We start from the raw sequence: 72,089 nt of genomic DNA, 5'->3' as shown, positions 1-72,089 counted from the left end.
AGCCATGGCTTGGGCCTGGATGAGTCTGTCTACCTTCTAGCGCAGACTGAAGATGCACCATTTAAAACTGCACTCCCCACCCTGTAATCCCTGTAATCCCTCTAATTGCTAGCTAGACTGGTAGCTGTTATTTTTTCAGTTCTCACATTAGTGTATTACTAGACCTGTTTTCGCTGGAATGTTTTTTTTTATGCTACTCTTGCTTGATTATGTAAGCTGTTTATTGTTGTTTCCACATAAACATATGTAAGTATTTTACATTGTGTGTCTAAAAAATGGTTTTATAGATATAATCCATTGTCAGACGTTATGTATTTTAACTCACAGTCGCCGTTTGGTTTGAAATTCACAATTGATTCCTACAAAGTAAAAGTCACTTAGATCACATTTCTTCTCCATTCTTTTATGCATTGAGTTGCAGTCATGTTTTGTCATGATTAAATATTTGCATTCAAAGCTGGTGTACAGGTCTACCAGTTAAAGTGGTCACTGAATGTACATTTGCTCATATGGTGAAAATCACAAACTTTACATATAACTTCTTATAACTAAGTGGTAATATAATGCTTATGAAAATGTTATAGATGGTTGTTTTTTGTTCTTGTTATAGAAATGCATGCCATTTTCTTTTATGGTCTCCGTGGGCAGATGCAAGTGAGAAATGTTAATTTTGAATGTTTTTGGGTTTTCATGTTAAAATGATGTTGTACATGCTGGATAAAGCGGGTAAACCCAGTAAACTGCTTTGATACTGCATCGCAGTACTGTAAAATCAGACAAGCTAACAGCTGGGGCAATTCCCACTTCAGTTGTGGTAGAAATGAGATGTACAATGTTTGCTTTGTAGCAGATTTTATTTTTGCGATAAAAAAAGTTTCATAATTGCTGTAGAACAGGCAGGAATGATTGCAATGAAAAAACAGGTAATACCAGTTTTGAAATAAAAATACACATTTTAAAATAAAGTCTTATAAAGAAATATGAATAATAAGCATTCTAAACAGTTTTGTGGCTATCATGCAGTTGAAGAAAATGAGTAATATACGTGTACACCTTTACTGAGTATCCAAAAAGTTTTTTTTAGAACAAACAGTTATCAAGAGTGATTAATTTCATGCTAAATTGAGTATATGTTTGGCCAGTAAGCTTGTCTGCATTGTAGTTATATAGTTATGCCTGAGATGCTTCTTAATTTTTGGTCAGCCTGGAGATGCTGTGATTGGCAAAGAGAGGATCTTTGTCCAGGAACACTCCCATTTCTGTGAGCATCTCCCTAGGCACTGGCCTTGCGTGGCGTGACACATAGGCCTTCTCAAGGTGGGAGTTCATTGGAGACCCTACATAGTTATTGCAAGCAGGACCCCCCAAACTTGGAGCACATACCACTTCAGTCTTATAATACAGCTCCCCATGACTGAGCTTGCAAATGTCTGTCTTGACCCCCGCTATCAGCTGAACCGAGCATCCACCCAGATGGTCATCGTCCCACTTACTGTCCTCGTCCCACACTTCGAATTTTATCTGGTGGTCTGGTAGCAGTTGAACAACGCCCAGGTCAATGGGGTAGTCCCAGCTGGGGCTGTTGTTGTTCCAGATCACCCTTGTGCGACCAACCTCCCTTTTGGAGAGAAACAGCTTCACATACCCATCTGTTCCTGTGTTGTAGTCTCCCCACAGGCCCACAGCCTTCTGCACAGTCACATTCACCCGGGCCATCCCTTTCTTTGTCGGACAGCAGTCCGGGGTCACATGAGGGTTGTTATGGCAATTGCAGATACATGAGTCTTGGGGATGTGTCTTAATGCCAACCTGGCAGGGGGCAGAGCAGTTCTTCCAGAGGGACTTCTCCAGGATATAGTGGCTGATGGCCTTGCGCAAGTGCCGTCTGGCAGGGTCAGAGGTGGGGAGGAGTTCATGGAGTGCATCAAGGGAGTAGGACAGCAGGTCTGGGCTCAGTGGCAGGGAGGACAACCACTCCTTGTAGGCCCCTGGATCTTTGTTGGCTGAAAACAGTAACTCGGCGTCTGTGGTGTGCCCCCCTTTAATCTCAGTCATCCTGGAAAGAAAAAAGGAAGCAGATGCAGGTTTAAACATGAGACGGACTGCTTGCTTGAAAATAACCCAAATAATCCAAAATAAAATTATTACTATTCTTGAACCCTTTTGACTACACGCATAATCCTTCTTAAAAGTAATCCTTTAGGGTTTGTTTTCCAAGAGAGAATTACTCGGAAAGTGGTAGTGGAAACATACATATGAGTTGGCTCGCACGGAATCCATTGTTGTGTTGTAGTTTGTCAGCACTACGCAGACTACCTCAAGCGGCAGACGCTACTTGTGCATCTCAAGTCACTTCCACAGCATTTAGGAAGGCGAGTGGTTGGTTTAGGCAAGTACCACGTTACTACTAGCTTGCTAACATTTTGAATTCGTTCAGAATTTTTAATTGACACTAGACAGATTTGCCTGTCACAACGATTATCTCTCTAATCGCTATTTCTGTCACTTAGGCTATGTAGGTAGCAAGCTATTTATCGGGGCTCCACCAAAAGTACGTAAAACAGTTGATAACATTTGCAAATCTACTGTACCAGTAGTGCCTTTTGGCGCTCGATCCAGAGCAGTTTCAGCCAAATCTGCTTGCACACGTACATGGGTTGTGCTCACAAATCAGCCCGGAGGGCAGTTTGTCACAGAGACTGAGCGAGTCTGTGACACTGGACGTCAAAGTAAAGCAACCTGGCTGGAAAAGTTATGTGCAGCCGAAATGCCTTTCCTGCATTTTGGTTTTATAAGAATTTATGTTCTTATTTTGCTCAATAATGTTTCGTGAGGTGGAAGGGTAAAGATTATGGTTATCTAATATGCTAGTCTCGTGTTTGAACTCGCTGTCTCTCTCACTCTATAACATAACCTAATAAATTGCCAGTGACAATTTCACAATCCAGGGGTGTCACACTGTGTATGAAGATATTTTTTGGGTGGGTGCGTGTGCTAGCTTTTAAGCTTTTGTCCCTGACTTTTTCTTTGTTTTCCAGTGCAGTCTAAGACATCTGGCCTCTGCCTCTCCAGTCTATTTCTCTCTCACTATCAATTTAGCTTTACTGGCATGATATAGCTACAAATGCACATTGCCAAAAAGTGAAAAATAAACAATACATGTATTTCATACATTTAAAGCACAATAAACTGCTTTGAATATTAAGCTGTGCTTGCTTTCATGTACATTACATTATTAGCATTTGGCTGATACTATCATCCAGAGCGACGTACAGTTGATTAGACTAAGCAGGAGACAATCCTCTCCTGGAGCAATGCAGGGTTGAGGGCCTTGCTGAAGGGTCCAACAGCTGTGCGGAACATATTGCGGCTACACCGGGATTAGAACCTTCGACCTTGCAGGTCCCAGTCATTTACCTTAACCACTACGCTAAAGGCTGCCTTGTATATGTACTGCTGCACCATGTGAATTACAATAAATGTCGCATTGAACTATAGTAAAATTAACAGTTGGCCTATATTACTAAATGGTAAATGCCAGGAATTTATATAGCGCCTTTATCCAAAGTGCTGTACAATTGATGCTTCTCCATTCACCCATTCATACACACACTCACACACCGATGGCGATTGGCTGCCATGCAAGGCACCGACCAGCTCGTCAGGAGCATTTGGGGGTTAGGTGTCTTGCTCAGGGACACTTCCCGGGCGGGAGATCGAACCGTCAACCCTCCGACTGCCAGATGACTGCTCTTACTGCCTGAGCCATGTTGGCCCCGGTTGTATTATTACATTACATTGCTTTATTTATTAGACTTCTTTTTTAGACTTATACTGCTGTAGCCTATCCATTTAGATAGTGGATCACGTGTTCAGAGATGCTCTTCTGTATACCACTGTTGTAATGTGTGGTTATTTGCGTTGCTGTCACCTTCCTGTCAGCTTTGACCAGTCTGGCCATTCTCCTCTGACATCTCTCATTAACAAGGTGTTACTGCTCACTGGATTTTTTTTTTAGCTTTTTGCACCATTCTTTGCAAACTACAGAGACTAGTGTGCATGAAAATTTCTCACTAAAACTCTGGAACGGGCGGTCTGCTCCCAACTGTCCACTTATCTTCTTATCTTCTCCAGAACAATCTCCACGATCCCAACCACTCCACTGAGACTGCCCTGCTCGCGGTCACTGAGGAACTCTGCTAAAGCCAAATCCCTCTCCTCTGTCCTCATCTTCCTCGACCTGTCAGCCGTCTTTGATACAGTCAACCATGAGATTCTGCTCTCATCGCTGACTGGGATTGGCATCACAGGATCTGCACTGGCATGGTTTTCCTACCTCTCTGGTCGTTCGTGCCAGGTGACTTGGAGGGGCTCAGTCTCTCACCCTCACCCCCTACAATCTGGAGTCCCACAGGGCTCAGTTCTTGGTCCTCTCCTCTTCTCTCTATACACCATGTCTCTAGGTTCTGTTATCTCTTCCCATGGCTTTTCTTACCATTCTTACACCGATGACACCCAACTCTTTATTTCCTTCCCCCCCAATACCCAGGTCACCACACAGATCTGTGCCTGCTTGGCTGATATCTCTGCGTGGATGACTTCCCACCACCTGAAGCTTAACCTGGCCAAGACTGAGCTTCTCTACATCCCTGCTAAGTCCTCTCTGACAAACGACCTCTCACTGACTGTTGAGGACTTTGTAGTTTCCTCCTCCTATATGGCAAAGAATCTTGGGGTGACTCTTGATAACCGCCTCACCCTGGCTCCACAAGTATCCTCCACTGCCAGAACTGGCAGGTTCTTCCTCTGCAATATACGGCGCATCCGTCATCTCCTGAAGGAGAATGCCACCCAGCTCATACTCCAGGTGCTCGTCAGTTCCCGCCTGGATTACTGCAACTCCCGCCTAGCTGGTCTCCCAGCTTGTGCCATTAAGCCCCTCCAGTTGGTCCAGAATGCTGCAGCCCGCCTGATCACCAGTCAGCCCAGGTCGGCTCATGTCACCCCACTCCTTATTGGCCTCCACTTGCTTCCTATTGCCGCACACATCCGATTTAAGGCCCTAGTGTTGGTATTTCAGGCTGCTAAGGGGACTGCCCAACTTTACATCCAATCCTTAATCACTCCCTACTCCCCAGCTAGACCACTCTGGTCTGCCAGCTCTGGTCGCCTTATAGTTCCCTCACTACGAGCACCTGGCGGTCGAGCTACACATTCACACCTGTTTTCCGTTCTGGTTCCTCAGTGGTGGAATGACTTGCCTACCACTGTCAGGACAGCAGAATCCCTCCCCCTATTTTACCTTAGTCCTACATCCTGATTTAGACTATGCTCATTGGACATTGGATAAAGCCCTGACGGGACTTTATCACGTCTCTGTCTGAGTCGTGTATTTTGGGTCCAACCCCCACGCACCCGTCTCGGCACTGAAAATTTACATTCATTTAACCTAAATGCACACCTGCTGTTACACAATGACGCCAAATCTTGTAAAATCTTGTTTTCCAGGAAGTTGATGGGAATAAACGTTGGTGTGAAAACATACAAGTATTACAATGTTATAATGTTTTTGAATATATACTTAAAGACATGTTTGTATGGTCATGAAGAATTGACTAAATTGAGGAAACAATGAATTTTGATTTCAATTTTGAAGTCAAAAACGCCCGATGGCCTTTCTTGTGTTAAACTGCCAGCCATTTGTAACTATCTCTTGAACAATGTGCACATTTATTCTTAATATGTTAATAGTTGACCTATGAACTGCATTTTTTTGTGTGTCAGTTTTCAGGTTAAATTATAGTTTTATGTCTGTCTCAATATTTGAAATTTTCACACTTTTGATATTCTTGGTAACGGAAAATAAACATTAATTTTGATTACATCAATTTTACTTCCTGTAACACGGGTCTTCAGCTTGAATGAACACATCTTGCGTGGCCAAATTTGCTCAGAACACGCTAATTAATGTAGTGAATGACTGAAATACAGTTCTGGAGCAAAAATTCATACCACAATTTCATACCGAAAACCCCAAAAAAGTCAGCAGATTCCATCTAGGCCTACGTATGAGTCAGTGGAGGCTGGTGACTTCCAGAATTGAGGAGGCCATTTTTTTCCGCTTGCTCACTTCACTCGCGATGGAATGTTCCCTGTTCTCTTATCTGTCTTTGTGCTGGCCAAAGGCATACTATTTGGAGTGTAAGCTACAGTCAGAAAGTTCTGGCTGATGAAATTCATTGTGCAGAGCTTAGCCTTGTGCCTTCCTGAAGAAATGACATTGCTGTAAGTCTATGAGCCTGCCTGATAATTAAGCTGAGAAATGACATTTGGATGTAATATAAATGCCAAGTGAACATGTGTAAAAGGCAGGAATTTTAATTATGTAGTTAAAAACAATTTTGTTTAGCTTACATTTTTCATTCTTCTACAGCTTCAACATGTAATCACCAATTTAATCAAGTTTAGCATATAAAAAAGATAAGATAACACTTTCTTTATCATATGTAGTTTTATTCAATATATTTAATATAAAATATGTAAAAATATGGTTCCAGTTGGCTTTATCTAACGTTAACGTTATCCACTAGAGGGCAGCACTCTATTCGTATTTAGAGTGAATTTCCTCACAGAGCAACAATTCAGTAATTTGATATGGAAGATTATTAAATTGACTTGTAATAAAACGAAATGGACTACATTAAAAATAAAACTGTTCAATAAATCCCAAATGGTGTCTAACATGACCTATTGAATGTCATTCTCACTCGCTAGTATCTGGAATCTGCATATCTCCAGCCCAAGATCTCAAATTGCGCTAGAATCTCGCCGACTTCCGAGGTAGTTTTAAGCAAAAGTGTTTGGCCAAATGAGCTATAGGGATGATAGCCAGGGGTGTTCTCTAAATTTCCTGAAAAGCACAAGTTGATAGGACACTCGTAGCCACTATGGCGAGTGTTTGTTTGACTGAAGTGACTAGCGAATTCTCAAAATGGCTTCTGTGTTGAATAGGAAAGGAAAGGATAGTTGATTCCAAATGAACCAGTAGCATGTGATTGGACGAACAAAATGTCAATCTTTCAGCCCTGGACACAATGCATGGTGAGGCCAGGCCTCCGTTGCCCACCCATTTTCAGTGATCTGGCCAATCACATATTGGCATGAAAAAAAATGCATTACATTGACTTCTATGAAAAGCTAATTTCCTAGGGGAGGCCTGGCCTCCCTTAATACAAACTGATAGGGAAATCTGGCCTGATGCTTTACAATTGCAATATTGGGTTTTAGCCATGGGAAAATTTAGATTTATGAACAAAACTAAAATAATATGAATATAAAAAATAAAAAATATGTTTTTTGTTAAAATAAATAAATAAAATAAATATATTTATTGTTTTTTTTTAATCTCTCTCTTCTCTCAAATTATTGGGGAGGCCAGGCCTCCTCCACCTCTATGGAGGAGCCTCCACTGGTATGAGTACATATATACAAGTGCAAGCTTTATTTCTAAGTGAAAAGATTTTCTGTTTTGAGTGGATACAGATAATTGTGGTTGTGCCTGGTGCACGTAGACACACAATACAGCTACAGCCACAACACTGCACAAATACTGTTTCAAATATGATGACAAAACCACCAAAAATTAGCATTCTGCACTTTTTCGTCTAGGCTACTGGATATCTAGGCAGGTTTCCAAAAAGGACATTTAATTATATTATGGGCCATATGACCTGTAAAATACTGTATTTTTCTAACACTCTCCTGCCTATCACACCCCCCCCCCCACCCACAACTCAAACTCCTTGCTCTTGCCTCTGGCAGCAACAGCTCAAGAAGATTGTACAATAATCACAATAATAATATCATGTATGCTTCAATACCATACCCCTAGCCGGTTCTAGGCTGAGCAGAAGTAATTCTATATTTTCTTGTTCACAGATTGGGGGGATGCTAATATTGTGCAACAGCATTACCGGTTCTGTTGCACAATATTAGCAGGTTTTCCGGGCACGTCCAACTGGGCGGAGACCCCGAGGTAGACCCAGAACCTACTGGAGAGATTTTATATCTCTCCTGGCCTGGGAATGCCTCAGGATCCCCCAGGAGGAGCTGGAATGCGGGGGGCGGCCTGTAGCGTAGTTAAGGTGCATGACTGGGACACACAAGGTTGGTGGTTCTAATCCCAGTTTAGCCACAATAAGATCCATATAGCCGTTGGGCCCTTGAGCAAGGCCCTCAACCCTGCATTGCTTCAGGGGAGGATTGTCTCCTGCTTAGTCTAATCAACTGTACGTCGCTCTGGATAAGAGCATCTGTCAAATGCCAATAATGTATTGGAATGCGTTGCTGGGGAGAGGAACACCTGGAATACCCTGCTTAGCCTACTGCCACCACGACCCGACTCCGGATAAGTGGGTTCATTTTTTTATTTAGCGAATGCAAATTTCTCAAGCCAAGCAGTAGCCTCTTGATCTAAATTGTGGAGGGAGATTAGACCTCCTTTCAGTCTTTGGAGAGGGCAGGCTTCAATAATATGCTCCATAGTTTGCTCCTCTCCGCAGGCACACAGTGGGCTCGGGCTGCTTCCCCATCTGTGAAGGCTGGCCAAGCAGGGACCCTGACCAGTCCTGAATCTGTTTAAGGTGGCCCACTGTCTCCTAGGGAGGTTGGTGCCAGGGACTGGTTGGGTCGGGTCTGACACTAGATGTTTGTTTGGGATGCCTCTGCATTCCCATTCTGTCGCCCAAACAGGCATGGCATCAAAGTCAGTGGGTGGTGGGTCCCTCCAAATTGGACGTCTAGATCGGAGACGTGCGGGTGGTGGGTTGTAGATGTCGGCATGGATTGGTAAGTGGGGGGAATCTTTGACTTTTTGGAGCATCCTATAGGTGAGTTCAGTTCGTCTGATATTGGGGGGAAAGTATGTTAGATAAGACAGGGAGCCAGGTGACTAGTGTTGACCGGATAGTCCCAGTAATGATTTGCATAGTGTTGTTTAGTTGGGTGTCTACTTGGTGTGTGCGGGGTGACCTGGACCAGACAGGGGCGCAGTATTCTGCTGCAGAATATGACAGGGTCAGAGCGGAGGTGCGCAGTGTGGGAGCTGCTGCACCTCATTTTGCACCTGAAAGTTTGCAGAGGAGGTTGTTTCTAGATTTCACCTTTGCTGCTGTTCCTTTAAGGTGTTCTTTGAATGACAGTGTCCTGTCCAGGGTCACTCCCAGGTATGTTGGGTTGGAGGAGTATCTGAACTGGTGTCCACCCAATCTGATGTCCAGCTGTTTGGTGGCATCTGCATTTTCGAAGATGGAAGACACTGGAAACTGTTTTTGCTGGACTTGGTTGCAGGCGCCAGGCCTTGCAGTACTGGTCCAGTTTTGCAAGGTCCTCATTTAGCACCTGCTCCAAAGAGGCCAGGTCAGACGATTGGGTTGCCAGACAGATGTCATCAGCATAGATGAACTTGCGGGATCTGGTGATGGGCAGGTCGTTTGTGTATACATTGAACAGGGTCGGAGAGAGAACTGAGCCTTGAGGAAGCCCATTTATTTTTCATGTAGGTGGTTAGGGCCAGTACTTGTTCCCTTGTACTGCATCCTTTGCGGAAACCAGCCTGATCTGCATTAAGATTTGACTCTACTTCTGTGGATATACGCTGTAGTGATAAGTGGGTGATAATGGATGGATGGATGGATGGATGTATTTGGTTCACTGGACCCTTGCCATGAAAAAGGACATTGACATTATCAAGACTGTGCAGAGGCATTTTGGGGGCAGGGGCTCAAGTAAAATAAAATGGTTCTCACCCCACCGATTATTCCCACCCCGATGTTGCCACACTGCCACCTTCCATACTCACACACTATGTTCATAACATGGGACCTGTTTAAATTCTACTATTATTCCATGAAGAGGCCACAGATTTGATATCAGTCAGTGTAAGCACTGCAGTCAGTGTTCAATTATTTAGACCAATTCAGTCACATTACATCAGTGGTTTCTTTGAGAAAGAAGGTTTGGAAGGATGCAATTTAAGCATAGAGTTGTACTGACCTGTTTTACCTTTCATTATAAGTAATGATACGATTTTAAATCAGCAGTCCTACTCTGACATAATTGATACATAAGCCCCCTTCATTTGGGGTTTCAAAACTGCCTTCTGTTTGTCATCTTCTGTATCATTTTGTTAGACTGCATGTTTTTTTTAGATTCGACATACAGTACACTGAACTACAGTAACATCTTTTTGAGCATCACACAGAGGAAAAGAAACAACAGTATTACATTCAAAAACACATACACACAAACACTTATATATTTATTACATCTTTGCATGTGGCTGAAAAACTGATCCAGGATCAGGGAGGTGAGAAGCATTTTTTTTTTCTTGGATACTACTATACATTTCCGTCTTTATATTTGGTAGAATTTCAATAACAAATAAATAAAAAATAAAATACAATTAACCAGCCAAAAAATGGCACTTTTTGAAAAAGGCCAGGTCTCCCTTGGGCCTAATCTGTGCACTGTGGATTTCCAAAATGCAGAGGAAGTGAGGTCTCCCCACGCTTGTTTTGCTATCTGTATGTTACAAAATAAGGAACTGTTGTTGCTAAAGCTAAGGTATCTAAAGATAGGTATAACTGTGAGTTTTAACACTTTTAAACAGTATATCCTGTTACCATAGTAAATGAAAAATGCACTGTGAAAAAGGAATGAATGCCAAAAACCCACTCCGGCCTAAATACAGGCAGGTGTGACTTCAGGAGTTAAACTTCAGTGAGATTGGTTTAAAGTTGAGGCAGACTGGTTGGAACTTGAAGCAGGCCAATTAAAATTTAAGGCAGACTGGTTTAAACTTAAGGCAGCCTGGTCTAAACTTGACGCAGACTAGTCAAAATTTGAGGCATACTGGATTATTACCCCAGTGACATACACCAGTGACCGACCCCAGTGACAGACCATAGTGACAGACCGTAGTGACAGACCGTAGTGACAGACCGTAGTGACAGACCCCAGTGACAGACCATAGTGACAGACCCCAGGGACAGACCCCAGTGACAGACCGTAGTGACAGACCCCAGTGACATACACCAGTGACCGACCCCAGTGACAGACCATAGTGACAGACCGTAGTGACAGACCGTAGTGACAGACCGTAGTGACAGACCCCAGTGACAGACCATAGTGACAGACCGTAGTGACAGACCCCAGTGACAGACCCTAGTGATATGCTGTAGTCCCAGCAGGCTGCTGATGACTGACCTGTCGTTGAAGCTGCTGGAGAAGCTGGCCTTGTTCTCCAGCTTGTCCGTGGCAGTTTGGCAGTGCTTGACCTCGGTGGTCAGTGTGTTATCCCCCACGCTGGCTGCAGCCTCCACATCCAGGCACATCTTCACCTCCTCCGCATTCAGGCCCTGCAGTGCAGCCTGGCACTGCTTGATGCTGGTGACTGAGTGAACGCTGCCTCCCAGCTCCACCTGCAGGCCGCAGAGTCTCTCATCAGCACAATTGCCAATCTGTGGCTTTTGACCAGTGTTATGGTGTTGAGTGTTATGGTGTTGGCCAGTGTTATGGTGTTGACCAGTGATATGGTGTTGAGTGTTATGGTGTTGGCCAGTGTTATGGTGTTGAGTGTTATGGTGTTGGCCAGTGTTATGGTATTGGCCAGTGTTATGGTGTTGAGTGTTATGGTGTTGGCCAGTGGTATGGTGTTGGCCAGTGTTATGGTGTTGACCAGTGTTATGGTGTTGTGTGTTATGGTGTTGACCAGTGTTATGGTGTTGAGTGTTATGGTGTTGGCCAGTGTTATGGTGTTGACCAGTGTTATGGTATTGGCCAGTGATATGGTGTTGAGTGTTATGGTGTTGACCAGTGTTATGGTGTTGAGTGTTATGGTGTTGGCCAGTGGTATGGTGTTGACCAGTGTTATGGTATTGGCCAGTGATATGGTGTTGGCCAGTGTTATGGTGTTGGCCAGTGATATGGTGTTGGCCAGTGTTATGGTGTTGAGCGTTATGGTGTTGGCCAGTGTTATGGTGTTGAGTGTTATGGTGTTGGCCAGTGTTATGGTGTTGGCCAGTGTTAATGTGTTGAGTGTTATGGTGTTGGCCAGTGTTATGGTGTTGACCAGTGATATGGTATTGGCCAGTGATATGGTGTTGAGTGTGATGGTATTGGCCAGTGATATGGTGTTGAGTGTTATGGTGTTGGCCAGTGGTATGGTGTTGGCCAGTGTTATGGTGTTGTGTGTTATGGTGTTGGCCAGTGTTATGGTATTGGCCAGTGATATGGTGTTGAGTGTTATGGTATTGGCCAGTGATATGGTGTTGGCCAGTGTTATGGTGTTGGCCAGTGATATGGTGTTGGCCAGTGTTATGGTGTTGAGTGTTATGGTGTTGGCTAGTGTTATGGTGTTGAGTGTTATGGTGTTGACCAGTGTTATGGTGTTGGCCAGTGTTAAGGTGTTGAGTGTTATGGTGTTGGCCAGTGTTATGGTGTTGGCCAGTGTTATGGTGTTGACCAGTGTTATGGTATTGGCCAGTGATATGGTATTGGCCAGTGATATGGTGTTGAGTGTGATGGTATTGGCCAGTGATATGGTGTTGAGTGTTATGGTGTTGGCCAGTGATATGGTGTTGGCCAGTGTTATGGTGTTGACCAGTGTTATGGTGTTGGCCAGTGTTATGGTGTTAGCCAGTGATATGGCGTTGGCCAGTGATATGGTGTTGAGTGTTATGGTATTGGCCAGTGTTATGGTGTTGTGTCTTATGGTATTGGCCAGTGTTATGGTATTGGCCAGTGTTATGGTGTTGGCCAGTGTTATGGTGTTGACCAGTGTTATGGTGTTGGCCAGTGATATGGCGTTGGCCAGTGTTATGGTGTTGACCAGTGTTATGGTGTTGACCAGTGTTATGGTGTTGAGTGTTATGGTGTTGGCCAGTGATATGGTGTTGGCCAGTGTTATGGTGTTGAGTGTTATGGTGTTGGCCAGTGTTATGGTGTTGAGTGTTATGGTGTTGGCCAGTGTTATGGTGTTGACCAGTGTTATGGTGTTGACCAGTGTTATGGTGTTGGCCAGTGATATGGCGTTGGCCAGTGTTATGGTGTTGACCAGTGTTATGGTGTTGACCAGTGTTATGGTGTTGACCAGTGTTATGGTGTTGAGTGTTATGGTGTTGGCCAGTGATATGGTGTTGGCCAGTGTTATGGTGTTGAGTGTTATGGTGTTGGCCAGTGTTATGGTGTTGAGTGTTATGGTGTTGGCCAGTGTTAATGTGTTGAGTGTTATGGTGTTGACCAGTGTTATGGTGTTGGCCAGTGATATGGTATTGGCCAGTGATATGGTGTTGAGTGTGATGGTATTGGCCAGTGATATGGTGTTGAGTGTTATGGTGTTGGCCAGTGATATGGTGTTGGCCAGTGTTATGGTGTTGAGTGTTATGGTGTTGGCCAGTGTTATGGTGTTGGCCAGTGTTATGGTATTGGCCAGTGTTATGGTGTTGAGTGTTATGGTGTTGGCCAGTGTTATGGTGTTGACCAGTGGTATGGTGTTGGCCAGTGGTATGGTGTTGGCCAGTGTTATGGTGTTGACCAGTGTTATGGTGTTGTGTGTTATGGTGTTGGCCAGTGTTATGGTGTTGAGTGTTATGGTGTTGGCCAGTGTTATGGTGTTGACCAGTGTTATGGTATTGGCCAGTGATATGGTGTTGAGTGTTATGGTGTTGGCCAGTGTTATGGTGTTGACCAGTGTTATGGTGTTGAGTGTTATGGTGTTGGCCAGTGTTATGGTGTTGACCAGTGTTATGGTGTTGGCCAGTGTTATGGTATTGGCCAGTGATATGGTGTTGAGTGTTATGGTATTGGCCAGTGATATGGTGTTGGCCAGTGTTATGGTGTTGGCCAGTGATATGGTGTTGGCCAGTGTTATGGTGTTGGCCAGCGTTATGGTGTTGGCCAGTGCTTGCACTGGCTTGAATCATGGCCTCCAATTAGAGCCCCACCATGTTTTATTAGAAGAACACAAATTGAATTGGACATCTGAACAAAAACTGGACTGACTTATTTGACATGAGAGTATCAACCTGGTAGGGCTCATAGTACCATAGTAAGGTTTAAGAGCCTGATAGGTTTTATAAGTTAGAATAATATTTTAATTTACTATTATCCTACCTTAATGATGCAGTGAGGTTTTACCCCTTCATTGACTCCTATCCTACCTTGGTGATGAAGTGAGTTCCAAAGATGTCAATTAATTTGTAGTAGCGCTGTTTGCTTTCCTGCGTGTATGCCTTTGGGAGGAGCTTCACAGATCGCAGAAATTCAGGGTGTTTGCGGGGCCTACTGGACACCCTATAGCTGCAAAAACATAGGGGAGAAAAGGGACTAAATACAGTAGTCCCCTCCAAATGTATTGGAACAGTCAATTTCTTTGTTTTTGCTATACACTGAAAACAAGTGAGTTTGAGGTCAACAGATAAACATGAGATGACAGATCCAAATTTAATCTTTTATTTCCTGGTATTTTTAATCTAGATTTATAAAAATAAAAAACGTATCACCTTTTGGATATGTCTGCCTACTTACAAAGATATGTGCGGCTAACTCAATCACCAGATCTTAACCCGATTGAGCAGGCATTTCACCTCCTGAAGACGAGATTGAAGGGAAAACCCTCCCGAAACAATGACTAAAAGAGGCCGCAGTACAAGCATCACAAAAGGCAGAATACAACCGTTTGCTGATGTCAATCGGTTGCAGGCTTGATGCAATTATTGTAAGCAAGGCATATGCTACCAAATATTAAATGTTATTTACTTTCATTTAATGAAATACTCTCTGTGCCAATACATTTGCTCACCTAAAAATCGGGTGGTCTGATACCAAAGGTGCTATGTTCTAAGTAGTTTAACCCATCTAAGTGTAGATACCAGGAAATAAAAGCTGCAAAAAATATATATATATTTTTTTTTGTTTTGTTTTTTTTTTACAAAGGAATTGGCCTCGCTGTTCCTATACTGTTGGAGGGGACTGTAATACACTTTGCAAATACAGTCCTTATAAAATGGCTGACTCATTGCCCCTGCTTTAAATGCAAAAGAGGGCCATAGATCACAGAGGGAAATATGAATGGACAATGGTAAAAAAACAATCTGTGAACACAATAATAATTCTGCTTTAACTGAAGGATTGAAAGAGGAACAGTATTGTGCAAAATTGTGGGCACCCCTGGTCAGAAAAGGCTTTACAATTTATATAATAAGTTAATACGTGAAAAGCAGCAAATCTGACCTCTAAATGGTATAGCATTAAACATTACACATTTCTTCACATTTTAAAGCAAGATTAATTTTTATTTTCAATTTTTTACAGTTTCAAAATAATCAAAAATGGAAAATAGCCCTTGTGCAATCGTTTGACAACCCTGTCAGTAAAGACTTTTTAACTCCTCCTTGGGCAACTATAACAACTATAACAGCTATAACAGCTTATAACAGCTATAACAGCTTGTCAAGGCTTTCTGCAGCAGTCTTTCCATTCTCAATTTTTGAATTATTCCTGGGAGAACACCTTTAGTGTTTAAATATTCTTTGGCCTTTTTGTATGTACGGCATGTTTGAGATCTCTCCACAGATTTTCAATAATATTCTAGTCTGGGGACTGTGGTGGCCATCCCAAAACCTTTCTTGGAGGTACTTCATGGTTGATTTCGAGGTATACTTCGGATCATTGTCTTGCTGGAATACCCAAACTCTCTCCAGCTTCAATGTCTACACTGAACATTTAATGTACAATATTTCCTGTGCCAGTGGAAGGAACCCAGCTTCTTCACCCTTGTTTCTCCAAACATACCTTCTTTGGTGGTGGGCCAAAAAGTTCAATTTTGGTTTCGTCAGTCAAAAGCGCATTTGTTCCAAAAGGCTTCAGGCTTCTCAATGTTTTCTTTTGCATACTTAATTTTGTCTTTCTTTCTGGAAACTCTGCTATGTAGGTCTTTGTTATTTTGTTGCCCTGTGAACAGCTAGACCTGTGTTTGTTACTCTTTTTTGCAGTGATGTGTGGGTTCTTCTGAGCATTTCTCACCATGTCTCGGCCATTCTGTCTGAAATCTTTCCTGGCCTTCCAGACCTTGAGTTGACATCTGGTGAGAAACTGTTCCATTTATCTTCTATTTTCTAATGTTTCTGACAGTGAGAGTTTTTCTAGCCTTCTCCTTCTTGGTGGAAATGAACTTCATTCTGAAATCCTTGGAAAGTTTTGAGGAACCCATGGTTGATAACACCAGAAAGGGCAGCCACTGCAGTTGGATACTTTAGAAGGCATGGGATAAAAAGTTTGGCCCTGGAATTATACACACCTGAGTCACTGAAGCCCTAACCTGGGTCTGGGCCTCGGTAATCAACTTTTTAAAAAAGTAACAAAGAATAATCCAAAAGGGTTCCCAAACTTTTGCACAATTATATATATTTTTTTACATGTATAAACAGTAAGAATGTAAGCAATCCTGCTTAAAAATTTGCAGAAAGGTCTCATGTTTAACTCTGTACCATTTAGAGTTCAGGTTTGCTTTCGATCACATACAGACTCATTGTAACAGACATTTAAACCCATATTTTTGCACCCCACTGTATTGTTAGAATATAATTTGCTTTCAAGGCAGGGGGTTGAAGGCCTTTGAATCCTCAACATAATGTTAAAATGGGAGTTCTTAGCCTGAGAAGGATCTCAGCATATGAGTGGTGACCTATAATCAGCTTTGCCTCTCACCCAGGTTGGGATACGGAGATGGTTGGGATATGGAGATGGTTGAGATGTGGAGATGGTTGGGATATGGAGATGGTTGGGATATGGACAGGGTTGGGATATGGAGATGGTTGGGATATATGACCTTACCTGTAATAGCGACATGACATTTGGTGGCTGGTAAAACTGAACTTGTCCTTTTTGGTTTTCTCCATGGAGAACTCTGCCATTTTGGAATGGGTTCCTGCCATCATTAACGATCCTTTAGCTGTCTTGACTGAGGCCTCTAAATTTACCTTCCAGTTGTTCTCCACACTGTTCAAGCTGGAGCTTACGAGGGACTCGCTGGACTGGTACAGCGTGCTGGCCACTTTCAGACTGCATTGGCGGTTTGCCCTCCAATCCACAACAGAGAGTGGCAACTTTTGCATTTTCCCATCTAGATACGGATTCTTGCAAATTGTGCATGTTTTGTCTTTGCGTTTCCAATCATTCATGTTCAGGACATATGCACCTTTACGCTTCATTTGGGTGATGTCAAATCCTTCCCCGGCAAGATTGGACCCAGGGACTAGCTCTGCCTCTTTGCACTCACTGGCTAAGCCAGTGTTGCAGTTTTGGCTGGTTGGAAGGGGGAGGCACAGCAGGAGTCCCACCCAGAATGCAGAGATGAAGGAGAACATGACTGCATGGAGAGGTGGCAGTTTGTGTAGAAAATTGTGACTATTGCAGCTTTTTCTTCTGGAAGTGAAGTAAGAACAACAGTTTTTGTTAATATCAGTAATATCAATATGTTTCTTTCAAGACCTGTACCTGTTTTGTTGCCAAATCAGTAAGTGGGCTTATTTGAATTAATTCCTATATTCCATTACATTTTCAATTAATGTGGTCACCAGATATAGTGCTTGAAAGTTTTAGCCTCACAGTTCTAAAACTATTTTAGGATTTGTTTGTTTTAGCAACAACTGTTCCTTATCTGGGATGGCAAAACCAGAGTGGGGGGACCTCACATTCTCTGCATTCTGGACATCTAGAGAACCAAAGACATGTAATAGCAGTAAAGTGAGAAATGGGTGATCAACGATAGATATTTACTGTGTATAGTACATGTGTCAATTGTAAATGGATAGATATCCAAATGTATTTATATATACTGTTGATATGGATATGTACACTCACTGATACTAATACTGGGTAGGGCATCCCTTTGCCTCAATTCTTCATCTCATGGATTCCAATATCATTTCCGATATCTTGGAATTCAATGGTTGCATCAAGACACTGGTCCACAAATCTTAATGAACTGCTGAAAACTAATTTAGGATCTGGTACGGTGGGGGCAATTATTTTTATGCAAAAGCTAACCAACCGCAATGACTTTGTTTTGTTTTGTTTGTTTGTTTGTTTGTTTTTTTTAAACTAGTATGTGGACATGTATATAGTCCCCTCCAAAAGTATTGGAACAACAAGGCCAATTTTGCAATACACTGAATACATGTGGGGTTCAGATAAAAAGATGAACATGAGACAAGTTCTGAATATCAGCTTTTATTTCCCGGTATTTATATGTGTTAAACTACTTAGAACATAGCACCTTTGGTATCAGACCACCTAATTTTTAGTATTGGAACAGAGAGTACTTAAATAAATGAAAGTAAATAACACTTATTATTTGGTAGTATATGCCTTACTTGCAATAACAATAAAAGCCTGTGACCCATTGACACCACCAAACTTTTGCAGTCTTCTTTTTCCAGGCTCTTAATGCGGCGTTTACTGGGGCCTCTTTCCGCTGTTTGTTTCAGGGGGGCTTTCCCTTTAATCTCTGTCATCATCTGCTGTTGTTTTCCTTGGTCGACCTGTTTGATGTCTGTTGCTCAGTAAGTCAGCGGTTTCTTTCTTTTTCAGGAGATTCCAAGAGTTGTACAACTCTTTTCTAACCTTCAAAATGGCCTTTATGTTGGTTTATCTTTTCTAACACAAACACAGTCAAAACTCAAGGCTAAAACCAAGAGTAGACATTCAGAACTATTTACTGTTTAACCAATCAATCTAACAGCACACATCTGGGCAACAAGAAACGCCTGTCAGTCACATACTTTTGCTAACCTAAAAATTGGGCGGTGTGATACAAAAGGTGATAAATATGATATGTTCCAAGTTCTTTAACAAATCTAGATATGTTTAGATATGTTTATCAGTGAACTGCAGTCAATGGAAACTCTGTGACAAGAAGCTATTAGAAGCACAAACAATTTGAATAACACCTTCAAACCAATGGGGGTCTGCTGCTTTTGGAAATTATTGCGTCAAACCAGGTAGATACATCAACAGTTTTTCCACAGTCACCTTCACCCCAGTGATAAGTGCACCAGCAGTTGCTCAGAGACAACATGTGGCACAGATTGCATTTAATTTATTTAAGAAATAACACCTCGTTTGACATTTGAAAAAATATGAAACATTACAGATGATGACACACTCCCGACATTGGAAGGGTAAACTGAAACTGACTGTGTGAGTGTAGGTGTACGTGACTGGTGAAGTGTTTGAGGTTTGGTTTAAGAGTACACCGCTGCAACTACCAGAGAACAGGATGTGTCCATTTTCCAGAAAATGTAAGTTTTAAAGAACAAACCCATCACTGCGATATGCATGCTTCCCCTGGCTCTTCACATTCATTGACAGGACCAGACTCACATGCAAATATTTACTACAAGCCCCCTCCAGACCCTCAGCATAGCAGAGTTATCTCTTCTACTGCACATCAATGCGACCACATCCTGTGCCTTTCTAAAGGCTGTTTACAGCCGGCTGTGATCTGCCCTGACTTAATTGACAGACTGTTTCTCTGACTGATTTATTTACTTATTTATTATTCTGGATTGTTTAAGCCTCCTGTTATGTTCAGATTTTGTGACCAGTTTCACACTTGGGGTCACATTTAGCCCAACAGTTGAAATGAACACACAAATATTGTAATAGAAACATTTTGTGTACACAGTATAAGAAGTACCAAAGGTTCAAAATAACCCTGCACAATACATGTGTATGCTAGGGTGGTGCAGGACTTAGCATAGCATTATGTTTGTGGGATTTTTACTATTTAATCCCACCAAATTAGACAATTAGTAAAACCATAAAGTATCAATATTAAAAAGGGTTATCTGGTTTCTAAGAGAGGCTGAACACCGAGTGGGGTCAAATTGACCCCAAACATAATAGGAGGGTTAAATTAAAATGATTATTCCAGTTTGTGTTCAGATTTCTGCTCCTGTACAATCCAACAGTGAACAATGTGCAAACTGTGCCTAGGGAAACAAGGGTTTGATGCTGGAGCATTATCTCCAACGGTACATCTATTATGTCCGGTACATATTTAAATTACTATTCTAAGGTACAAATGAGGGAACATTAACAGGAATTGGACTACTGTACCCCTATTTCTCACAATGTCCTGGCTGAATAGCAATGTTGTGTACTGTTTCTTTCTTTTCCTGTTCAAATGAAATATTTCTACCATTTGATATGACATCACATAGGGTATTAGAGTGCTATCTGCGCCACTGGAACATATAAGCATTTAACAAGACAAATCTTCAATAATGCACATTAGGCATAGAGTAGATATTCAGAACTATTTACTGTTTAACCAATCAATCTAACAGCACACATCTGGGCAACAAGAAACGCCTGTCAGTCACATACTTTTGCTAACCTAAAAATTGGGCGGTGTGATACAAAAGGTGATAAATATGATATGTTCCAAGTTCTTTAACAAATCTATGTATGTTTAGATATGTTTATCAGTGAACTGCAGTCAATGGAAACTCTGTGACAAGAAGCTATTAGAAGCACAAACAATTTGAATAACACCTTCAAACCCATGGGGGTCTGCTGGAACATATAAGCATTTAACAAGACAAATCTTCAATAATGCACATTAGGCATGGACTGAATAAAGTACGAAACAAGATGTCAAGATGGCTGACCGAATTACTTACCGAGATGGTCTCTCTGGGGTCTGTGAGACGCCTGCCTGCACAAGTCTGTTTGGGGAAGAGTTAACGTTTCCGTTTGTTGTGTGAGAAGCAAGCTGTTGGTGGCGGTGGTGGAGGTGGTGGTGTGGTGGTCTTTAGCTGACGCAGATGAAAAGCTAAGAGGGGACGTGTGATGCATAGCTAGATGAAATGTGGTTTCAGATAACGAGGACATGGGGTTTGGGTGGTCCGGTAAAGCAACATACCTACCAGAGGCTTTTATTCCTGTTAAACTGACACACACATACATTTGTGTCAATGCTTTGAGTCAGAGATGAGAGTTTGTATAATTGGGCCTATTTCTTGTAACTTGAGCTCTCAACTAATTTAGTGCACTGGTTAACACTGCACACTCTCCCATACAAGGGTTCAAGACTACCACTGCTCTTACCATTTGTTTTGCTAAATTATACAATAACGCATCATGCTGCTAGGCATAAATACAACAGGCAATATCACAGACTTCAATTCAATCAGAAGGAGTCCAGCAGAAGGGGTGGGGTGCAAGCAAAGTAAATTTCTGATGAATCATACGTTCTGTGTTGAAATGTACAAAATCATCAAATGTTGATCGTCAAGCTAAAATGTAAAAATGGGTTGTTTCAGTAGATTCGACCAAACTATATTTAAGTCCTGGCAGGAGATCAGTTTGACAGAGTTTGAATGTGCACTGGATTTATTAATTCATTCATTCATTCATTATCCTAACCTGCTTATCCTGAACAGGGTCGCAGGGGGGCTGGAGCCTATCCCAGCATACATTGGGTGAAAGGCAGGAATACACCCTGGACTGGTCGCCAGTCCATTGCAGGGCACACACACCATTCACTCACACACTCATACCTACAGGCAATTTAGATTCTCCAATCAGCCTAACCTTCATGTCTTTGGACAGTGGGAGGAAACCGGAGTACCCGGAGGAAACCCACGCAGACACGGGGAGAACATGCAAACTCCACACAGAGAGGCCCCGGCCGACGGGGATTCGAACCCAGGACCTCCTTACTGTGAGGCGGCAGTGCTACCCACTGCACCATCCATACCGCCCGCATTGGATTTAGACAAGGCATAATATTTGTAGTATGAGCCTTTTTTTTTTTATTCACAGTGTGATATATTGGTTTTAGCATTACTTTTTTATTTTCAGAAATGTACCTCCATGTACCTTTATTTATCAGAGTGTCTGCGTTTGGGGCTTCGGAAGCAGTACGTTATGTATGAATCAAGGACCAATTACATCACTCTCTCTCTCACACGCTTAGTGGAGGAGCCACATCGGCCTCCCTACTGCGCAGTTTCTGGCTCCAAACTGAACAACATGGTGGTGCTGCTAGACTTGACTTCCCAGGCTTCCAATCACTTTTCACAAGCCCATGGATAGTTAGTGGGTAACGTAACAGGCACTTGGTCCATATGTTTCTACAGTCTATGGTTCAAACCAGCAAACCAAATGGTCAGCCTTGGCAGCTCACACCAGATCAAGTATGATGTCATAAAGGTAGCAGTGTTACATCATAATGGTGGTGAACAGAATAGCTGGTATATATCTGGTAACCGGTAATATCTTTGCTTAAACCTGAAAGGACTGGACATCAATGAATTTCCTTCAGAATATTTTCTGTTCCAGGGTAAAACATTTTACTACACCCTTAGCCTTTGAGCAAGTTGATGGTAAAGCGAATACTTTTAATTTATTAGCATATATCTGCTAAGCCAACAAGATAAAAAGTAGCATTAAAAAGAACATTTTGTCTTAAAGGGTAATTACAACCTAAATCAAACTTTTTTTTGGCTGTAAACGTGTTTGTATGCTACTTTAGAGTGAAACATTTGAATCCATGCAATTATTTCAACATTTATGAAAGAATATCATTTTGGCTTAAAAACTGTTTTGAAAAATGCAATCTGCAGTACACCTTGGCCCCGCCTGAATCGGCTGATTTCAGGTTATGCTGTCATATGTCTGTACACACCTATCTACCCACCCCAGAATGCATTTTTATTTTTTTTAAATTGTGTAGTAATTGCACTCAAAGGCTGAAACTGAAAATTATTCTTTTAGGACAGAAAGCAAAGTGTACAGAGAGAGATTGAATATTGTTATTATCTCTTTAAATCATCTGATTTTAAGGGTGTAGGATCCAGAGAGCTGAATAAAGGACATAACCTTAATGATGCGCCCGACCTCACTGGCCATGAGCAGCTGGGGGAGGAGCAGCAGAAGGTGGAGAGGTTGCTGAAGACAAAGAGAAGGGAGGTTGTGAGGAAGAGGAAGGAGCTGGCCCAGGCCTGGGAGATGCAGAGGGAGCTGTGGGCACGGGAGGATGAAGCGACTGAGAAGCAGAGGAGGAGAGAGAGGGAGGAGAGAGAACAGGAGAGGAGGGCCCTGGCCCAGGCCTGGGAGATGCAGAGGGAGCTGTGGGCGGAGGAGGAAGAGGCCATGAAGAAGGGGAGGGAGGCAGAGAGGGAGGAGAGGGAGAAGTGGGGGACAGAGAGGGACATTTCTCAACTTTAAAGGTCTGAAAGGCCTCATCGCCACTCCACTGTGCAGAGCTACAGACAAGCCTGTTAAATAAACAAAAAATACTTTTAAATATGTGTGGTGTCTTACGGTCTTACCTTTCATTCATTTCCTTTCAGTTGTGAGAACGGGTACGCTGACGTCACGACGGGGCAGGGGCAGACTGGACTGCAGAAGGCCGCAGAACACACTTTTCTACCTAGATTTTTATGCCAAAATTATATTATTTCACAATGTTGAAATAATGGTACAGATTAAAAAGTGTCACTATAAAGTAGGCATACGAACAGGAATGTGTGCCATCTTAAGTTATTCACCAACTTTAGTCTCCACCAGGGGGCAGTGCATACTCATTTCTATGTCTCAGACAGGCACTCTAATATGTGTGCGCTTTGGTCGGGGATGCTCGCAGCTGCACATGCCCTGGTGACGGCTCCCCTGCTCCTGCACTGCCCCAGGGCCACCCTGCCCTGCTCCTGCACTGCCACAGGGCCACCCTGCCCTGCTCCTGTACTGCCCCAGGGCCACACTACCCTGCTCCTGCACTGCCCCAGGGCCACCCTGCCCTGCTCCTGCACTGCCCCAGGGCCACACTACCCTGCTCCTGCACTGCCCCAGGGCCACCCTGCCCTGCTCCTGCACTGCCCCAGGGCCACACTACCCTGCTCCTGTACTGCCCCAGGGCCATACTACCCTGCTCCTGTACTGCCCCAGGGCCACCCTGCCCTGCTCCTGCACTGCCCCAGGGCCACCCTGCCCTGCTCCTGCACTGCCACAGGGCCACACTACCCTGCTCCTGCACTGCCCCAGGGCCATACTACCCTGCTCCTGCACTGCCCCAGGGCCATACTACCCTGCTCCTGTACTGCCCCAGGGCCACACTACCCTGCTCCTGTACTGCCCCAGGGCCATACTACCCTGCTCCTGCACTGCCCCAGGGCCATACTACCCTGCTCCTGTACTGCCCCAGGGCCATACTACCCTGCTCCTGCACTGCCCCAGGGCCATACTACCCTGCTCCTGCACTGCCCCAGGGCCATACTACCCTGCTCCTGTACTGCCCCAGGGCCACCCTGCCCTGCTCCTGCACTGCCCCAGGGCCATACTACCCTGCTCCTGTACTGCCCCAGGGCCACCCTGCCCTGCTCCTGCACTGCCCCAGGGCCATACTACACTGCTCCTGTACTGCCACAGGGCCACACTACCCTGCTCCTGCACTGCCACAGGGCCACACTACCCTGCTCCTGTACTGCCCCAGGGCCACACTACACTACCCTGCTCCTGCACTGCCCCAGGGCCACACTACCCTGCTCCTGCACTGCCCCAGGGCCACACTACACTACCCTGCTCCTGCACTGCCCCAGGGCCACACTACACTACCCTGCTCCTGCACTGCCCCAGGGCCACACTACCCTGCTCCTGCACTGCCCCAGGGCCACACTACCCTGCTCCTGCACTGCCCCAGGGCCACACTACCCTGCTCCTGCACTGCCACAGGGCCACACTCACTAGTTTCAGTGAAGAGATTGAGGGTGAAGTCTTGGTGAGGAGATTAAGGGTGGAATTTTGATGAGGAGATTGAGAGTGGAGTTTCAGTGAGGTGATTGAGGGAACATTTTCAGTGTAGAGTTCCTTAATTCTTACTTACTTAATTTGTTTATTTAACAGGGACAAATGCACACAAAATTGCTTTATATATAAAATACAAAGTAGATGCCTTGCATACAGGTTTCATGGCTAATGTGCAACCTCTGTCCCGGGCAGTACAAAAGCATTTAACTTAAAATAATACCAAAACATTAAAAGCAGTACAGATGAAAGACTGAAATAGGGACAGACACTAAAATCAGGACACAGACACAAAATAAAAATGTTAATAATAAGTCAAATCAGTGTTCGCAGACTTGTTTCAGTTTTAGCCATTGTTTTGCATGTGTGTTGAAAACCTTGAGCTCTGTCAGTTGTTTTATTTACGATGGTAGTGCGTTCCACAGTTGTATACCTCTTACTGAGAAGGATGACTGACCAAATGTTGTTCTGCGTTTTGTTCTGTTTTGTTTGTTTACCAGTTGACAGAGTATTTCTGTCGCAAGGTTGTTTACACACTTAAAAAAACGTTTAATAAATGATAAATTTACAAAACAGTCAAAACTTAGCATGTTATGCTTCTGTAAAATTAGGCAATGGTGCCAACAAACTGGTTTCTGATCCATTACTTTCAGTGCCTGTTTATATAATGACCTGATAGATGTAATTGTTGTTTGGTTGGCCTGGCCTCAAGCGGTTATACAGTATGATAAATTAGAAAATATCATGGCACTCATAAACTGCTGTGCTGCCTTAATAGTTTTGCACAACCTCTTTACATGTTTGTTGAACTTAAGCTGAGAGTCTAAAGTAACACCTAAAAATGTAATTTTATGTACCTCATCGATCTCTTGCTCGTCAATCTTTATTCTAAAATTTAAATTTAAATGTATTTTTTATTAAAAAGCACATTGAGACCGTCTTATTACAGTTCAAAGTCAGATGATTATTTCAGAGCCACTGTGACACACCAGACATTTATTTTGTGAGCATCTCTGCTGCCAGATGAGGGTTTTTTGCACGCACATATATAATTGCGTCGTCCGCATACACTTGGCATCTAACTCTTTTACTGCTATCAGGTAAGTCATTTACATATAAACTAAAAAGTAAAGGGCCTAAAATTGAAAAATTGAAAAAAGGAACCAGAAGCAGACACAGGGGTGTGGAAAATGGCAGGTTTACTAGCAGATGAAGAGTCCAGGGAAACAGGCAGGGGTCATCAATGGGAATCCAGATAGAAAAATAAACAAGGCTTGGGAAAACAAGGCTCGGGAATAAGGGGGCTAAAACAGGGGGAAGGAATAAAGGGCTCGGGACTCAAAAAACAGGACAAGACAAACTAGCAAGGTGAACTCAAAAGGACAGGTATAAATACACAGGGGAATGAGACAAACTAGGTGGGGCATGGGAGTGAGGGCGGTCTAACAAATAAACATCAGGTGAGACACATGGATGGGTAATAGCACAATAACGAGGGGGAAATGAAAACGTGGACTGGATTCACAAAGACACACATGTAATACAAATGGCTCCGGAATAGGGAGTAGACAATTTCACAGAATCAGGAGATGCAGAGATACGGAGAGACAGGTGCGAATACTTCGGTGAAACTAAGCAAGTAATCAGTGATAGAATAGGGAGGCGGAGTTACAGAATAGAATTGAAACTGGAGATGCGTTAGTAAGTTAGTTAAGTGATTTAAAATACAAATACCAAAAACTAGTGAATGTTAGTTTGTTAGTTTGACGAACATATTAGTGTGTATAATTAGTACAGTACAAATTCTATGTTAGTTAGGATTAGTATATTAGTGCTATGTACAAACATGAACTGGAGAGAAAGCAGGATGTAAGGAATGCAAGATTGGAAGGAAGGTTGAACCCCGGAACTACCATAAACACCCGAATAGTGGGGCACGCAGACAGGGGAGTGACTGGGCTAGTAAACATTCAGACTCAGACATCACAGGAGAAGACGAGTGCAAAGACTAATGAATATAAACAGAACACCAGACATGAATATGAAAAATAATAAATTACAAGAACAACGATAATAAACAATGATAAACTAACAGACAGAACACAGGAACATAATACTTTCAGAGTGCGGGTAAAATTGAAATTGGTCTGTAGTTTGAGACCTGGTCAAGTGCTCCAGACTTAGGAAACTCATTAGTTCTAATCAATGTGTTTACACTTGTGTTACTGGCATTATCCAAGCCAAAATTATCCTTGGCCTTAACTGTGTGAAAACCTTACCAATCTCATTTTGAGCTACTTCTTTAATATAAAAAGACTTTGGTTGGTCTCTCAATATATATATTTTTTACTGTACTGGTTGGAAACTTGCTGCCAGTTCCTCAGCTGATTGAGTAAAACATTTATTAAATTTGTTTGCAATTTCCATACTATCATTGCTAACTATTCCACTTATAATCAATTCCACTGTTGATTTTCTGTAGGTTAGGCTTCCAAAGTGCCAAACTTTTCCCTTCTGATTCAGCAATCAACAAGTGTGTCCGTGTGTGTTTTTGTGGATAATGAGCGTTTGAGTGCGAGGTCTCTTTTTCATCAGGTGGCGAATATCCTTATTCAGCCACGGTAAAGCCCTACTACGTTGTTGGTGCTTCAATGACTGAGTGTATTTCTGAATCACATCTGTTTTCATCATTGTAGTACAGCAGGTATTTAAATCTTGAATTTTTACATGACATTACATTACATTATTGGCATTTGGCAGACGCTCTTATCCAGAGTGACGTACAACAAAGTGCATACCAGTGGAGGCTCCTCCATAGAGGTGGAGGAGGCCTGGCCTCCCCAATAATTTGAGAGAAGAGAGAGATTTAAAAAAAACAATAAATATATTTATTTTATTTATTTATTTTAACAAAAAACATATTTTTTATTTTTTATATTCATATTATTTTAGTTTTGTTCATAAATCTAAATTTTCCCATGGCTAAAACCCAATATTGCAATTGTAAAGCAACAGGCCAGATTTCCCTATCAGTTTGTATTAAGGGAGGCCAGGCCAGGCCAGGCCTCCCCTAGGAAATGAGATTCTCATAGAAGTCAATGTAATGCATTTTTTTTCATGCCAATATGTGATTGGCCAGATCACTGAAAATGGGTGGGCAACGGAGGCCTGGCCTCACCATGCATTGTGTCCAGGGCTGAAAGATTGACATTTTGTTCGTCCAATCACATGCTACTGGTTCATTTGGAATCAACTATCCTTTCCTTTCCTATTCAACACAGAAGCCATTTTGAAAATTCGCTAGTCACTTCAGTCAAACAAACACTCGCCATAGTGGCTACGAGTGTCCTATCAACTTGTTTAGAGAACACCCCTGGCTACCATCCCTGGAGTTTATAGCTCATTTGGCCAAACACTTTTGCTTAAAACTACCTCGGAAGTCGGCGAGATTCTAGCGCAATTTGAGATCTTGGGCTGCAGATTCCAGATACTAGGGAGTGAGAATGACATTCAATAGGTCATGTTAGACACCATTTGGGATTTATTGAACAGTTTTATTTTTAATGTAGTCCATTTCGTTTTATTACAAGTCAATTTAATAATCTTCCATATCAAATTACCGAATTGTTGCTCTGTGAGGAAATTCACTCTAAATACGAATAGAGTGCTGCCCTCTAGTGGATAACGTTAACGTTAGATAAAGCCAACTGGAACCATATTTTTACATATTTTATATTAAATATATTGAATAAAACTACACATGATAAAGAAAGTGTTATCTTATCTTTTTTATATGCTAAACTTGATTAAATTGGTGATTACATGTTGAAGCTGTAGAAGAATGAAAAATGTAAGCTAAACAAAATTGTTTTTAACTACATAATTAAAATTCCTGCCTTTTACACATGTTCACTTGGCATTTATATTACATCCAAATGTCATTTCTCAGCTTAATTATCAGGCAGGCTCGTAGACTTACAGCAATGTCATTTCTTCAGGAAGGCACAAGGCTAAGCTCTGCACAATGAATTTCATCAGCCAGAACTTTCTGACTGTAGCTTACACTCCAAATAGTATGCCTTTGGCCAGCACAAAGACAGATAAGAGAACAGGGAACATTCCATCGCGAGTGAAGTGAGCAAGCGGAAAAAAATGGCCTCCTCAATTCTGGAAGTCACCAGCCTCCACTGGTGCATACCCATAACCAGGGATAAGTTCGCTGAAAGACCCTAGAGGGAAGTACAATTTCAACTGCTACCTGTACAACAAAGATAAGGACGAGGGCCAAATTTCTTTTTTTTTGAACAAAGAAACAAACAAACAACAGAGCAAAAGTGACCAAAGTTAACTATCCAAACACTGCTTACCTAGCCAACTAAAAATACCGATACACAAAGCAAGTCACAGAGACAACAATTAAGGTTCACAGGGAGGTAGGGAGGGATGGGGAGAGGTGCTGCTTGAAGAGGTGTGTCTTCAGCTTGCGCTTGAAGGTGGGGAGAGATTCTACAGTTCTGACCTCAACGGGGAGTTCGTTCCACCACCGTGGAGCCAGAACAGGGAAATGGAGAGATCCAGATGAGGAGAGGTATTAGCAGGGATAAATATAATTTCAGTCTTGCCTGGGTTGAGCTTTAGATGGTGGTTGTCCATCCAGCTCTGGATGTCCCTCAGGCAAGCAGAGATCAATGCGTATCAGATGGCGGGAACGAGACGAAGAGTTGGGTATCATCCGCGTAGCTGGTAGGATAGCCCATGTGCAGTGATCACAGGGCCAAGGGAGCGAGTATAAAGAGAAAAAAAGAAGCGGGCCTAGGACTGAGCCCTGGGGAACTCCAGTGGCGAGGGGCTGATGTGTCGATACCGAACCAGCCCAGGCAACCTGGAAGGAGCGACCAGAGAGGTAGGACTCAATCCAGTCCAGGGCTGTGCCACAGATGCCCGTTGCTGACAGGGCAGACAGGAGGATGGAGTGATCCACAGTGTCGAAGGCAGTGTGGCATGGAGTGACTCGCTGACGGAGAGGAGCGCGGTCTCTGTCGAGTGGCCCGATCTGAAGCCAGACTGATGGGGGTCTAGCAGGTTGTTGTTAGAAAAGAAAGAAGAAAGTTGAGTAGAAGCAGCTTGTTCTATAGTTTTAGAAAGGAAAGGAAGAAGCGATACCGGGCTGTAGTTCTGGATGATGGAGGGATCCAGAGTAGGCTTTTTTAGCAGCGGAGTGATGTGGGCCCTCTTGGAGGATGCTGGAAAACAGCTGGAAGACAGGGAGGAGTTGACAAGGGAGGTGACAAATGGGAGAATGTCAGGTGTGATAGTCTGGAGAAGAGAAGAGGGGATAGGGTCAAGGGCACAGGTTGTAAGGCGGTGGGAGAGCAGGAGTTGAGAAACATCAGAGTCTGTAAGGGGGGAGAAAGTGGCTGGGAAATGATGGGATGGGCCTAGAGGGGGGGAAGGGCACAGTGAGGGGGGCGGAAAGGATCTGCGGATGACTGTGACCTTCTCATCGAAGAAATCAGCAAAGTCATCAGCAGCGAAGGAGGACTGAGGAGGAGGAGGCAGTGCTTTGAGGAGAGAGGAGAAAATAGAGAAAAGTTTCCAGGGGTTAGAAGCGGAGTTCCGAATTTGTGTTTGATAGTATTTTGCTTTGGCGGCAGTGACAGCGGAAGAGAATGCCGCCAGGAGAGACTGGTAAGTCGTGAGGTCTGAAGCGTCTCTGGATTTCCCCCACTTCCTCTCCGCTGCGCGGAGGCTGGCCCTGGAGGTACGGAGGGTGTCAGATATCCAAGGGGACGGGGGGGATGAGGGAGTCAAAGGCAGAGGAGAGAGATGAAAGGAGGGTGGCAGATGCAGAGTCAGTGGGGAGTTTGGAGAAGGATTCGAGAGGGGGGAGTGAGGCGGTGACAGTGGTGGAAAGGAAGAGGGTAAGAGGGAGCGGAGGTTATGGCAGGCTGAGGAAGGGTAGGTGGGAGGAGGGGGAGGAGGATGGAAATCAGAGCATGAGCAGTTCCTCACAAAGACAAGGTCTAGGATATTGCCTGCCTTGTGGGTTGGAGGAGAGTGTTGCAGGGAGAGGTCGAAGGAGTGGAGTAGCGGTAGGAAGGCTTCAAGGTGGATGTTGAAGTCTCCAAGGAGAATCAGCGGGGTGCCATCCTCAGGGAAGGAGCTGAGAAGGGTGTCTAGCTCATCAAGGAAGCTTCCCAGGGGCTCTGGAGGGCGATAGATGACTGCAATAAAAAGGTTAGTAGGGTAGGATACTGCAACAGAATGGAATTCAAAAGTGTATATGGACAGGTCAGAGAGGGGGAGAACAGAGAATTTCCACGAGGGGGAAATTAAAAGACCAGTACCACCACCACGGCCAGAAGGCCGGGGAGTGTGCGAGAAGGAGAAGGAGGATGAGAGGGCAGCGGGAGTGGCGGTGTTGTCAGGTGTGATCCAGGCCTCAGTTAGGGCAGGGGGTCAGCAGGGGGTAGCTGCTTTCAGGTACTGTGGGTTCAGTAATCAACCTGCTTCCAGGTACTGTGGGTTCAGTAATCAACCTGCTTCCAGGTACTGTGGGTTCAGTAATCAACCTGCTTTCAGGTACTGTGGGTTCAGTAATCAACCTGCTTCCAGGTACTGTGGGTTCAGTAATCAACCTGCTTCCAGGTACTGTGGGTTGTTTATTAATCCAAGCACTATGACATAAATGAACACCCTGTTCATATCTCAACCATGAATGCCGAAGCTGCTATGTGCTTTAATAAAGAACGTTGCAAATAAGTTGTTATATTGAAGTCATTAAACAGCATTCCGTGGAATTTTTCTCATGCAAAATCATTTTTGCCACACTGATGCCACAGGACCCACACTACAGCAAACACGTAGAAAATACAAAACATTTCAGTGAAATTATCTGGATCGACAGATAGGCGACTAAGCTGTTTTTTCCAAGCTGTTTAACCAAGATTCACTTAGACATAGATAGTCAAAATTGGAGTCCGTCAGTAGGTGTTAAACTTGATCTGTTTTCGATATACGGGCGGCCTGTAGCGTAGTGGTTAAGGTAAATGACTGGGACACGTATGGTTGGTGGTTCTAAACCCGGTGTAGCCACAATAAGATTCGCACAGCTGTTGCACCCTTGAGCAAGGCCCTTAACCCTGCATTGCTCCAGGGGAGGATTGTCTCCTGCTTAGTCTAATCAACTGTACATTGCTCTGGATAAGAGCGTCCACCAAATGCCAATAAGGTAATAATGCATTAGATGTTCAAGTGTCCACCAACAGTACCCTTTGGTTTGGTCTTTGAGTCCCATATAACCTTTGCGTGGTTTACAGTCTTGCCACTGTGATGTGTGGCGTCTGGCCCAGCGGCTGGACTGCTGCTGGGGCCTGGGTCTGGCATTGTAGCAGCAGGTAGTTTGCCTCTCTGGTCTGGTAGTCCTGCTAAATGCCTAAATCGTAGTCCAAGTTCATCAGAATGAAGAGTAGAATCACCAATGAGTTGTTGAAAATCAGTAGACAGTGATTCAAGATGGAAAACGTCCATCGGTTCAGCTCTCTTTACCATGGTTACGCAGTGGAAGGCAGGTTCAGCACTCTTTACCACGGTTACGCAGTGGAAGGCAGGTTCAGCACTCTTTACCACGGTTACGCAGTCAAAGGTCATGGTCTGTGTCCCTTAGCCAAGCTTTTATTGCAGTATAAGGCCCTTTCAGCCTTCTATATCCTAATAAAGATTTAATATCATATACAGCCACATTTTGACAATATTTATGTCAGGTAGCCCAAGTGTGTGCATTGTTAGCATACTGTAATTCAGGTTTTTAATAAACAGCAAAAGAATGACTCATTTGGCAAATTCATGTTATTTGCACTTTCAGTTTTATGTGATTGTTTTAACACACTGATGTTGTAACTGGTTACAAAGGTCAAGAGCAGAGGCTCATCCATCAAAACATGAAATGCTTTTTCAGACTATGTGACAGTTTATTGCTCTCACATTTCACCTGAATGTCTGCTGTTGCAAGCCATCCCATCCAGTTGCAGTCACCAGCTCCCAAGTAAAATGCAATTAGCTTTATTCCTCAATCACTGGCAGACAGTTATGACAGAAAGGAACCAAAGGTGAGGTCTCCTTGGAGAGTCGTGGGTCACATCTGGGGGTGACTGTTTGAGGACTTCAGTAATTAACCTGCTCTCAGGTACTGTGGGTTCAGTCATTAACCTGCTTTTAGGTACTGTGGGTTCAGTAATTAACCTGCTTTCAGGTACTGTGGGTTCAGTAATTAACCTGCTTTCAGGTACTGTGGGTTCAGTAATTAACCTGCTTTTAGGTACTGTGGGTTCAGTAATGAACCTGCTTCTAGGTACTGTGGGTTCAGTAATTAACCTGCTTTTAGGTACTGTGGGTTCGGTAATTAACCTGCTTTTAGGTACTGTGGGTTCGGTAATTAACCTGCTTTTAGGTACTGTGGGTTCAGTAAGTTACCAGCTCTCAGGTACTGCGGGTTCAGTAATTAACCTGCTTGGATGAGACGGGTGCATGGGGGGGTTTGGACCTGAAATGCACGACTCAGAAACTGTAGTGTTGTAAAATCCCGTCAGGGCTTTATTTGGGGAATATCCAGGGAGCGTAGCCAAAAACAAGCAATGTTCGTACACGTAAATATCCAGCCAGAAAACCAAAGCGCAGTACCGAGGGAGAAGGCAGTCTCGTAGTCAGTACACCATGCGGAAATCCGGTAGACAGGAAAGCGGTCCAAGAGGCAGAAGTACAGGCAGGCGGTAGGCAGGCTCAGGGTCCATGACGGCGCGAGAGTCAAGACCGAAGTCTGCTCCGCGGGGCAAAAGTAGAAAAACAGCAGGCAAAGACGTGGTACAGGCAGGCAATGGTCAATAAACGGACAAAGTAAATGGACAAGTTAACGAGGTAATTAGTAATCGTTAGTAATAAACCTATCCTGCCCTAGCATTAGTAAATTAGTAATGACATGCACAAGAAACGTAAGGTAACATGAACACATGATTAGAATGTTAGTATTACCCAATCCTGATCTAGCATTAGTAGGTTAGTAAATAGACAAGGGAAATTGAAACAATTAGGGTGTGAGTGACAGAAAGGGAGAGAGAGAAAGCAGGAATGCAAGGTTTGCAGAAAGACATGAAAAAGTGTATGCTAAATCAATGAACAGTACAACATAACATGGAACATAAATTGTGACATAACCAGTTTGCAAAACAATGATAATAAACTATATAACATGACATGGCAAAACTAACAATTCAATCGTAACAACTAAACCTGAAACATAACATGACATGAAACATAAAAACGTGGTGAGACTAGACTAACATAATACATGACATGACAATAACATAACCAAGACAATAACTAAACATAAAACATGACATGACAGACATGAAACATGACATTGCAGGTACTGTGGGTTCCGTAATTAACCTGCTTGCAGGTACTGTGGGTTCCGTAATTAACCTGCTTGCAGGTACTGTGGGTTCCGTAATTAGCCTGCTTTTAGGTACTGTGGGTTCAGTAATTAACCTGCTCTCAGGTACTGTGGGTTCAGTAATCAACCTGCTTCCAGGTACTGTGGGTTCAGTAATCAACCTGCTTCCAGGTACTGTGGGTTGTTTATTAATTCAAGCACTATGACATAAATGAACACCCTGTTCATATATCAACCATGAATGCCAAAGCTGCTATGTGCTTTAATAAAGAATGTTGCAAATAAGTTGTTATATTGAAGTCATTAAACAGCATTCCGTGGAATTTTTCTCATGCAAAATAATTTTTGCCACACTGATGCCACAGGACCCACACTACAGCAAACACTTAGAAAATACAAAACATTTCAGTGAAATTATCCGGATGGACAGATAGGCGACTAAGCTGTTTTTTCTATTTTTCCTTTTTAACTCAGATGATAACATAGTGAAGGAAATGCAGTAAGATTGAAAGGTTTTTTTTAAAGCACCCAATATTTTCTGTACTGTTTGATGTCATTCGTCAAAAGAATGAAATGTTAATTTACTGTCAATGTTAGTATTCATTTGAATTTATAAATATGTACGATTAGCATTTTCACATTCCAAGGTTATGCAAAGCTAAACAGTAGCCTACATTATTCAAAGGCATTAAGTCTCCACTATTACCAGTTATAAATCCGAGTTAGCTTCAATCTATGATGACGTCAGCATTCTGTTCTGTACAGGAAATGTATCTGCACTCCAATTGGTCGAGTCTTCGCATGGTCATGCCAAAGCCATTCTGATTGGCTAACCAAGGTTAGGAATCCTAGCGCATGCAACAAAAAAAATGTGTGGGAGTTGCAAAGGGGTTCTGCAAGTGAACGGAGACGTGAAATAATCCATGTGCACTGACTATGAGGAATAGCCTACACACACCCGTGTCGTGGCATGTCTATGTGCATTTACCGCGTCTGCTTGTAATACTACTACTACTACTACTACTGGTAGTAATAATAATAATAATAATAATAATAATAATAATAATAATAATAATAATAATAATAATAATAGTATTATATTTATTATATTTACTATAATAATAGTAGTATATTTACAAGTATTTCTGATATATTAAGCATAAAACATGCATGTCCACGATTTAGTTGGGGTTCGAGTTTGATAGCTATGTGGTTTCTTAAGAACAGCAATGGAAAGCTACACATGCATACATAGATTTCAATTTAATTAGAATATTAAGTAAAACACATAGGCCTACAAACAAAAACAATTGATTTGTGATGGAAAATATAAATGAACATTATCAATACATGTAGCTATACAACATCGTTGTTCATTCATGCTGCATTATAGACAGCTACAAAACTGTTTAAACAAGTGTAATTGTTCTTCAGTGGAGCATTTGTTTAGGCACGTCAGTAAATTGTCAGCTAACCAGTAGGCTAGCTTAAGGCATATTTCAAAGTAATATGTATATGTACAGTATTAGGATGAACTCGTAGCATACAGTGACTCCAAAAATGTGTTGTCTCATTCATCCGCGTAAATTATATAAACCCCACGCGACCCCACACACAGCTCCCCCTTCTCTCCTCTAGCTGTATTCTTGTGAATCCACGCTAGTGCCTGAATTAAAGCGCCGCGGTTCGATTCGGGACATTAGCCGAAGTGGGAGAGTCCAGGCCAGTTATAGAGCCTCAAGCCACCGGTGTCACCGGAAACCGGTCGATGATTCAGAAATAAACTGATGAGGAACGAGGGGAGACGGCGAGACTCTGGAGATATCCGATTTGTTATAGCGTTAGCTATCCGAAGAAAACGTCCACATTTATTTGTTTGAATATCTCCAGATTTAAATCACGCCTATCGCTGAGACGATCACGCAACGAGACTAGAATTGGGCTCATCTGCTACCACCGGTAACACACAGGCACGGATTTGTTTTCAGATAACGTTAGCTAATGGGAAGGTTTTTTTGGAGCATTTTATGGTATTATTACAGTAGCTATTATGCGCTAGATCACAGGCGTGTTTCCCTCCGCAGCTCTGGGTAACGTTGTTAAACTGTAGCAAATGTTTTGGTGACATTACTATAGCTTACTAGCTAGCTAGCCAAACCAGGGAGGAAGGCATTTCTTGGGCGAGGATGCGCGTTACTATGGTCACTGAAATATGACACGGTCGGCTTATGGTTAGCTAACTAAGAGTGCCCGATGTTTGCTGGCTAGTTCCCTGTGTTTGGAGTATCCATATGGCTAACTAACGTTAGCTAGCAAGGTGTAGCAACCTACAGGGCACGCAAAGCTAGCTAGGTTAGCTGGTTCATTATCTTGAAGGCTGCACCTGGTCCAGCCAGTTGAGGTGTTAGCTAGGTAACTTAGATAGCATCTAGCTGATGGTTCATGGTCAGTTCGCTATCGAACGTTCAATTAACCAGTTAGCTAGGTACTGGGTATCTTGTTTACCGAACTAATCACAGCTAACGTTGGCTGGCATGGGACTATTTACCATCGCTTGACATATCTGTGAAACCAGCTAGCTAGCTTATATATTTTGTAACGTTAGCTGCGTAAAACGCTTTTTTTGCGTAAAATAGTCTGACAGCAGCATATCTTAGCCATTTGGCTGTTCAAACTTTCATTGCACTCCAACGATATTGCATTGTGTAACGTTGGTTAGCTAGCTGATATTTACTGTTAAATAAATCAACGGAAACCAGCTAACTTAGTTGACTGAAACGACAGCTAGCGAGTTTGCTACTTCCACACAATACAACCGGTGTCCAGATTTAACCAGATCTATACCAATATAGCTCGCGATCTACCTAGATAATAGCTTCAACTGTTCGTTGGTTATTAACTTAAGCATCATAAGCAAGACAGGCCGGCAGCTAACACGGACCTCACTCACGCGTAGCATTAATCTAGATGGCTGACTAATTTATTAATCACATATACATAGAAGATTCGACCTTGGAAATATGACAGTTGGTCAGCTGAAAACTTTGTCATTTTTTTCTTTCATAGTTATCTCCTTTGCCAACCATAGCTAAAGTTTGCTAACTAACAAAACACGTTTTCTTTTTTGAAAGAGTCGAATAAGTTCACCCAAGCTGTGATGTACAAACTGGGAGGTGTTCTTCCTCGGAAAATTCAAGGAAGTGTTTTGTAGTTCTCAGTTTTTAATTGCTACAAACAGTCAACTTTCGATCGGCGGACAGGATCTACAGGAAAACTAACTGGAATTGAATTCAAATATATATATATATTCCTTTACTGGAAATCAAGCACTGGGACTCATCCACTGAATGCCGAAACACAGATCAAGCTGGTTCCTTTGCTTCAGTTCTACCAGGAAGAAATACTTTCTACAAGACATAAATTCCATGTGTGTCTATGGGGTGTGAATTCTTTTATCAATATATGAAGCGGGCATTGCATATTTAGGACACGCAAAATGGATGTGGATGACCTGTTCTTTGTAAATCCATGTGGATGACAGAACCTCTGGTTTTAAAGAAAGCTGCACGGTACTTGTGTTCATCACTACATTTTCTTTCTACGGCTCGATGGATATATGGTCAAATAGCTGACTGTAATGTAGCCTGGCTGTAATTCGCTACACAACAAGCACTCCCCATTCGCCATTTAGGCTGTTTTAATTGCGATTTTGCAACCGGACTGTCCAATATAGTAGCCAGCTAAATGTAGTTTACAACTATTTTGGCAGGGCAGTGTCCTCATAATATTTCGGCTGCTATGGCATTTTTAAATGGGCCCAGGCTATTGGACTGGGCGAATTCACCTCCACATCTTCAATTCAACAAATACGTCCTGACCGGCTACCGACCGATCTCTTCAGTGCAGGACTGTATCCGAAGTCTATTCTACCTGCACAACGAACTCGGAAACATTTACACACATGGTAAGTAATCTACAAAATATAATTGTAACGTTGTAACTTTGGTGGCCTGCTTTTTAGACTATTGCGTTTGTGAAAATATGTTCACAAGTCTTACTGTTGGGATATATCTCTTATTGCGTTGGTTTGATATCAGTTACGAAGCTGCAGTATTATCGGACCGAATTGAATAGCCATTGGATTCAGTAGTTAACTCCATAGCTTTTGAATACAGCGAATTGTAATAACATCTCAGAAGAACAAAAGTAACTACGTGGTTGCTCTATTAAGACTTTATAACATCAAGTAGCTTTTCTAGCTAGTACGCTCTCATTGTAAAAGTTCGGTGTCTAACGTAAACATGATAGCCATTTAAATCCGAATATCCGTATAGTAGTTAAACACGTTGCTCAGTCGTTATTAACCAGATAAGGTTACGGCTCTCATTGTTCCACGCGTGTGTCCTGGTCGAAGTTCTCTGTTTGCCTGTTCAGCTATAGCGGAGCTGGACAGAGCTTCAGCCGGACACATCTGGCGCTGCTACCACACGGCGGCTGATAGTAGCAGGTAAATGCGTTGAAAAAGTCCCGTGTGAGGGAACATGGAGCGGTAATGTAGGCGATTGTATTCTGCGAGCGACACTGACGTGGCGTGCCCCCGAGCCAGGTAGCCTACTTCTTTAGCTCAACTGCTCCACAGACTCACGTATTTACATACACTACATACACACCATGTAAAAAATGTCTTTGTTGACTACTGAAATGACAATTCCTCTCTGCTTCCACTGTGCACTCTCAAAAGGATGTGTTACTACTCCGGCACACTTTTTGTGTTATTACTGTAGGGTTACTTACACATTTTATATCAAAGTTACTTGTGTGTTATAAATGTACTATTCATGTGTAACAATGGGGGAGTTTTTAACACACTTTGTTGAAAGTTGAAACGTAATCTTTTCCTGGTGCTGTTATATGCTAAGTCGTTTTTATCTTTTAATGTTATTACAACTAGTCATAATGGCATTAGATGTATCTTGAATAGTATTGTTACTTGTCAAAATTGAATTATGGATATGTGGACCTGGAATTTTTACTCGTTAGAATTTCAATGCAGATATTAGAATTTCCACTAGTAAAAACTGAAACCATGTCAACATCCTCTTGAGTTATATTCCCCCAATAATGGAAAATATCATCACTACACACAGCACGATTATAAAACATGTGTTGCAGAATGTTTTAAGTAACATGAAAAAACGTATTAACTAAATATTTATATACACAGTAAAACTGGCCTGGTGTGTAAAATAATTTATTTTGCTTATGGTGTGTAAAATAATGTATTTTGCTTTCTAAACTGTACAACACTTTTGCACTCCCCCCCCCCCCCCCTCCTGTCACCATCCCCCTACCTCTCTGTCCAAACTTCCTCTACTTAAAGCTTTCCTCAGACAGCAACAGGTTGAGATGATCATAAAAAATGAATACAATAATCCATAATAATACTATCTTGTTTACTAATAAATTCATGGATCTCCATTGATTGATGTTTTTGTGAAACACCCAACCCCCATGAAGTCAAACACATTCCATGATTTCACATGCTATTTATTATTCAAAACCAGGCTGGCTCCTTATTTATAAGCATACTGAATATTAAGAACATTTCTTGAGAATGTATTTAGATGCCCACCGATATAAAATGGGGTCATGTGACTGAAATCCTCCTGGGTGACTTCAACCTCAACTCAGAGTCCAACTCAGAGTCCACCCAGTCTACCTTTCTCTCCCTCCTTTCTTCTTTTGACCTTACCCTCACACTTTCCTCTCCCACCCACAAAACAGGCAACCTTCTTGACCTCATCTTCACAAGGAGCTGCACAACAACCAACCTCTCTGTAACACCACTCCATATATCTGACCACTCCTTCATCTCTTTTTCTCTTCCACGCTCCTCTAACACCCATCCATCTCTCCCACCATCCACTGTCACCTGTCGGTGGAACCTACGCCACCTGTTTACCTCCACCCTCTCATCTACAATTCTCTCCTCCCTACCATCCGCGGAGTCTTTCTCGCGACTGTCTCCCGATGATGCTGCTACAACGCTCCTCCCTCTCATCTTCCTTTGACTCTCTGTGTCCCCTCACTACCAAACTAGCTTGGGCCTCCCCCCCCCAGTCCTTGGCTTTCTGATGCTCTACGAGCTGTCCGAACCAAACTGCGGGCAGCAGAGAGAAAATGGAAAAGGTCTGTCTCCCCAGTGATATAGCTTCCTTCCATGCCCTCCTATCATCCCTCCTATTCCTCTGTCTCTCTAGATAAATCTTCTTTCTTTCACTCGAAAATTAACGCGGCCGCCTCTAATCCCTGCAAACTGTTTTCAACCTTCTCCTCTCTTCTGGCCCCCCCTCCCCCCCACCTCCCTCATCACTCACACATGATGACTTTGTCTCCTTTTTTGAAAAGGTCGATGGCATTCGTAAGTCCTCTCTGACAATCAACCTCTCACTGACTGCTGAGGACTTTGTAGTTTCCTCCTCCCATACGGCAAAGAATCTTGGGGTGACTCTTGATGACTGCCTCACCCTGGCTCCACAAGTATCCTCCACTGCCAGAACCTGCAGGTTCTTCCTCTGCAGTATTTGCCGTATCCGTCATCTCCTAACGGAGAAAGCCCTAGTCCCTAGCTCCTAGTCCAGGCGCTCGTCATTTCCCACCTGGATTACTGCAACTCCCTCCTAGCCGGTCTCCCAGCTTGTGCCATCAAGCCCCTCCAGCTGGTCCAGAATGCTGCAGCCCGCCTGATCACCGGTCAGCCCAGGTTGGCTCATGTCACCCCGCTCCTCATTGGCCTCCACTGGCTTCCTATTGCCGCACGCATCCGATTCAAGGCCCTAGTGTTGGCATTTCAGACTGCTAAGGGGACTGCCCCATTTTACATCCAATCCTTAATCACTCCCTACTCCCCAGCTGGACTACTCCGGTCTGCCAGCTCTGGTCGCCTTATAGTTTCCTCACTAAGAGCACCTGGCGGTCGAGCTGCACGTTCACGCCTGTTTTCCGTTCTGGTTCCTCAGTGGTGGAATGACTTGCCTACCACTGTCAGGACAGCAGAATCTCTCCCCCTATTTCGACGCAGACTAAAAACACCTTTTCAAACTACCTTACTCCTACCTCCTGATCCCCCCCCCCTTTCTGATATCCCTATCCCTCGTGTCTAACCCAAAAAAAAAAACTTGCACTTATGATGACTATATGTTTAGAACAACACTTCATGTGTATTTTACTAGTTATGGATGTGATGCTATAACTTGTGGAAGAACCTATGCACTTGTAAATCGCTTTGGATTAAAAGCGTCTGCCAAATGTAATGTAAATGTAATCTAAATGAAAAGCCCTCTATTGTGTTGTCAGCGGTGTTTCCACTCTCTTCCTCAGAAATATTCACTCAGACAAGAGATTCATTGAAACTCATTGAAAATGCTACAGTTTCGTGCTGTGTTGTCTTGCAAGCCTAACAACTTATACATTGTGGGAAATGTAATGTCATTAGCTAAAATGCTTTTAAATTATCACTTCTATAACATTCCCGTAGTCAGTTCTTTGATGAGCTGAAGTTACACTGAATTTTCTTACACACGGATGGGGGTAACGCATATACTCTCCCACTACATTACATTACATTACTGGTCAGAGATGGTGTACTTGGGCTCATCTTGTTCGAGAGAACCTATACAAGACGTAGATATATAGGATTTCTATGTACAAGTGTTTTTGTAGAAGTATGCAACGGTGAAAGGGACAACAATGCAATGTAATGTAATGTAATGTAATGTAATGCTAATTGCTGCAGAGAAATTATTAGTAAACAATGGACATTCTATCGACATTTCGCTGAGCACATTTTTATAATGAGAAATTGTTATGCATTTGGTCCGCTGGACACTTGTCATGAAAAGGACATTGACATTACCTTATTTCTTGTTGTATGTGGATTTCCAAAATGCAGAGCAGATGTGGTCTCCCCACACTTGTTTTATCACCCACATGTTACAAAATAAGGAACTGTTGTCGCTAATGAGCTGATTGTTCTGGATATAATTAGAGCCACAAGCTTGCTTCCCCTCACATGGTACTTCAGTCCTCTGCCAGCTTAGGGGTTGTGATACTCTCTTTGCCATGCCTTGTCAGGGTTGCCTAGCTCAGTTGGGCATTACCTCTTGGGGCTGCGAGAGGGCCCTCCTGTCACATTCATGTCTCCCTCACAAAGTAGGTAATCTCTTGTGAATCGTGAACAGGTGTTTCTGATCTATATAAGCCCAGTCTTTCCTAGACCTGGGGCTTTTGTGTTACACTTCACGTTCTATCATTCACAAAGCCGGTAAAGAGGTACCCGGAGGACTGGAATGATTTCAAGAACCTTCTTAGCTATAGGGGTAGCGTAGGGACTGGGGAACCTATTGACACTTTGGTCGGGTTCCTAGCTAGAAGACTTGCTGTCTGACGTTATTTTCGGCAGTTTGATCTCACTAACTGAAACCTCCTCTCGCCTGGGTTATCAGCTCGTTCAGTGTTAGCAGAGCTGGAGGCAGAGTCAGCTGGTGAATATCGTTCGTCACTCTTTAGTTATTCACTATGCAAGATATCCGGTAGTGGGAAGACGGGAACGCTTGTAGAAGTAAAATGAATCCTGGATCTTCCTGTAGCTAGGTAACCAAGTGTATAGATTGGCTTTCATCGCCTCCCTTGGTCAGGTTATTAGCGCTGAGACTGCTCAACCTTATTTTCGGCAGTTTGATCTCTCTATCTAAAATTCTCTCTTGAATAGGCAGTCACGTTTTCTACCTGTTGTTCCTCGCCTCAGATGTTCGTTCCTGGGATTACTAGAGGAGCGTGAGGCAGAGGGTTATTTGGTTGGTCTTGGTCGTGTGTCAGAAGTCCCCCACTTTATTTTGGTTTCTTATTCTCACTCCTTTCCTTCAGGGTAGCTTTATGTTGGCAGTTTGCCTGGGAACCTTTTCATTATTTAATTGCACTTTATTACTTCACGGTCTGACCTCATGGTCGCACTTAGTCCTCCGAACCCACGGCATTACATGCACCTTCTCAAACGATTAACCCATTTGCACCACCTCAGTAATCTAGTTGATGAAATGTGTTAAGGTCAGTTTGAATACTACTTCCATGGACCTGCTGGAGTATTTTTAAATGTTGTACAGGGGTGTGATATTTTGTTAGAAGCAGTGGGAAATGACCAAATTAGAAATTTAACTTGCACAAAATTTTTTTATTAAAATATACACTAAATTTATTAGGTAGACCAGCAAATCATTTAGCATCAACTGAATGCATAAAAGCATGCAGGTTCAGCTGTTGTTCAGACCAAATGTCAGAATGGGGGAGAAATGTGATCTAAGTGACTTTGATCATGGAATGATTATTGGTGCTAGACAGGGTGGTTTGAGCATCTCAGAAACTGCTGATCTACTGTGATTTTCACGCACAACAGTCTCTAGTTTGCAGAGAATGGTGTGAAAAAACAAAAAAAATCCAGTGAGCAGCAGTTCTGCAGACAGAAACACCTTGTTAATGAGAGACGTCAGAGCAGGGCCAGACTGGTCAAGCTGACAGGAAGGTGACAGTAATGTAAATAACCACACATTACAACAGCTGTATGTAGAAGAGCATCTCTGAACACACAACGCATCAAACCTCTTCAGTGAATAGGCTACAGCAGCAGAAGACCAATCAGTCTAAAAAATAAGTCTATTAATTACCTAATGAAGTGCTCACTGAGTGTATATTCATTTTATTCATAATAAATGGGGCAGCCTGTAGCTTAGTGGCTTAGGTACATGACTGGGATTCGAAAGGTTGGTGGTTCATGCCCTGATGGAGTCATGGTAACATCTGCACTGCTGTTGGGCCCTTGAGCAATGCCCTGAACTCTGCATTGTTTTAGCATGATTGTCCCCTGCTTTGTGTCATCAACTAATTGAATCGTAATATAAATGATTCAACAAATTAACTAATCTTTGTCTTCAGTCAAGACTTTAGGTAGAATCAGGTGTCTTAGTACTGGGCTAAAACTAAAACCTGCAGCCACACCAGCCCTTCTGGATAAGACTGGACACCTGTGCTTTATATGGATGCAGTTTTGTTTAACTGCAGTGATATTAGTGATAGTTCTGGGCTCTATCTCAAATTGGACATTCGTGCACCTGACTATGGGAGGGTTAAATGCCTTTCTTCAATGAATATTTATGTGGTATACGGTCCTGCCATGTAAGTAGGTAAATGGTAAATGGTTGGCATTTATATAGCGCCTTTATCCAAAGCGCTGTACAATTGATGCTTCTTATTCACCCATTCATACACACACTCACACACCGACGGCGATTGGCTGCCATGCAAGGCGCTGACCAGCTCGTCAGGAGCATTTGGGGGTTAGGTGTCTTGCTCAGGGACACTTCGACACAGCCCGGGCGGGGGATCAAACCGGCAACCCTCCGACTGCCAGACAACTGCTCTTACTGCCTGAGCCATGTCGCCCCCGTAGGCTTTTCACACCTGGCCTGACCCCCTCCCTACCTCTAAGACAAAGCCTTTCCACAAGGCAATACTGTTACTGAGCTATTTGGTTTCAGGAATTTATTGAAATCACCAAACAAACTACATACAATGAAGATGCCATTCACAAACGGATTCCTTGGGTACCATCTGTGAGTTGATTCTCAGCTGGTGGTGTACTTGGTGATTCTTCTGCATCTTCATCTCTGAAAATAAAATAAAAGTAAAAATTGTTTGGAAATGTGGCATAGTTTCATCATATAACCTACAAACAAAGATGCCTCTTTACCAACTAGCCTACATCTAAGACAAAAACACAGAGGTATTATGTTGAGATGTAATGGTTAGAATCGTAAATTCAGAACAGAGTGGGAACTTACAAATGAGTGTTACTGAATATTCATACAAACACAAAGAAAACCTGCAACATAGCACATGTATTTACCAATATGATCGTTAGGGGTGTGAATGGTTAAACATTTAACTGGTTAACCGAAACTGATTTGTAAACGGTAACAAAAAACGGATAACCTATTGAAACCTATTGGTGAAATGGTAAGCTCAGTTTAAAAGAAATGCACATTCATCACTAGGTGTATTATTGCGATTCTAAACTATTTTAAACTGGAAATCAACAAGCTTCAGCAGTTCGAGCAAGCAACCTGGCCATTTCAGGGGGTTTAAAATACAAACACTACAGGGAATTGAATGCTACAGTATTAGAGTTATCAAATAATTTCTGTAGCTAACCTATTGGTTGACTTATGGCTTTATGTCATTTCTTAAGGTTCACAGAAGATTAGTGTTTATTCGTTGACATGCAAATTCAAACTACCGGCAACCTGAATGTAGCCTTCCACTATGCTGTATCTACATAAAAATAAACAAAGCAATACATCAAAGCATAGGCCCTGGTCCTTTGTTGTACAGGTAGCAGTTGAAATTGTACTTCCCTCAAGGGTCTTTCAGCGCACTTATCCCTGGTTATAGGTATGCACTTTGCACTTTGTTGTACGTTGCTCAGGATAAAAGCGTCTGCCAAATGGCATTAATGTAATGTAACGTAATCACTCGGCAAATGTTGCACGAAATCTTACAGTACGCTGTCCACAAGCTACAGTCGTACAAGCACGCAATCGGCGGCCATTTCAGAGGGTTAAGAATGCAAACTCTAAGGAATTGAATCCTATAGGACGATAGTGTTTATTCGTTGACACGTGAATTCAACCGGCAAACTTAACTTCATTTTCCACTATGCGGTATCTACATAAAAATAAATAAAGCAATACATTATCATTAGGCTATTTATCCATCAGATATTGAAAACGAAAACGACCTGTTTTCAGTGAAAAATGGACACGTTAATCTCATTTGTCCTGCACCATATAAAATGCCTTGGCATATAAAATGCAAGTTTACCGTTATATAAAAATATATCAAATTGTAGAGACCTGTATTAGCAGGGAAGTAAAATCATTAGACCAGTCACTTATGGTAAAATAAACCCGGCAAATATCAGGCAAATATAGCGTGACCATGGAATTTGAGTGCACAACCCCATGCCGAGCCCAGTACTAACACACATGTTTGCAACCTTTAGCGTAGTGGTTAAGGTACATGGTTGGGACCTGCTAGGATGGTGGTTCAGTCCCTGGTGTAGCTGCGATAAGATCTGCACAGCTTGTGAGTAACGTTTAGGACCCATGCGTTTGGTCCTCTGACCCCGCTCCCTTACAGGGGATGCTAGTATTCTAGTTTTAGCTCTATTCATGAGGTAATTGTAACCTTGGAATTGTAAGTCATTCATTATTATTAGACACCTCCAATTTGTAAATTAGTGACAGAATATTACCCCTATTATGTGAGAAGCTATGCATGCCATGAATTATAAATGTCCAAATAGTGCTTTCATTCTATGTAATGGGCTTCATATTGTTCCTTAGAAAGAGGTCAGAGTGTTGAGTCGGTTGTAGGCTGGCAGTTGAAATCTGTGGTTTTGTACTTGCTAAAGGTGTGGTCATCTGCTTGGTCACTGAAACTTAAGCAATTGCAGTTAAATAAAGAGACAATCACCACATACTGAATGTGCATTGTGCTGTGAAAGGGGAAATTACAGGCTTATGTTTTCTTATAGAAATCAAAATAGTTATAACTGTAATGAATGCTTACCTTTTGAAAAGTGTCTATTATTTACAGAATCCTCAAGTTAGTCTTTTTTGGCCCTATTTTGTTGGAACATTAGATAACTGCCATATTTCCTGATGGTTTTGTTCCTTTTTAAAATGTTCCTATAATCTGTCTGCCATTAGCTAATTTCTGCATGCTTATCCAGATAAGTGTGAATAGATATAACATGTTCTTCAGCCTGTTTAGAATCTCAGACATGTTGACTTTTAGTAGACTTAGAAATTTATATTGGTCCCATCTGTAAACAAATATCAGTGCTCATTTGTAAAATGTCCTTTTATCCAGGTGGTGAAACATGAGGAAAGGGGGAGTGAAAACTTGCAACATGTTATTTGTGAAGGAACGTATTTTCAGATAACTTCAGACCTTGTGTTTTTGTCTAAATTTTGACATTTTCATATTGCATTCACATTCATATTTGCTGATTTTATTCAATGTGAGACCTTCTTATGCAAGTGAGATGAACAAGGAGCCGGTTTATAGTTCTTTGTGATTCAGATAATCTGGTTCAATTTAACATTTGAACATTAAATAAGCTTAAATCGTGCCACTAAGAATACGTCAGACCTGTTGATCAGTGTTCAAAATGCAAGCCTACCACTCGTAATGAAGGATTTAAACAGTAAGATAACATTTTTGATCTGTCATCAGTCTGAGCATTTTGTCTGAAGGATGAAAAATGTACAGTTGCAGTTTTACAGAATTTGCTTCGGTCAAATCTCTGAGGAAGATAAAAATGGAAATGCGATTTTTATCAAGCATTCAAAAAATAACAGGTGTGATTTCCTGTTTATGAGCTGATAAAAATTCTTAAAGATATGTTCAAAAATCTGATTGAAAAACAGTTATAATGTAAAATGTATTGCCAACCATGACATTAATTATGTTTGCTGGAAGAAAATGACTGGATATCATACAGTTCATACAATAACCTTGCTTTTATTTTTCTGTCTCGACCACTGAACATAACACTGTCACTGCAGAACTGAAATCCATGCCAGGCATGCCAGTGCGTGCTCCTTTTCCTATAGTTTTTCCTTTCTTTCTCCAGTCCTTGTTTTACCTCTCTCCCCATTACGTTTCCCCCCCCCCCCATATGGATTTCCTTCCTGTCTTGTCCCAGCCATTTCTCGTTGTCTTTTGTCATCTGTTCCCCAGCTCCCAAACCTGTTAATATAGTTCATTTGTTGTATATTTAAGCCTGCCTGTTTTGTTCTTTGGTTGCCAGTTTGTCCATTCTGTTTACCTGTGTTAGGTTTTTGCTGTCAGTTCTAGCCTCTGTTTTCTGTCCTTTTTACCGGTTTGCATTCTGCTCTGTTCTGTTTTTGGTTTTCTTGTTGTCGACCCCTGCCTGGCTCTTTGGATTCTGTATTCTTGGATTGTGGATTTCTGTACCTCTGCCCTGTTTGGACTGACTTCCTGGTTTTTGGACTCAATTTTGTCTTGTTCTGCCTTTACTTAATAAAGCCTGCCATATTCTCCTTATCCCTTAATCTGCGATTGGTTCCTCTGTCCCGCATCCTGACAGTGATAACTTTCCGATAGCTACACTGGGAAAAAGACGGAAGCTTTTTCAATGAGCTATTGTACTGCTCTCTTGACTGTAACAGACAGGTGGTTATACGGGTAGGATTTGAGGAGAACTGGTTGCTGAGTTTGCATAAGGCATAAGGGTCAATGACATGACATTTTTGTGAATTATTTCCTTTTAAAATAATTTATTCAATTCATGACATGTATGACTTTATTCTATAAAACCTATTTAGTTTGGATACATTTTCGCTACATTCAAATAATAAATATTATTTTACGTTTGGCATCTCAAACCCCCATCTCAAATGTACAGACTAAGAAAACTATTAAAAATGGTATTTTAATGACAATAAAAAACTATGGCATGATTATATGTCCAACCGGCGTTGTCTGGCACGGTTGTCCAGGCGGATCGTGGTGCGCACGAGTTGGTCGAGCTGGGTTATGGGGTCCAGTCGCGCCAACTCGTCCTGGAGCGTCTCACTCAGGCTGGCCAGGAAGAGATTCGCCAATGCTGCATCGTTCCAACTAGTAGACGCCGCGAGGGTGCGGAAGTCGATGGAGTGATCTGCCGCGGTCTTCCGTCCCTGGCGCAGAGCAATCAGTCTCTGGGATGGCTCCTGGTCGCTGGATGCGTGTTGGAACACCTTCCGAATCTCATCGGCGAAGACTGGGTAACGAGGAGGAAAAGAATCCCCGGACCACACCGCCGTAGCCCAATCCAACGCCCTCCCCTTGAGTAGCCCCATCACATAGCCTATCCGACAGTCGTCGCTGTTGTAGGTCTGGGGCTGTTGCTTGAAAACAAACTCGCATTGGAGTAGGAACGCCTTGCACCTCTCAGGTTCTCCACCGAACCTCTCCGGAGGGGGTTGTTGGGGCTCCCGGAATTGCCAGGCTCCCGAGGGGTTGACCGCCGGGGAAGTGGGTGGGTGGGTTCCTCCTGTGGTTGTGGCCGGACTGCGATGGCGAGCCTCCTCATCTCCGCACACAGTTCACGAATCTCCAGGTGAAGCTCGGAGATTCCTTGTGAATGCAGCCGGACGATGGCTCCTTGTTCCTGGAGGGCGTGGAACATGGCAGTTGAGTCAGCAGGGTCCATAGTGGCGAAATTGTTCTGAGACGGGTGCGTGGGGGTTGGACCCAAAATGCACGACTCAGAAACAATAGTAATATAAAGACCCCTCAGGGCTTTATTCGGGACGAATCCCAGGAGAGTAGTCAACACAAGCAAAGTCCATACACGTAGATCCAGCCAAACAAAAAGTAAACAAACAAAAAGCACGGTGCCGAGGGAAGAGGCAAACTCGTAGTCGGTAGACGTGCAGGGAGGTCCGGTAGCGGGAGAGCTGTCAGCGGGGCAGATGAACAGACGGACGGCAGGCAGAGGCGTAGTCGTGGGCGAAGCGGGAGTCGAAACCATGAAACAAACAGCGAAGCAAAAGTACAAAAACGGTAGGCGAGGACGTAGTCAAAAACAAGCGGTGGTCAACAAAACAGAAATCAATGAACGATGGTCGGTAAACAGGCGACAGTTGCGCGACTGGGCTATAAATGCAGGTGTAGACAGGTGTAGACAATTAGTTAGAGCGTAGCAAGGAAATGGAAAACAGGTGCGATGGATGACAAGTTTAACAAGGAGATTAGTAATCGTTAGTAATAAACCTATCCTGCCCTAGCATTAGTAAATTAGTAAAATAGACAAATAGAAACAATAGGAAGTGAATGACAGAAGGAGAGAGAGAGAAAAGGCGGAACGCAAGGTTTGCGGAAAAACATGTAAAAGTGTATGCAAAAACCGTGACCAGTAAACGTAACAATAAACATAAATGAAAACATGACACAACGCGAAACTAAGACGATAACCACTAAACATAACCAGGAATATAATCGTACGAAAACATAACTAGACATGACAAGAAAATAAATCGTAACGAGACATAACTAAACATGACAAGAAAATAAATCGTAATGAAACATAACTAAACAACATGACGAACCTAGACTAACATAATACATGAAGACACTACGTGACTAAGACAACATGAATAAACATAAAACATGGCGAGACAGACCTGAAACGTGACAAAACTATTTGTATGTTCTCAAATGTCAGGGTGGCACAACCGTAAACATGGGACTTTTATTACAAAGTGAAGAGGTCAAACAGTGAACAGGATATTGCATCATCAAGAGGACCCCAAGTGACCTTCATGACAGAGTGAAAAAGTTTGTAGATCTCTCTCAAATATCGATAAAAATAGGTACTTTCAACTCGTAGGTAGGCTGGTAACACTTTCCATGTCAGGTGGTACAACCAATCTAAAACAAGGAAAATGTTATTTTATCATAAAGCTCTTTATACTATTAAAATATATATATGTATGAATTTTATAGCAATGGCAAAAGCTAGTACAGGCATCCAAGCAGAAGCCTGTTTAATTTGAAATTTGTTGCAAAAGTCAGGTGGCTGCAAGGAATGTCACAATATTAAATAAATAATGTTATTTAAAGCTCTAAAATGTATAGATAATGTTTATTAGTTTTAAGTAAAAGATGTAATGAACTTTCAAACCTTTTTCATGGTTATCATTTTTAAAATATTAGAAAATCAGCATGTTTAAAAAATGACCCGGCTGCAAGAGGAGCATAACTTGCAAAAAGAAAAGAGAGGGAATACATCTTGATGAACTATAATGCAAGTTTGAATAGCAATTTATTTTGCGTTTGTGGGACAGGTTCATCAGGTAATTGGTGATGAGATTGGGGTGAGCTGCATGCAACATTTGGGAAGAATAAAATAGCTTCACTTGGACACCCATCCTGCTGACATCACTTTTTACTACACAAGTGATGTGCTGAAAGTGATCTCAGAGCTACAGCTAACTCATGCTGACTGGGACTGCTTTAGTGTGCACACCTGAAATGGGATATTCGCCCTCTACCAGTGTTGAACAGACATTTCAAAATCCCCTACAAATGTATTGGTACAGCAAGGTAAATTCCTTTGTTTTTGCAATACACTGAATGCAATTTTGGTTGAGATCAAAAAATGAACACGAGAAAAGAGTTCAGAATTTCAGCTTTTATTTCCTGGTATTTACATCTAGATTTGTTAAACTACTTAGAACATAGCACATTTGGTATGAGACCACCCAATTTTTAGGAGAGCAAAAGTATTGGACCAGTGAGTATTTAAATAAATGAAAGTAAATAACAATGAATATTTGGTATCATATCCCTTTCAGTTATTGCAAGCATCAAGCCTGCGACCCATTGACATCACCAAACTGTTGCATTCTTCTTTTGTGATGCTTCTCCAGGCTTTTACTGCAGCTTCCCTTCAGGTGAAATACATTTTACTACAATTTTACTACTGATGAGTGGTTTGCATTTGTGGTATAGCCCCTATATTGCTGCTCTCTAAGTCTTCCTTGAACGATTGATTGAGATACGTTCACCCCTGACCTGTGGAGATTGTTTGTGATGTCACTGACTAATGTTTTGGGGTTTTTCTTCACAGCTCTCACAATATTTCTGTCATCAACTGCTGTTGTTTTCCTTGGTCGACCTGTTCGATGTCTGTTGCTCAGCATGCCAGTGGTTTCTTTCTTTTTCAGGACAGTCCAAGTTATAAGCTACATAGCTGCCAACTCTCACGCTTTCGGCGTGAGACACACGCATTTGCCTGTTTTCACACACACATGCAAATGTGTGTGTCTCACGCCGAAAGCGTGAGAGTTGGCAGCTATGAAGCTATCCCCAATGCTTGTGCAATGGCTATGATCAATTTCCCCTCTTTTCTAAGATTCAAAATGGCTTGCTTTTCTCCCAAAGACAGCTTCATGTGGGTTTATCTTTTGTAATACAAATGCAGTCTTCATAGGGAAAACCCAAGGCTAAAACCAAGAGTAGACATTCATAGCTATTTACTCTTTAACCAATATGATATTTGTAGTTGTTTAACAGTTGTTTTATCTAGATAAAAATACCTGGAAACAAAAACCCTTATCTCATGTACATCTTTTGACCTCAAACTCAATTGTCTTCAGCGCATAGCAAAAACAAAGAAATCGACCTTGCTGTTCCAATACTTTTGGAGGGGACTGTATTTTGTCAAACATGACTTCATTGTTGTTTTTATTTAGGATGTAGTTATTATATAGTGTTGCATCCCGGTTGCTATGCATTATTGTTTTAAAATCTCAGTTTCTTTTTAAGGGTATCAAGTTAAAACATGACTTGTTCAATCACAATCCATTACAGTTTATCTAATCAATCTATTGCACTGTAGCCTGTTCTAGTTGCTATGTACCGAATGTGATCTCATGCAATCAATCCTGTTTTTGATCAATTTACTACTTTTACTTCAATAGAGACTGTTGACTAAAACCCTTTTTTGTATTTGAAATAGAAATGCAATTATTCGGCATATTATTCAGCAAATATTCTGTCATTACTAATGTTGTCAGGTGGCAGAACTGATAATCGTCAGGTGATGCAACCATGTAAAATATTAATTTAAACCAATAAATTACAGGATAAAGTGAACAAATGATGGATAACTATGATGGTAATAGCTGTTGTATTGAGCTCATTCATTTGTATATTTGTATAATTATTTTTCTGTCTTTAAATGTAAAATTGGATGCTAAAGATACCAATTACCTGACCACTAGAATGGAATATTCTTAAATTATTGTAAATACAAAACACAACCACAAAATAATAATGTGTTAGGCACTGTAGACCACCTGACATTTCTTGTGCGATAAAGTTAAAAATACTGTCAAAAAATAACATTTAAAATAACTTTTATTTTTAAATTGTCACCGAAGAGGTGTTGTCAGGACGTAGTGTACTTCCATTGAGCTGACTGTGGAGCTGGTCGGACAGAATAACTTTGCGTTGCATACGATGTGCTGTGATATTTCACAGGTATGAAATTGTGATTTCTGGAAAATGCCAATGAGTGATGTATGCTCTTATGTCATCCTCGCAGAAATTGCATTTGCTTTTATGAGGATCTAGGCAGAATTAAGGCAGGCAGTGGTCAAAATCCAGTACACGGGTATCGCAGAGAATATCAAGTGTGCAATTGTTAAACAGGTGAGAGTATCAATACCGGATAAGCAGTCCAAACAAGCGAAAGTCCAAAAACTGATAATCTAGAGAACCAAACAGAACTGATAGCAGACAGAATATACACAGCTAGAACAGACAGGATAAATCAAACACAAGTGAAATGAACTAGCCTGGAGAACTGACAGCCTTAAATACAATACTATCAAGCACTCGAGAAACAGGTGAAACGAATAGCAAGAGACAGGAATGGATACATCTAAGAAGTGGAGGGCGGAGACACAGGTGAACGGAATGAACAGGTGAACAGAATGGACTACGGAAAGAGAACTGGGACATAAAACACAAAATGCAAAGGAAACATAAAAATGTGATGAAGGGGCGCAAGGAGTGAAAATACAAAAAACACAGAAAAGGGAGTGGCACACAACGGCAAAAGGGCACGGACGTGACAGTATTTAGACTAAAACTTAACCAATTGCAGTTTTTTCTGAAATTGTTTTATTCAAATACATTATTTCACCAATGTTAACAGAGAGCTGGAGATGTGATGCCGTTTATGTAATAAATAAGGGTCATTCCGTGAAATATCAACTAGAGGTGTGGGAGTTGACCAATCCAATTTTGCTCAATTTTGGAAATGTTCTATATATTCATTATAGAATGTCCAAAATATTAGCCTACTTGGATTTGTCGTTCTAGAGCCTTGTCATTGGCTTTTAAACAGTGGGGGAGGTGGTACCCAAAAAGTCACTCGCAAATGGAAATTGGGGTTTGTGCCGATTTTGGAGCACCATATCTTTGGCATTAAAGAAGGTGAAAACCTGAAAATGTGTACTCTGAAAATTAAGTCAAATAGAACATCCATCCATCCATTATCTGAACCCGCTTATCCTGATCAGGGTCGCAGGGGGGCTGGAGCCTATCCCAGCATACATTGGGCGAAAGGCAGGAATACACCCTGGACAGGTCGCCAGTCCATCGCAGGGCACACACACCATTCACTCACACACTCATACCTACGGGCAATTTAGACTCTCCAATCAGCCTAACGTGCATGTCTTTGGACTGTGGGAGGAAACCGGAGTACCCGGAGGAAACCCACGCAGACACGGGGAGAACATGCAAACTCCGCACAGAGAGGCCCCGGCCGACGGGGATTCGAACCCAGGACCTCCTTGCTGTGAGGCGGCAGTGCTACCCACTGCACCATCCGTGCCGCCATTCAAATAGAACATTTATTAAAAAATTATACAATGCCAAATTTGGGTCCAACCAGAAGAGTGTTGCATATTCAACCAAGTAGTAGGTAAGGTGGAAAGTTTACTATCAAAATCAAACTTTATGTAGTTCAAAAGGTATAATAGGTCTACTTATGAACAAATAATTGTGTTGTTCCTGCTTTGACTTGGCATGTTTTGATCATTTCAAAGAAGCTTAATTCACAAATATAACATTTGATGGCTTCCTACATCAGCGCCACTTGGTGTATGGTATTCAGACTTTAAATATTAGTAAATATCTTGGTTAAGAACAGCCACATGCCAAATGAAGTCAAATAGAACAAACATTTCAGCTGAATATGACCCTGAAGAAGGATTGTTTCCGAACAGTCTGTTTACTCGATTAAAGGTTGTTTTGCAAGATGTTCTAGCACCTGTTACCTATGTCAGGTGTGCAAACCTTGTTTTTAAGCTGAATATCACTTGAAATCAGGTAATTTCTTCTTTATGCACAATATTGCTGTCGATTATAGTTGAGTCTATAAAATGGATCCCAAAATCAGTGTTTTAATTCAGAACAGTTTCCTAGTTAACTCTGGCGCGCTTCTCATTGATTAATATTATAATGTAACCGTGTTCTGACAGGACTTCTGTCTGTCTTCAGTAGTGTGTGCACTGCAAGTGCCCTGATCTGCTCTGAGCTTTAACAGTGCCAAAGACAGAGGAGAGCCATGGACGTAAGACACTCAAAATAGAGGTGTTAGATAGCACTTGTGGTATCATCTGGCCAGGACAAATGATTTGACTTTGGACAGTAGGGGAGAGTGATGATGCTGGTGCGGAACTATGCACAATTACACTTGTATTGAGTAACATGGATCAGGTTATATTCCCCATGATAAGCAGTTCTCGCATAACCTGGAACAACCCCTCTGTACCATGCAAACCTTGCAGGAACTGTAGTACTCTTCTCAAATGCCGTCCATTTATATGGGCTGTTTCCACCCTCTCTCCTGCTCTGTTACTGTAGTACTCTATATGAGCTGTTCTCACCCTCTCTCCTGCTCTGTTACTGTAGTGCTCTATATGAGCTGTTCTCACCCTCTCTCCTGCTCTGTTACTGTAGTGCTCTATATGAGCTGTTCTCACCCTCTCTCCTGCTCTGTTACTGTAGTGCTCTATATGAGCTGTTCTCACCCTCTCTCCTGCTCTGTTACTGTAGTGCTCTATATGAGCTGTTCTCACCCTCTCCTGCTCTGTTACTGTAGTGCTCTATATGAGCTGTTCTCACCCTCTCTCCTGCTCTGTTACTGTAGTGCTCTATATGAGCTGTTCTCACCCTCTCTCCAGCTCTGTTACTGTAGTGCTCTATATGAGCTGTTCTCACCCTCTCTCCTGCTCTGTTACTGTAGTGCTCTATATGAGCTGTTCTCACCCTCTCTCCTGCTCTGTTACTGTAGTGCTCTATATGAGTTGTTCTCATCCTCTCTCCTGCTCTGTTACTGTAGTGCTCTATATGAGCTGTTCTTACCCTCTCTCCTGCTCTGTTACTGTAGTGCTCTATATGAGCTGTTCTTACCCTCTCTCCTGCTCTGTTACTGTAGTGCTCTATATGAGCTGTTCTCACCCTCTCTCCTGCTCTGTTACTGTAGTGCTCTATATGAGCTGTTCTCACCCTCTCTCCTGCTCTGTTACTGTAGTGCTCTATATGAGCTGTTCTCACCCTCTCTCCTGCTCTGTTACTGTAGTGCTCTATATGAGCTGTTCTCACCCTCTCCTGCTCTGTTACTGTAGTGCTCTATATGAGCTGTTCTCACCCTCTCTCCTGCTCTGTTACTGTAGTGCTCTATATGAGCTGTTCTCACCCTCTCTCCAGCTCTGTTACTGTAGTGCTCTATATGAGCTGTTCTCACCCTCTCTCCTGCTCTGTTACTGTAGTGCTCTATATGAGCTGTTCTCACCCTCTCTCCTGCTCTGTTACTGTAGTGCTCTATATGAGTTGTTCTCATCCTCTCTCCTGCTCTGTTACTGTAGTGCTCTATATGAGCTGTTCTTACCCTCTCTCCTGCTCTGTTACTGTAGTGCTCTATATGAGCTGTTCTTACCCTCTCTCCTGCTCTGTTACTGTAGTGCTCTATATGAGCTGTTCTCACCCTCTCTCCTGCTCTGTTACTGTAGTGCTCTATATGAGCTGTTCTCACCCTCTCTCCTGCTCTGTTACTGTAGTGCTCTATATGAGCTGTTCTCACCCTCTCTCCTGCTCTGTTACTGTAGTGCTCTATATGAGCTGTTCTCACCCTCTCTCCTGCTCTGTTACTGTAGTGCTCTATATGAGCTGTTCTCACCCTCTCTCCAGCTCTGTTACTGTAGTGCTCTATAGGAGCTGTTCTCACCCTCTCTCCTGCTCTGTTACTGTAGTGCTCTATATGAGCTGTTCTCACCCTCTCTCCTGCTCTGTTACTGTAGTGCTCTATATGAGCTGTTCTCACCCTCTCTCCTGCTCTGTTACTGTAGTGCTCTATATGAGCTGTTCTCACCCTCTCTCCTGCTCTGTTACTGTAGTGCTCTATATGAGCTGTTCTCACCCTCTCTCCTGCTCTGTTACTGTAGTGCTCTATATGAGCTGTTCTCATCCTCTCTCCTGCTCTGTTACTGTAGTGCTCTATATGAGCTGTTCTCACCCTCTCTCCTGCTCTGTTACTGTAGTGCTCTATATGAGCTGTTCTTACCCTCTCTCCTGCTCTGTTACTGTAGTGCTCTATATGAGTTGTTCTCACCCTCTCTCCTGCTCTGTTACTGTAGTGCTCTATATGAGCTGTTCTCACCCTCTCTCCTGCTCTGTTACTGTAGTGCTCTATATGAGCTGTTCTCACCCTCTCTCCTGCTGTTACTGTAGTGCTCTATATGAGCTGTTCTTACCCTCTCTCCTGCTTTGTGTTACAGGAATCCCACTTCTCTGCTTCCTGGTCCTGCTCCCCCTCAACATCCCGTGGTCCCAGATCAGTGTGACGTGGCTGGGCGTGGTGCACTTCCTTGCCTGCCTGTCCCCCCAGCTGGGCTCGGTGCTCTACCACCTCTTCATGAACCACGAGGGCGGCGAGCCTGTTTACCACACCCTGCTCACCCTCGACATGTGCGGCATCTGCATGATCAACACGCTGGGTACGAGCCTTCTAAGCAGGGCTGCGTGTGTGTGTGTGTGTGTGTGAGGGAGATTGTGTGTGTGTGTGAGTGTGTGTGTGAGGGAGATTGTGTGTGTGTGTGTGTGTGTGTGTGTGTGAGTGTGTGAGGGAGATTGTGTGTGTGTGCGTGTGTGTGAGTGTGTGTGTGTGTGTGTGAGTGTGTGTGTGTGTGTGTGTGTGAGAGAGTGTGTGTGTGTGTGTGTGTGTGTGTGTGTGTGTGAGTGAGTGTGTGAGGGAGATTGTGTGTGTGTCTGTGTGTGTGGGCCGGTTACATGAACAAAGATTGATCTTAATCCTGGACTAAATGCAGTTTTGTATGGATAATCTCCGAATAAATTTAGTCTAGGACTAGGCTTAATCTGTATCTATGACTCTGAAATTTGAATCACCTTGCAGTATTGGTTTATTAATATACCCTTACTTTTTCATTTTAAAATTAAAGGTACCTTTTAACCATTTACTTAAATCATTTTTTTTAATCTAATGAGGCTCGATATTGTTTATGCAAAAAATAGATTTTTGGGACTACATCTACATTATGCTGTTGGAAAACCATTTCACTATTGCATAGTAAAATTACAAATCATTTCAAAACCGCATGCAACTACAGTACATGCCAAACTCCGGTTCTACGGTAGCTTTTAATGTAACGTCACTTACAAACAAGCTCTCTCGAAAATACAGTTAATATTTGTAAGACACTGAAAAAACCAAACAATATCCACGCAACTAGTACGTGACGTCACCTAACAAGACATTCAAAATCACTCGCTGTCCTGCTTGCATATCAATCTCAAAGACCAAACTGAAAGGTTTTTGAAATAGTGCAACCCTTGATCGGGCTCCAGATCAAAATCCCATTACATGGCACGGCTGCTTGTGTGAACGTTGACAATAAAAATGTATGGGGCTTTTCAAGCTAACCTTGTTTTAACATTACTGTACCGTACACTCGTAGTTCTCTAGCTTGCATAGCTTTTCAAGATCAACCATTTGAAATGCAAGCCAACGTCGATGCAACTTGGCAGTCAACAAAGTAAGAAAATATGCACTTCTGTTATGCTGATTAAACAGTGACACAAACATTATACTGAGTCTGAAATGCGTCATTCAGCCAACACAACAGTTTAGCTAAGTTACCTAAATGCAACAGTGAACAGCGGTGGATCAGCTCAGGTGCTAGTAAACTGACTTACCTTTCCGTATGAGTTTTCAAATGTCTGTTGAAATTTGACGTGGTTGCTCCCGCATCTTTTATTTTAATTCTCCACATTTTGCGAGCTGAATGATTTAAACTCAAAGGCAGAACAACACGCGGAACTGTAATCTTAGCAAGCTATGCTGCAAGAAATACAACGTAGGGTGTTGCGCTAGTTGCAACTAAAAGGCGCTCGGTCTGGCGCATAAAACGACGTTCGATGTGTTTTAAATACAGGATATCTTTCATTGAAAAATAATCATTGGCTGTAACATTCACTGCCATTTGGCAGACTCTTATTGTTCACTCCAGTCGACTCTCAAGTCATTTTTGGACGAGTCAGAGTCGAGTCTGGAGTCTGTGTATGTGCGACTCAAGTGGGACTCCAGTCCCCATCTCTGGTGTGTGTGAGAGAGATTGTGTCTGAGTGTGTATGTGTTTGTGTGGTGTGTATGTGAGAGTGTGTTAGTGTGTGTGTGTGTGTGTGTGTGTGTGTGTGTGTGTGTGTGTGTGTGTGTGTGCATGTGCATGAATCTGTGCTGATCAGTAATCCTCTACATCAGGTGTCTGTAACCTGGAGGCACAAGATCTGCTGGTTTCTGACAGGCAAATACTCACATCTGAGCCAAAGACAGCACACTCACATCTGACCCAACGACAGCACACTAACATCTGACCCAACGACAGCACACTCACATCTGAGCCAAAGACAGCACACTCACATCTGAGCCAAAGACAGCACACTCACATCTGAGCCAAAGACAGCACACTCGCATCTGAGCCAAAGACAGGCTCACTCACATTTTACACAATGACAGGGACACTCACATCTGAGCCAAAGACAGGCACATTCACATCACAGAGGACTGGCAGTGCTGGTGGTTTTCATTCTTCCCCCTCTCAATCAAGGAATTATTCAGACCTGGGACACCAGCTGAGTGCAATCTCTGGCCAAGCAGTGACATCAATCAAATTACTTGTTGTTGGGGTGTGATGTGATTGGACATGGCATGATTGGGGTGTGATGTGATTGGACATGGCATGATTGGGGTGTGATGTGATTGGACATGGCATGATTGGGGTGTGATGTGATTGGACATGGCATGATTGGGGTGTGATGTGATTGGACATGGCATGATTGGGGTGTGACGTGATTGGACATGGCATGATTGGGGTGTGATGTGATTGGACATGGCATGATTGGGGTGTGATGTGATTGGACATGGCATGATTGGGGTGTGATGTGATTGGACATGGCATGATTGGGGTGTGACGTGATTGGACATGGCATGATTGGGCTGTGACGTGATTGGACATGGCAAGATTGGGCAGTGACGTTATTGGACATGGCATGATTGGGGTGTGACGTGATTGGACATGGCATGATTGGGCTGTGACGTGATTGGACATGGCATGATTGGGGTGTGATGTGATTGGACATGGCATGATTGGGGTGTGATGTGATTGGACATGGCGTGATTGGGGTGTGATGTGATTGGACATGGCATGATTGGACATGGCGTGATTGGGGTGTGATGTGATTGGACATGGCATGATTGGGCTGTGACGTGATTGGACATGGCATGATTGGGGTGTGATGTGATTGGACATGGCGTGATTGGACATGGCATGATTGGACATGGCATGATTGGGGTGTGATGTGATTGGACATGGCATGATTGGGCTGTGCCTTTTTTCAGTTTTTCCCTGCCTTGTGCATGAGTGCCCCCTCTGGCCATCCAGTCACCTGCAGCTACAGATTTCAGGCTTTAAGAAATTGCTTCAGCAGTCAGTGTTTCTCTCAGTTTCATTGCTCAGGATCGTTGATGGCATGTGCAAAAACCTTTTATTAAGTGACCTTTGCTGGAAAATGTGCTGCTTTGAGTCATAGAAACCCCAAAGTGGTATTTTTTCTAAATGCTACTTTTTAAGAATGCTTTTTACATAAATGCTTGAATGTGCAAATCTCATTCAGAAATGAGCATTGTGCTCTTTATTTCTCTTTGATGCTTTTACTTTAAAGATGCGCTTGTTTGTCTCTGGTTCTGCCCCAGGGATCTTTGGTGTTTGTAGGGATAGTGCATTTTGGGTAAACTTTGTGTGGAAAGAGCATTATGGAATGAGTTTCTGTATACTAAGAAGAGATGTCATTTTTAGCACATGTTGTGTAGAACAGCTCTGCTGTTTTTTAAACTATTTTCATTGGAAAATATATATTTCATCCACTGAAAGTACTCATTAAATCCAAATGCAGAAGAATTACTCGCATATAAGTAGTGGCCAACAGGTAAACGTGTCAACTAGAGTATTCTTGCACATTGTGTGTCAAACGTTTTCAGAATGAACACGCCCTGTGTCAAATGACTCTTAACACAGCATATGTAGAGAAAAAATAACATAACATAATCAGTGGAGGGAGTAGGTTTTTTATCCTAAAAAAAAGTGTTTGCTCTTCCCCCCCACCTGTCACCCTCCCCCTGCCTTTCCCTCTCAACCTCCCTCTCTCCCTCTCTCTCTCCCTCTCTCTCCCTCTCTCTCTCTCTCTCTCTCCCACTCTCCCTCTCAACCTCCCTTTCCTTGCGATCGCCGCAGACAGCAACAGGCCAAGATCATAAAAATAAGTACAATCATCACAATAATAACATCTTGTATACTAATATATTCATTGAGGTCCATTGATTGACGTTTTTGTCAAATATCCAACCTCCATCAACAAATCAAACACATTCCACAATTTCACATTTATTATTCAAAAGCAAGCTGGCTTTTGATTGATAAGCATACTGAATAATACAAAAATATTTTGAGAATGTATTTAGATGCTCACTTATATAAAATGGCGTCATGTCACTGAAAATGTCCTCTATTGGTGGTTCGCTGTCTTCCTCAGAAGTATTTACTCAGACGAGCGATTCCTTGGAATCGTGAGTGCATTATGGGTAAAGTATGTACAGACTGCATTATGGGTAATGTATGTACAGACTGCATTATGGGTAATGTATGTACAGACTGCATTATGGGTGAAGTATGTACAGACTGCATTATGGGTAAAGTATGTACTGACTGCATTATGGGTAAAGTTTGTCTAGATAGTGTATTGTGGGTAAAGTTTGTGTAGAGAGTGCATTATGGGTAAGGTGTGTAGAGAGTGCATTATGGGTAAGGTGTGGAGAGAGTGCATTATGGGTAAGGTGTGGAGAGTGCATTATGGGTAAGGTGTGTAGAGAGTGCGTTATGGGTAAGGTGTGTAGAGAGTGCATTATGGGTAAAGTACTAGCATACTACTCATACTAAATCTCAGGCTCATTTTCATTGAGACATAGTAGTATGCTGATCATGCATTTCCGGATGCAGCCTATGTGTAGAGACTGCATCCCACAGTGGAACGGTGTCGGAACACATTCATTAAATATAGAGTCGGGCAAGACTGTGGCTCAGTCCCTAGCCCAGCGACCCTCAAGCACATTGACTCATCTGACGTCTCTCATTAACAATACATTTTTGCCTGCAGAACTGCTGCTCACTGGATGCTTTTTGTTTTTCGCACCATTCTCTGCAAACTCGAGAGACTGTTGTGCATGAAAATCCCAGGAGATCAGCAGTTTCTGAGACATTCAGACCACCCTGTCTGGCACCAACAATTATTCCAAGATCACATTTCTTCCCAATTCTGACATTTGGTCTGAAAAACCTGAACCTCTTGACCATGTCTGCATGTTTGTATGCATTTAGTAGCTGCAACATGATTGACTGATTAAATATTTGCATTAACGAGCTGGTGTACAGGTCTACCTAATAAATAGCTCACTGAGTGTGGAAGTCTACTTCGAGAACATTAATTCAGTCTCTGAATATGACTCCAGAGCCAGGTGAAGCAGAGGAAGGCTTAACTCATGCAAATATGTGCATGTAAATTAGTTTTGCTGTGCAAGACTGGTTAGTGTAGTGTACTGCGCACACGCCCAAAACTGCTGCAGTCATGCGTTTCGAACTCAAAGGGAGAATTACAACAATATTTTAAATTATATGTTTTCTATATGCAGTCCCCTTCAAAAGTATTGGAACAGCAAGGCCAATTCCTTTTTATTGCAATACACTGAATACATTTGGGGTTGAGATACAAAGACATGACATAAGAGTTCAGATTTTCAGCTTTTATTTCCTGGTATTTACACCTAGATTAGTTAAACTACTTAGAACATAGCACCTTTGGTATCAGACAACCCAATTTTTCGGTGAGCAAAAGTATTGGAACAGAGAGTATATAAGTAAATGAAAGTAAATAACCCTTCATATTTGGTAGCATATCGCTTGCTTGCAATAACTGCATCAATCCTTGACATCACCAGGCTGTTGCATTCTTCTTTTGTGATGCTTTTCCAGGCTTTTACTGCAGCCTCTTTCCGTTGCTGTTTGTTTCAGGGGTTCTTTCCCTTCAGGAGGTGAAATGCATGCTCAATTCGGTTAAGACCTGGTGATTGAATTGGCCAGTCTAAAACCTTCCACTTTTTCTCCCTAATGAAGTTCTTTGTTGTGATGGCAGTATGTTTTGTTTGGTCTTGCTGCATGATGAAGTTCCTCCCAATCAGTTTGGACGCATTTCTCTGTAATTTGGCAGACAGAATGTTTTTATAAACCAAAATGAGTTACATCATCAATAAAGATTAGGGAGCCCACTCCAGAAGCAGCCATGCCAGCCCAAGCCACGACGCTTCTTCTACCGTGTTTCACAGATGAGCTCTTATGTTTTGGATCATGAGCAGATCCCTTCTTTCTGTACACTTTGTCCTTTCTGTCATTTTTGGTAGAGTTTAATCTTGGTCTCATCAGTCCATAAAACTTTGTCCCGGAACTTTTGTGGCTCATCTCTGTATTTCTTTGCAATTTGTAATCTCACCTTCCAATTTTACCACTGATGAGTGGTTTGCAAGTTGTGGTATAGCCTCTATATTGCTGCTCTCTAGACTAAGTCTTCTTTGAACGGTCGAGACACCTTTACCTCTGGCCTGTGGAGATTGTTTGCGATGTCAATGACTGGCCTGTGGAGATTGTTTGTGATGTCACTGACTGGCCTGTGGAGATTGTTTGTGATGTCACTGACTGGCCTGTGGAGATTGTTTGTGATGTCACTGACTGATGTTTTGGGGGTTTTCTTCTCAGCTGTCATATCTTCAACTGCTGTTGTTTTCCTTGTCAACCTATATGCCAGCTCTCTGGTCTTCATATTGGTTTATCTTTTCTAACAGAAATGCGGTCTTCACGGGCAAAACCCGAGGCTAAAACCAAGAGTAGACATTCAGAACTATTTATCAATCAATCAATCTAACAGGACACATCTGGGCATTAAGAAACACCTGTCAGTCACATGTTCCAATACTTTTGCTCACCTAAAAAATGGGTGGTCTGATACAGAAGGTAATAAGTTGTTCAACAAATCTAGACAAAAATACCAGAAAAAAAAAGCTGGAATTGGGATCTGCCAACTCATGTACATCTTTTGACCTCAAACTCAATTGTCTTAACTGTATAGCAAAAACAAAGGAATTGAGAGTTGTTCCAATTCTTTTGGAGGGGACTGTAAGTGGCCTTTTTGCGCAGCCACCTAGCTGTAGCATATGTTGCAGCTTGGCTTTTTGGCCAGCTTGCTGTGGCACGCAACCAAACTAGCTTTCCCAAAAGGCCACCTATCTCTGGCAGTTAACTAGGTGCGAGTCAGATTTTAGCTTGACTAGGTGGCTGGCTTACAAGTTAGCTAGCTAGTTATATCTTCTTTTTTTTAATGCTAGCTAGCTAACTAGGTGACATTTATGCTATAGCCAGGTTTTTGAAGACTTATGCCCTCCTAAGCTAGTTAGATTTAAAAATTGCTCCTATGATTCAGCTCGCAAAATACAGAGTTAGGGTTGATAAAATCTAGCTAGCTAACTTGGTGACATTTATCACTTTTCGAAGACTTTTGCCCTCAGCTAATGTGCTAGTTAGATTGTGAAATTGTTCTTACGACTGAGCTAGCAAAGTAGTAAGCCTGAATAAAACCAATCTCGCAGCAAGCACCACTTGCCTGTGACCTTGAACATTCTCTGAATTATCCTTGTTGTACCCGTTTGCCTGGATATTGAACCATTGCCTGGACTCTCATTTTCGAACTGCCTTATCTCTGCTGTTTGCTGGTTATCGACCCCTGCCTGTCTGAACTGTTCTGAAGTTAATAAAGACTGTAACATTAACTTCATCTCCTGTGGTCTTGCCATTGGGTTCTGTGTTCTGGTGCCTGACATATCCCCATAATTTAAACTCTCTTTCTCTCTGTAGGAATGATCCCCATAGTACAGGGTGGCCTGTAGCGTAGTGGTTAAGGTAAAGGACTGGGACACGCATGATCGGAGGTTCTAATCCCGGTGTAGCCACAATAAGATCCGCACAGCCATTGGGCCCTTGAGCAAGACCCTTAACCCTGCATTGCTCCAGGGGAGGATTGTCTCCTGCTAAGTCTCATCAACTGTACGTCGCTCTGGATAAGAGCGTCTGCCAAATGCCAATAATGTAATGTAATGTAATAATTCTCTCTCTCTCTCTCTCTCTCTCTCTCTCGGAACGATCCCCATAGTTTACAACACTCTCTTTCTCTCTCTGTAGGAACTGTCCCCATAGTTTACAACACTCTCTCTCTCTCTCTCTCTCAAGCCCCACCCCTGACCCCAAACCCCGCCCCCCTCTCTCTTTTTTTGCTTTATAATTTGGTTGATTCTAATTGGTTCATTGTCCTGAGGCTGGATGGTGTTAGTGGGGGTTAGTGACCAGCTGGTTGAGGGGACTCTTCTCTGGGCTCAGCTCTTGGCACTGCAGGGCTTTGTAATAGTATGAGTTAGGGGTGTGAAAGGTTAAACGGTTAACCGGTAAAACTGATTTGTAAATGGTTACAAAAAATGAATAACCGATAACCAAAATTCTTTTTTCTGAAGGTGAAATTGTAAGCTCAAAATGAATGCACGTTCAGGTGTATTATTGCGGTTCTAAACTAGCAATCGTCAAGCTTCAGTATTTTGAGCAAGTAATCTGGCCATTTCAGGGGGTGTACAATGCAAAAAGGGATTTGAATGCTACAGAGTTATCAAATAATTTCTGTGGCTGTTGGTTGACTCATGGCTTATCGTAACGTTATGTCGTTTCTTAAAGTTCACAGACCATCCGTGTTTATTTGTTGACACGCAAATTCAAACAAACGTAAAACTGAACGTAGCTTTCCATTATGCTGTATGTACATACAAATAAACAAAGCAATACATAATTGGACAAATGTTGCATGAAATATTACATTCAATCCACAAGCTACAGTCGTACAAGCAAGCAATTTGCGGCCATTTCAGAGGGTTAAGAATGCAAACACCACATGGAATTGAATGCTGCAGTACTATAGTCGTCAAATAATTTCCGTGTGTTTTAAATCTGTAGCTGTTAGTTCACTTATGGCTTATTCTATGGCATTTCTTCATCCGTGTTTATTCGTTGGCACACAAATTTAACTCCCAGCAAACTGAACTTCGCTTTCCACTATCTACGTAAAGATAAATAAAGCAATACATTTTCATTTGGCTATTTATCGATCGGATATTGAAAGCGAAAATTCCCTGTTTCACCGAAAAATTGCAGTATCGGTTAACCGGTTAACCGTTTAGAAAATTGAATGGTTACAAAAACTGATGATTTGTCACATCCCTAGTATGAGTGGGGATCGCTGTTTTTTAAATGTTTCCAAAATTGTATTTCCCTCTTTTATATTTTGATTAATAATGGCTATTGTCCTAATTCTGCCCTGCATGCATTGTTTGCCGTTTTCCGTTTTACTTGTAAAATATTCGCACAAAACGCATGCAGGGTTTCAGTTGGGTGCTCCGATTGAGCAAAATCTTGCTTTGAAAGCGGACTCCACACTTCACTGCCATATAGGGCAATTGGTTCAATTTTTAACCAAATTCTAATTGGGATTTCAATGCTGATGACAATTTATATTCAGGCCTAAATAGCTATAGTTTCTGCAGTGTTCGATGTGGTTTGTCCTTTTCTGAATTTATATGTGTTTCCCTGAGATCTGGATTCCCTTTTTTGGAAAATCATTATCTTTGACTTTTTCATGTGTACCGTCAGGGCCCAGGTCTGATGGTATTACTCTAGCAGATCCAGGTCCTGCTGTAAGCCCTGTGCTGTACAGTGGTAATGTCTCTCTCTCTCTCTCTCTCTCTCTCTCTCTCTCTCTCAGTACAGTGGTAATGTCTCTCTCTCTCTCTCAGTACAGTGGTAATGTCTCTCTCTCCCTCTCTCTCTCTCTCTCTCTCTCTCTCTCTCTCTCTCAGTACAGTGGTAATGTCTCTCTCTCTCTCAGTACAGTGGTAATGTCTCTCTCTCTCTCTCTCTCTCTCTCTCTCTCTCAGTACAGTGGTAATGTCTCTCTCTCCCTCTCTCTCTCACTCTCTCTCACAGTACAGTGGTAATGTCTCTCTCTCTCTCTCTCTCTCTCTCAGTACAGTGGTAATGTCTCTCTCTCTCTCTCTCTCTCTCTCTCTCTCTCTCAGTACAGTGGTAATGTCTCTCTCTCTCTCTCAGTACAGTGGTAATGTCTCTTTCTCTCTCTCTCTCTCTCTCAGTACAGTGGTAATGTCTCTTTCTCTCTCTCTCTCTCTCAGTACAGTGGTAATGTCTCTCTCTCTCTCTCTCTCTCTCTCAGTACAGTGGTAATGTCTCTCTCTCTCAGTACAGTGGTAATGTCTCTCTCTCTCAGTACAGTGGTAATCTCTCTCTCTCTCTCTCTCTCTCTCTCAGTACAGTGGTAATGTCTCTCTCTCTCTCTCTCTCTCTCAGTACAGTGGTAATGTCTCTCTCTCTCAGTAGTGGTAATGTCTCTCTCTCTCTCAGTACAGTGGTAATGTCTCTCTCTCTCTCTCTCTCTCTCTCTCTCTCTCAGTACAGTGGTAATGTCTCTCTCTCTGTGTCCCTCTCTGTAGGAGCTCTGCCCATTGTGTACAGCACGTTGCTGTGCTACCCCTTCACGCGCACGGTGGCCCTGCTGGTGTACATCCTGCTCTCCAGCTACGCCATCTACTGCGCCATCACGGCCCGCAGCAGCGTGCGGAGGCTGCGCTCCTTCGCCTGGCAGGCCCTCTTCCGCTTCTCCTTCTTCCTGCTGCGTGGGGCCGGCGTGGGCGGGGGCAGCCCCACCTCGCTCAGACACTTCCTCACCATGGATACGCTGGCCCTCCTGGGGGGCATCATCAACGTGTCCCGCATCCCCGAGCGCTTCCGGCCCGGCCTCTTTGACTACTGGTGCAACAGCCACCAGATCATGCACGTGCTGGTGGTGGGCTCCATACTGTACCTGCACTGGGGCGTGCTGGACGACCTGCTGTGGATCAACAGCTACCACTGCCCCCGGGACTGACCCACACACAGGGGAGGGGAGGGGAGGTCCCCCGGGAGCTATTAGGCCCGGGGGGTGGGGGGGGGGGGGGGGGGGGGGGGTGGTGGTAATGGGTTTGGGGTGATGGGTTGGGTCAGGGGTGGGACTTCAAGGTCACATCAGACTGTATGCAATGGAGAATGCTGAGTGTGCTTTATACGAGTGAGATTAAGTGCTTTACATATGAATAGGTGTCGATGCAGGCAATGACACACACACACATGCACACACGCACACACATACATACACACACAAGGCTGTACCTGTAGCTCCAGCCATGCACATAAACACTGAAAATCTGGCTGATTGGCAGACAAACTGGCTAGACCTCCATACAAAATGCAGATACAGAGAAGTGTTCTTGTTGTAATTACACCAGCATTGGCGGCCTCAATGTACTCAGATGCTAATAAGATAAGACAGCTTATCAGGCCGGTCCTCGGGAATCAGACGGGTATAGCACTTCACGGGAATATCAGACATGACGGTGATGTAAATTGGCTGTAATGTACTGCTTTTTTTTTTGTTGTTCTTCCCCCCACAAGCACTGATCACAGCCAGGGAATAACATGCACTGGTACTTTCCTCAGAGGTAGACTATCACAGTATATGCAGCATATCAGCTAGCACAGAGACTCCCATGAACCTCACCCAGGCACATAGATGTGCGCACACACGCACTTACACATGTACACTCACACACATACACACACACACTATCATACCGACACTCTCTCACACACACACACTCACAGTAGAGGAAACACATTCATGGTTGTGATACAGTAGCTGATGTGCACACAAATATTCCATTACATTAACTGGAACTACTTGAGTTAGCACGTAAGAATGGCTCATAGTGATTTGTGACTGGGGGTGTACCGGAACTTGGGTGGAGTGCTTGGCCAATGAGCCTGCTGCTTTCCAAGTTTATGTTTGGAGCATAGCCATTACCGGCCTCCTGTTGCGAAGAGCGAAAGATGACATTGAGGCGTGCGTGCGTGTGTGTGTGTGTGTGTGCGTGTGTGTGTGTGTGCGTGTGTGTGCGTGCGTTTTCTGTACGTAATTGTTTTTAACAGTTTTGCTGTGTAGTTCAGTTAAAAGTGTGCCATTCCTTACAAAGCTTTTTGAAGAACAATATTTATTGGATAAATACTGCAATATAATATAATGGTTGTAAGTTAAGTGTCAAGAGTAATTGCAGCTAGAGGGTGCTGCTTTTGTAGTTTTACATTGATATAATTTGCTTTAATTTGTTTCAATTGGAACTGCACCTAGGCCAGCTGAAGATCGAAATTGCAGGTGTCGGTTGTAGTAGGTTGGCTCAGAGCTGAGGCCGGTCAGTGGAATGTTTGTCTTGTGTTACGTATCACCTCGTTGGGTAGCTACAGTTCTGCTCATGTATTATCAAGAGTTCATAGGCGTTTCTGAACTGCAGGAACTGTTGGCCAGATTCTGTTGTCTATTTCGTTTTTGCAGTGGACTCAGGGTTAACAGAAGCACAATAACTGCTGGCTTCCTCTGTAATCAGCCAGCCAGCGGCCACACAGATTCAGCCCAGGTTCCATGGCAACATGATTGGCGGCTGTTGGAGTTACCAGGAGTCCAGCTATGGAGATGTTCCAGGGCAAGAACCTGAGGAACAGTAGGATGGACACCCTTCAGTCAAAGTGCTGACGGCCATTTTGGCTCAAAATGACATTAGTATGAGTTCAGTCAGTGGAAACCTGCCAGAACCTATAACCTAGAGCAGGGATCATCAACTCCAATCCAAATCCAGCCCTGGTTTTCTTTTCTCCAGGGTAATTGTCCTACTGATTGGCCGGACTGTCTTCACCCCTGAATCCCAGGTAAAGGGAGGGTAGAAAACCAGCGCTGCTGATCCCTGACCCTGAGTGTGAGGTGCCTGGGTGGACAGTGTGTTGCCCTGCGGCTCATTCAAGATAGACTCTCACACTGTTGCCATTTTACTCAGTAGGTTGAAAGGGCAAGTTCAGAAGAAGCTGCTTTCCTCTGTTTGATCTGACACAGAATGTCCCGAGCAGTGGCATCAGTAAAGACCAGTATTACCTCTGTGCTCTGATGACTCAGTGCCAGCCTTGGCTCTACGTTTAAATAACAGTTTGCTGCAAAACTAGATGCCAATAGCTTGTGAAGTTGCAGTCTTGTGATAACTGTAGTTTTTTTTTTTTACTATCAGAATGCAGGGCATTAGTATTGTCTTTACCGGAATCGCATCTTCCAATATAGTTTACAGTTGTGCCATTGACCCTCTGGAAGGGAAAGGTCAAGTTAGGGGGTGACATTGGCTCAGGCGGTAAGAGCAGTCGTCTCATTGGCTCAGGCGGTAAGAACAGTTGTCTCATTGGCTCAGGCGGTAAGAACAGTCGTCTCATTGGCTCAGGCGGTAAGAGCAGTCGTCTCATTGGCTCAGGCGGTAATAAGAGTCGTCTCATTGGCTCAGGCGGTAAGAGCAGTCGTCTCATTGGCTCAGGCGGTAAGAGCAGTCGTCTCATTGGCTCAGGCGGTAAGAGCAATCGTCTCATTGGCTCAGGTGGTAAGAGCAGTCGTCTCATTGGCTCAGGCGGTAAGAGCAGTCGTCTCATTTGCTCAGGAAGTAAGAGCTTTCGTCTGGCAGTCAGAGGGTTTCCGGTTCGATCCTGCCCTGGGTGTGTCAGAGTGTCCCTGAGCAAGACACCTAACCCCCAAATGCTCCTGACGAGCAGGTTGGTGCTTTGCATGGCAGCCAATCGCCATGGGTGTGTGAGTGTGTGTATGAATGGGTGAATGAGAAGCATCAATTGTATAGCGCTTTTGAGAAAGGCACTATATAAATGCCGGCATTTACCATTTTACCATTCATGTCAGAGTGTAATGTTGGAGAGTTGCTGATGGCTTCTCTGTCAGATGTGACTGGTCTGTGCTGGTATACTGGTGTAGCACACTGCATAGCATGTGTGGTTCCATAGAGCTCTGTACTCAACCTTCTCTATTGTTCTGTGAAAGCGTCTAACTGGCGGCACATTTTTCAAGCACAAAAGCCCTTTTCCCTTACTTTTAAAACAGAGAAGCCTGAAGCAACGTTGTTCAGCCATGCTGGAAGTCCCTGTCCCCTCAGAAATCAGACCTTTCATCAGCTTTTGGCAAAAAGAAACCGCTTTAACAAAAGACAGACATAAGAACTCACAAGGAAAAAGGGAAATGCCCAGTAATCAAAACAACACCTTCCTCTGTTTTAAAAGGTACGGTCCCATCGGTGAACTTTGCACTGGAAATTGAGCTCATGTTCTAACAAGTCTTATGTTTACGTATTTAGGGTCTTTTTAATGTGTTTTTTAATTTATTTATGTTCTTTGCTTCTCAGAGGGGTTATAGTTTAGGTCCAGGTTTTTGTTGCTGC

At 42.9% G+C, this 72,089-nt stretch overlaps 2 protein-coding genes across 2 annotated transcripts; one reads left to right on the top strand and one right to left on the bottom strand.

Annotated features, from left to right (window-relative positions):
* Positions 1-835: 835 nt before the first annotated feature.
* LOC133115452 (perforin-1-like) lies at positions 836-20,877 on the bottom strand. The gene is made up of 5 exons (XM_061225361.1): positions 20,748-20,877; positions 16,894-17,484; positions 14,220-14,358; positions 11,266-11,480; positions 836-2,056 (listed from the first exon to the last, which is right to left on the bottom strand). Exons 2-5 carry the CDS (start codon positions 17,424-17,426, stop codon positions 1,189-1,191), a joined length of 1,755 nt encoding a protein of 584 aa, XP_061081345.1. The 5' UTR covers positions 17,427-17,484; positions 20,748-20,877; the 3' UTR covers positions 836-1,188.
* Positions 20,878-37,260: 16,383 nt separating this feature from the next.
* paqr4a (progestin and adipoQ receptor family member IVa) lies at positions 37,261-68,671 on the top strand. Its single transcript, XM_061225120.1, has 3 exons — positions 37,261-38,285; positions 57,802-58,020; positions 68,238-68,671. Exons 1-3 carry the CDS (start codon positions 38,120-38,122, stop codon positions 68,669-68,671), a joined length of 819 nt encoding a protein of 272 aa, XP_061081104.1. The 5' UTR covers positions 37,261-38,119.
* Positions 68,672-72,089: the final 3,418 nt, after the last annotated feature.

This window comes from Conger conger, chromosome 16 (assembly GCF_963514075.1).
Source record: "Conger conger chromosome 16, fConCon1.1, whole genome shotgun sequence".
In the NCBI taxonomy this organism is placed as follows: domain Eukaryota; kingdom Metazoa; phylum Chordata; class Actinopteri; order Anguilliformes; family Congridae; genus Conger; species Conger conger.
Note: the sequence above shows the minus strand (reverse complement) of the source record. Positions and strands in the feature narration are given on the sequence as shown.

Coding starts and splice junctions, on each gene's coding strand:
- LOC133115452 (XM_061225361.1), bottom strand. CDS start 17,426: ATGTTCTCCTTCATCTCTGCATTCTGGGTGGGACTCCTGCTGTGCCTC. Junction 11,481..14,219: donor GAACTCACTTCATCACCAAG/GTAGGATAGGAG, acceptor TGCGGCCTGCAG/GTGGAGCTGGGAGGCAGCGT. Junction 2,057..11,265: donor TCCAGCAGCTTCAACGACAG/GTCAGTCATCAG, acceptor TTTTCTTTCCAG/GATGACTGAGATTAAAGGGG.
- paqr4a (XM_061225120.1), top strand. CDS start 38,120: ATGGCATTTTTAAATGGGCCCAGGCTATTGGACTGGGCGAATTCACCT. Junction 38,286..57,801: donor CGGAAACATTTACACACATG/GTAAGTAATCTA, acceptor TTTGTGTTACAG/GAATCCCACTTCTCTGCTTC. Junction 58,021..68,237: donor CTGCATGATCAACACGCTGG/GTACGAGCCTTC, acceptor CCCTCTCTGTAG/GAGCTCTGCCCATTGTGTAC.